Genomic DNA, 72,089 nt, shown 5'->3' on the forward strand with positions numbered 1-72,089 from the left:
CCAAGAAAGACAATGAGGTGAAATTTGCTGCCACATTTGTTCATGTGGCAGCAAAGAAACTATGCACAGTCTAGGATGAAAATGGTGCTTACCTGGGTCGAGCTGGGGGAGGCAGGATTATATGAGCAAGGTAGTGGGAGAGGGTCAAGATCATGATGGGGAAACCACAGAGACAGCTGACCCGAGCTAGTGGGAGCTCAGGGACTCTGGACTGACAGCTGGGGAGCCTGCATGGGACCAAACTAGGCCCTCTGAATGGGGGTGAAAGTTCTGTGGCTTGATGTGTTTGTGGGCTCCTGGCAGTGGGATCAGGACTTGTCCCAGATGCATGAAATGGCTTTTTGGAACACATTCCCTAGGGTAGGATACCTTGCTCAGCCTCGATGCAGGGGGAAGGGGCTTGGTCCTGCCTCAACTTGATGGCAGGCTTTGTTGTCTGTTCATGGGAGGCCTTACCCTCTTCTGAGAAGTGGATGGGGGTGGGTTAGGGGAAGGTAGGTGGAGGAGTGGGAGGAGGTGAGGGAGGGGTAACTGGTGGTGGTATGTAAAATGAAAAAAAATAATAAAAAAGAAAGAAAATGGTCTTAGTTAGGGTTTCTACTGCTGTGCAGAAACACCATGACCAAAAAGCAAATTGGAGAGGAAAGGGCTTATTCAATTTACACTTCCAAAGAAAGTCAGGACAGGAACTTAAAAAGGTCAGGAACCTGAAGGCAGGTGCTAAATACAGAGGTCATGGAGGGATGTTGCTTACTGGCTTGCTTCCCATGGCCTGCTCAGGCTGCTTTCTTATAGAACCCAGGACCACCAGCCCAGAGATGGCTCCACCCACAATGGGCTAGGCCCTCCCCCTTCAATCATTAATTAAGAAAATGCCTTACAGCTGGATCTTATGCAGGCATTTTCTCACTTAAGGCTCCTTTCTCCCCGATGACGCTAGTTTATTCCAAGTCGACACAAAACCAACCAGTACAGTGGTCCACTATAGGGAGATGGAGAAGAAAACATTGAAAAGGTGCTATGGAGGTCATTCACAGAGATGGTAGAGGCTGAAGGATAAGGAGGTATCTGTTAATGATTTGCAACTGCCTGGCTTAAAATTGTTGTTTTGTATTCTGGATGGTCAGATATGAGAGAAAGAGCAGTTTTGGAGATGCTGAACGAACGCTTGTTTTGTGCATCTGTGTGTGTGCACACGTATATGGGTGGGGGCAGAGGTCAACAATGTGTGTTTTCCTCCATCTCTCTTCATCTTACTTTTTTGAGACAGCGTCTCTCACTGAACCTGGAGACTGTTGTTTCAGCTAGACTGGCTGGCCAGAAAGCCTCTGGGATCTTTCTGTCTCTGCTTTCTCAGTGCTAGGATTAAGGCATGGGTGACTGCACTTAGCTATTTATGTAGATGATAGAGATTCGAACTCAGGTCCTGAGGTTTGTGCAGCCAGCAATTTACTGGTTAAATCTTTTTCTTAGCCTTGTACTACGCCCCGTGTGTGTGTGTATGTGTGTGTGTGTGTGTGTGTGTGTGTGTGTGTGTGTGTGTGTAATAGAGGAAGAGAGAGGAAGAGAGAGAGGAAGAAAGAGAGTTTTGAGACAGTCTCACTAGGTAGCCCCAGCTGTCCTAGAACTTGGTGTGTAGATGTATTAGTTATTTTTCTACTGCTATGATAAGACACCATGACAAAGGCAACTTATAAAAGAGTTTACTTGGGGCCTATAGCTTCAGAGGGTTAGAATCAATGATGACAGAATGTAGGTGGCAGGCAGCAGGTATTTGGAGGGGCAGCTGAGAGCTCACATCTTGCAACACAATCAGGAGGCAAAGAGCGGACTGAAAATGGCTTGAGTCTTTGGAAATCTCAAAGCCCATCCCCAAGGACACACCTCCTCCCACAAGGCCATACCTTCTAATCTTTCCTAAACACTTCTACCAACTGGGGACTAAGTATGCAAATATGAGTCTATGGGGGTCATTCTCATTCAAACCACTATAGTAGCCCAGGCTGGCCTTAACCTCACAGAGATCTGCCAGCCTCTGCCTCCTGAGTGCTGAGACTAAAGACATGTGCTCCCACTCTCAACTGTACCTCTTGTATATTATTATCGGGCCAGCCTTAATAATATACTTCCCAGGGGCCCAGAAGAGAAACTGCGAACGGTGAGAATTATTTTCGGGAAAAGAATCTAAGTACACGGAGCTCTTTTGTCCGTCTACTCTATTCCTCTGGGATAAAATCCTATCTACACAGCTTCAGTTCTGTTCTGGTCCCTGGCTCCTTTCTTGCCTAATTTCTCTCTACATTAATCTGCTGTCCCCTCTGAGTTCTATCTTAATTCTCTCATCTTAATTCTGCCTCTACTAGGTTCTTCTCATTTCTTTCTTACCCATCTAGTACTTCCCCATTGGGCTCTTCCTCATCTTCCATCTTGCCCTCAAGTTCTCCATCTAGTTTTCCTTATTCTCTTCTCCATCTAGTCTTCTCTGAAAATAAAACTGCCCTTTTATCCCTTTGACCCTTATCTCTCCATGCTATCTCTGCTCCTGCCATTTCTGGTGAGTGTGCTCAGTTGCTAGGCAACTTGGCTAGGCAACTTCCGTCACAGCTAGGTGTATCTATAAGTTGGAACCCTTTAGTTCTGAGTTTTTTTTTTTTTTTTTGGTTTTTCGAGACAGGGTTTCTCTGTGTAGCATTGCGCCTTTCCTGGAACTCACTTGGTAGACCAGACTGGCCTCGAACTCACAGAGATCCACCTGCCTCTGCCTCCCGAGTGCTGGGATTAAAGGCGTGTGCCACCACCGCCCGGCATAGTTCTGAGCTAATTAAGGGTGGATCTAAAACTAGAGATAAGACTTTGGAGAGGAGAAAGTTAAGCTTAATTGGCACATCCGCCAGGCCTTCTCAAACAGGTAGTCTGGATGCATGAGTCTGTTCTTAGAGAGTACAGAGGTATCTCTGATAAGGTGCTTTCCTCCATCTAGGGATGGACCTGGCCGGATGCTGCCAATGACGATAATTACAGGGAGGCTTGAACTGGGGTTCTGGCTGAGCATAGCTGTCAGCGCACAAGGTTATGTAAATATCCCATTAGCAGAGGGGAAATGGTTGCCAGTAAAAGATGGAAAAGCTGCAATAGCACCCAAGAAATTCATAGCAGGAAACGGCTGATAATCAAAAGCCAAATATCACCAAGGCTCCTTGAGCCTCAGCTTGACCTCTGGAAGGCCCTTGGCTTCTTCCAGGTATTAGGTTATCATAATCAGCTGAAATCCTACTTTGTATATTTTTGTGGCTTGCAGCAATTCCTTTTTTTTCATTTAGTTAAAAAAAGGAGAATGTTCAATTCTCTTGAGGGCAGCAAATATGTAGATAAACTTAAATTTGGAGATGTCTTGAAAAATGATAAGCAATGATTAATTAATATTGATATTTAATCGATATTGTATCAATTATATATATTTATAATCAATAGTCTATATAGATGGCAGGCTGAGAATTAGTCTAATTATCTAATAGGTATAGTTGTATGTAGTTAGAATATCTCTGTCCCAAAAAGGGAGCAGAGGAGTAACATAAAAATCCATCATTAGCTAATATGGCATAATATGGTCAAATGTGTCTAAATACTATTAATTGTGACTTATCAAAAAGAAATTGTTAGTTTGGAACATTAGCTCTATCTATTAATCTTTGATTAGTGGTATATATTTGGTTAAACTGTATTTTATTTTTTTATTGTCTTTAAGCGTTTTATTTTATTTTTTTTTTATTTTACAATGCCATTCAGTTCTACATAACAGCCACAGATTCCCTTGTTCTCCCCCTTCCTGCCCCCCTCCCCTTCCCCCCCGGCCCACCCCCTATTCCCACCAGAGCAGGGTCTCCCCCGAGGACTGCGATCAACCTGATAGACTCAGTCCAGGCAGGTCCAGTCCCCTCCTCCCAGGCTGAGCCAAGCATCCCTGTGTAAGTCCCAGGTTTCAAACAGCCAACTCATGCAACGAGCCCAGGACCTGGTACCACTGCCTAGATGCCTCCCAAACAGATCAAGCCAATCAACTGTCTCACCTATTCAGAGGGCCTGATCCAGTTGGGGGCCCCTCAACCTTTGGTTCATAGTTCATGTGTTTCCATTCTAAACTGTATTTTAAAGAGGCATTGTTAGATAGTTACCTGAGTTAGTCATGAGCACTTGTGAGACCAAGGCTGCAGCTGAACCTTACCTAATTTAAATTTGTAAGCAATGCAATATTAAACCATCAACTATGAGAGGACAGTAATAACCTGTGTCAGGGCATACATAGCAAGACTTACGTGCAGAACAATTGCCATGAGTACATGAGGAGAATGTCTGGTAGTACATACAATTCAGGATCATGGGCAGAAATTATACAATTAATAATAAAATGTTTTTTAAGGGCAGTCCGGCCCCTGGGCTCGAGAGTTCAGTACAGAAAGGGTACGTGACAAAGGGGCTGTAGAAATCATCCATGGTTACTTCCTGATGAGATGGGGGCAAAGCTGAGGGTCTTGAAGGCTGGAATGCAGTGGAAACCCAGGAAGAGCAGGCTGTTTCAGGCTCTGTGAGACATGTGCTTATAGCAGGATTTCTTGTCTCGTGGATGGGCTAGATGGCCGGATGCAGGGCTGCGCTGGACAGCACATCGGTGTGGACTGGGGGATGGGGTGCAGACCTGCAGCTAGAGAGCATGTCCGTGGTCCAGAGGATGACAACCTCTAACTCTTTAAATGGTTAGAATTTCTGATGGAAACAAATGTATGTATTAGTGGTAGAACATGCAGTTGAGGAGTTTTAAGGAGGAAACTTTTTCTCTTAGGTGTACCTATGGAATATCAAATGCATGGTTAGTACATGGAAGAGGGGATTTGGCGCCAGGGAGAGAGAGAAAGTTCCCCTCCCCACCCCAGAGAAGAAAAAGAAAATTTGCAAGTGAGAGAAATAAACTGTAGTCAGGTTCCATTCCTCCCGGTCCTTCTTGGCCTGTGAGCGTTGGTGAATTTTAATCTCCTGAAGCTTATAAGAACTTTCTTTCTTTTTTTTTTTTTTGTTTTTTGGTTTTTCAAGACAGGGTTTCTCTGTGTAGCTTTGCGCCTTTCCTGGAAATCGCTTTGGAGACCAGGCTGGCCTCGAACTCACAGAGATCCGTCTGCCTCTGCCTCCCAAGTGCTGGGATTAAAGGCGTGCGCCACCACTGCCCAGCCCAAGAACTTTCTTAAAAAGACAAAATCTTTAGACATATTAGCAATATAACAGTGGTGAATTTTGTTAGAGCAAAATTATGAATCTTTGGAGTCTCAACAAAACATTAGGATAGCCAGAGAATGAAATCTGAAATATTTCATTTATATATATATCTCAAATCTTGTTTATCTTTTGACCAGAATTAATAAATACATTTAGAACAGAATTATTATTTCTGATCATATTTCTATAAGTTTTATATCATTAATGAACAGTTTATCAAAAGGATCTGGAATTGTATCAATTTATTCATAAAGCCAAAGCTCAATATTTAAGAATATACGAGTACAGGCCGGGCGGTGGTGGTGCACGCCTTTAATCCCAGCACTCGGGAGGCAGAGCCAGGTGGATCTCTGTGAGTTCGAGGCCAGACTGGGCTACCAAGTGAGTTCCAGGAAAGGCGCAAAGCTACACAGAGAAACCCTGTCTCAAAAAAAAAAAAAGAATCTATGAGTAATTAATAGTCTGTAATCAGACTGGCAGTTATAGAGCACCTTTGTCCTGTAGCAGTCTAGCTGTATGGTGTGACCAGGCAATCCAGGATTCAGAAGGTAATGCCTATACTGGGAGATATGAAAAATTAAGCACCAGTACTTAAGAGCTCTTGAAGTATATGTAAGGCTTTTGTCCATATATGCACTCTAGGCATTCCTAAAATTGAAAAGCAGTGAAAAAATATTGTAGTACCTCTTATAGCCATAAATCATAAAGATGTAGGCCTTGTGGGTGAGCTTCCATAGGGAGAGACATAAGAAAGTACGAGTATGCAGAGATCCACGGCTAGGCCCCGGGTGGGGCTCCAGGAGTCCAATTGGCGAGAAAGAGGAGGGTTTATATGAGCGAGAATTGTTGAAACCAAGGTTGGATAAAGCACAGGGACAAATAACCAAATGAATGGAAGCACATGAACTATGAACCAAAGGCTGAGGGGCCTCCAACTGGATCAGGCCCTCTGAATAGGTGAGACAGTTGATTGGCTTGATCTGTTTGGGAGGCATCCAGGCAGTGGGACTGGGTCCTGTACTCAGTGCATGAGTTGGCTGTTTGAAACCTGGAGCTTATGCAGGGACGCTTGGCTCAGTCTGGGAGGAGGGGACTGGACCTGCCTGGACTGAGTCTACCAGGTTGATCGCAGTCCTGGGGGGAGGCTTTGCCCTGGAGGAGATGGGAATGGGGGGGGTGGCCTGGAGGAAAGGGGAAGGGGGTGGGAGGGGGTGGGAGGGGGGAGAACAAGGGAATCTGTGGCTGATATGTAGAATTAAATTATATTGTAAAATAAAATAAAATTAAATTTTAAAAAAAGAAAGTACGAGTATATCCTGTAGACCTGTCAATCAATAGACTCTTAAGTTTTACAGTTTGATATAAATATAATATCACCTGTGCAATAAATGTATTGCAATATATATGTACATACATACATACATACATACACCCATACATACATGCATATATTATTGGGTTGGGGGACTGTGAGGAAAGTATAACTGACAATACTGACAGTTAATCTGTACATATAATGAGGAACTCTGCCCAATAAAATGAGTCCTGGATAAACAGAACTTGTAAAGAAGCAATCCTGTAAGTCTATGACAATTATATTTTTGATTTCTAGGCATGGCCATGGGAGATGGTAAGCCAGGCTGTGAGATTCCCCTTGCCTTCAATAAATTTTATTTAATTTCTTAGGTCTTGTAACAGTCTATAAGCCTGATTTTTCTAAATAACAAAGATTTGGGTGATTTAAGGGCTCGTGGGGGGGCTTATATGCCCATTCTTTAAGTTTTTCCTCCACCAGACAGGTTTCAGTTACAATTCTCTCAGCATTTAAAGGTCATTGCTTAACCCAGATAGGAGCATCAGATTTACAAGTAATGAGGTCACCCATTAACAGCATGTCTCTTCCCCACAGAGTGTTAGGTATAAAGGGGATGACATATGGGCAGAATATACCATGATTTATCTATCTGACAATCTTAATATTTTTGAGCTGCTGGCTACATTATTAGCTTGACCTAGGCCTGTAAGAGAGGGAGTAATAATCGTCTTAAGTATTTGACCAATGTTTTCCTGAAATGTAAGAGATGTCCATGCTTTTGTCTAGCAAGTCAATGATTTCTTTCCCTGTATTTTAAGCATTCAGTTGGTCTAGAATATTTAATTTCCTGAACCCAGAAAGCCATATCACTAGAATCCAAACCAGCAGCTCCCTTAGGTGCTGCCCTGCACAAATCTGAATTGTTTTTGTAGGGGGTTGTACAGTGATCTTAATCTCTCCAGTAAAGTCAGAATCTCACATCCATGGGGCAACATTAATACCTTGTACAGCAGAGGAGCTATAGCCTATAATTAGCCCCATTGTCCCTTTGGGGGAGGTCCATAAACTCTTGTATTAAGGCATACATAAGTCCATTCCTAAAGGCTATATATCTCAGACCTCAATAAAAATTTTATCCATAGATATAACTTAGGCATACATTCTCAGTATCTCTAGGTCATTTACTGAGATTTAGGTATCATTTATGACATATCTAGATGTTCATATATTATATTTCTCTATCCCAGTGACTTGCACTACACATATAATAAAATATTTCTTAACGGTCTTTTTTTCCCCAGAGCTGAGGACCGAATCCAGGGCCTTGCGCTTGCTAGGTAAGCACTCTACCACTGAGCTAAATCCCCAACCCCTTCTTAACGTTTTTAAATATTCTTTATAGCTAATCCTTCATATCCTTATAAAAACTTTATATCTAAAAGCATTTTTAAAGATTTATTTATTTATTATGTATACAATCTTCTGCCTCCAAGTATGCCTGCACACCAGAAGAGGGTACCAGATCTCATTGTAGATGGCTATGAGCCATTATGTGGTTGCTGGGAATTGAACTCAGGACCTCTGGAAGAGCAGCCAGTACTCTTAGCCTCTGAGCCATCTCTCCAGCTCCCTAAAAGCATTTTTTGTATTTAATTCATCAGAAGATGTAGTGATTGATTATTGAGAGCAGCCAATGTGGTAAATTCCTTTAAACAAAAGAACAGTCAAAGATTATTTTGAAACCTGTTTGGTGAGTTATCTTTTATTTGAAGTTGGATAGCAAGGTAAATTATCTTTAGGCCTGGTAAATGGGGATATAATCTAAATGATCTCCATGATCTCAAAGTACAGTTTGGACAAAACCCTGGCAGTAAGAGGCACGCCATAGTCTAAAGTGGGAAGCTTAAACATTTTTTAATATGCCAGGGGCTAAGTAAGGAATTTATTATATTAATATTCAGCATACTTAGCATGTATATAAATATGATTTTATATACGTTAGAGAATTTGATCATTATTAAGATGATCCAGCTTTAACTTGTATCCTATAATTATTTTTAATAGCTTATAATTCACATATAACTTATCCTTAACAGTGTACAGTTTAGGTCAGCCAATCAATCAATAAATTGCATTTCTTAATTACCTTTAACTAAAGTAAACTTATTCTTAACAATTTATAAGTTAGTTGTCCTTATAAACTTAGAACTTAAGTTTTATACCTGTCAGGTTTAGCCTTAAAAATAATGTTTGTACTGAAATTATTTTAATATAGAAACAGGAGCTCTTATTAAAAATATAGTATATAGAGTTACAATTTAATAAATTCTTTATGGTATATCATGAACTAAGATAAGCACCGTAAAAAACCCAAACTAAAACAGAGGAGGATTTTTTTTTTTTTGTAGCAGTCCAGGCCGGTTTGTCCAGTCTGTATCAAGCCAGATAGCTACTGGGAATGCCGAGGTGAGGTGAGGGGATGAAGACGCAGGCTGAAGTGAGCTGAGATGGAGACAGGATTAGAGAGAAAAAGAAGGCAGATGTTCAAAAAGAAGTAAGCATGTATTTAGGTAGGATTTCTCAGTCCTTCAGACATCTCTGAACTCCAGGAAACCCATAAGATTTCCAGATTGTGAAAGGGCATCCCCTTTCCACAGGTCTGGTTCTGAATGAGTTAACTAGAAGTTCTTGTACTTGGCCAAGATTTTTGTAAATTACAAAGAACTTAATAGTCAACACTAGCAGAGCTCCTAGTTAGGTGCAGGGCAATTTAGAAGTTTACAGCTCAAGTTAGCCCTTAGATTTCAATGGGTCATAGCAAAACAAACAAACAAACAAACACCCCCAAAAAACAAAAAACAAGAAAACAAAACAAAAACCCCAAAACAAACAAACAAACAAACAAACGAGCAAAACTGTTTGTAGCAGGACGCTGCTGCTACAGAGAACATAGTGAACTTCATTAACTCTGGTTTATACTCTCAGGAGGTCTTGTAGTGTGATAATATTGTGTTATCTCTTTATAAGACCCTGAATGAAACAATGACTGGTTTCTCCTTAGAAGGGAGGGGTTAGAATCTCTGCTGTTTATCGTAGTCAGACAGTAAATCCATTCCACAATGTTGGCGGCTTTCAGGGGTCCCCTAAAACTTTCCTTATGTTTTTTTAGAAGGCCTTATGGGATTAAGATAGTCTCTTGCTTCCTTATCTAAGCCTGTAAACCGACTGGAGCTGACTGAAATTTTTTTCATCTTAAGCTTGTATTCTGTAACTTCTATCAACAGCTGATTCTCTTTAGACTCCTTCTGACTCATGGTACAAGAAAGAGTCTTAGTTGGAAAAGGGTATTTAACTAAGAGGCATGGGGTTCCTCCTGGTCTGCAGCACCTTTGGTGAGGTCTGTTGGTAGCCAGAACTTCAGGGGTCACCTTTTTGAGTCCCTGGGGAAACTGCCTCATCTCTGGACAGCCTCCGCCAAGTGACACTTTCCTTTTTGAGTGTGCTTGGTTGATTACTCTTCTGAGTCTGGGTACCCAAGGGCACCAGGTCTTATATATTATTATCGGGCCAGCCTTAATAATATACTTCCCAGGGGCCCAGAAGAGAAACTGTGAACAGTGAGAATTATTTTCGGGAAAAGAATCTAAGTACACGGAGCTCTGTTGTCTGTCTACTTTATTCCTCTGGGATAAAATCCTATCTACACCAAAAAAAAAAAAAAAAATGTTGCCAAGCAGTGGTGGCGCACACCTTTAGTCCCAGCACTTGGGAGGCAGAGCCAGGAGGATCTCTGTGAGTTCGAGGCCAGCCTGGGCTACCAAGTGAGTCCCAGGAAAGGCGCAAAGCTACACAGAGAAACCCTGTCTCAAAAAACCAAAAAAAAAAAAAAATCCTATCTACACAGCTTCAGTTCTGTTCTCATGCCTAGCTCTTTTCTTGCCTGATTTCTCTCTATATTTACCTACTGTCCCCTCTGAGTTCTATCTTAATTCTCTCATCTTAATTCTGCCTCTACTAGGTTCTTCTCATTTCTTTCTTACCCATCTAGTACTTCCCCATCTGGCTCTTCCTCATCTTCCATCTTGCCCTCAAGTTCTCCATCTAGTTTTCCTTATTCTCTTCTCCATCTAGTCTTCTCTGAAAATAAAACTGCCCTTTTATCCCTTTGACCCTTATCTCTCCATGCTATCTCTGCTCCTGCCATTTCTGGTGAGTGTGCTCGATTGCTAGGCAACTTGGCTAGGCAACTTCCATCACAGCTAGGTGTACCTATAAGTTGGAACCTTTTAGTTCTGAGTTAATTAAGGGTGGATCTAAAACTAGAGATAAGACTTTGGAGAGGAGAAAGTTAAGCTTAATTAGCACATCCGCCAGGCCTTCTCAAACAGGTAACCCGGATGCATGAGTCTGTTCTTAGAGAGTACAGAGGTATCTCTGATAAGGTGCTTTCCTCCATCTGGGGATGGACCTGGCCGGATGCTGCCAATGACGATAATTACAGGGAGGCTTGAACTGGGGTTCTGGCTGAGCATAGCTGTCAGTGCACAAGGTTATCTAAATATCCCATTAGCAGAGGGGAAATGGTTGCCAGTAAAAGATGGAAAAGCTGCAATAGCACCCAAGAAATTCATAGCAGGAAACGGCTAATAATCAAAAGCCAAATATCACCAAGGTTCCTTGAGCCTCAGCTTGACCTCTGGAAGGCCCTTGGCTTCCTCCAGTTATTAGCTTTGTCATAATCAGCTGGAATCCTACTTTGTATATTTTTGTGGCTTGCAGCATGTACCTTTTTTTTTATCATCCAGTTGGAGAAGTTCATTGGCGGCTGAATGGCAGCTCTGGGCCTTAGAAGACACTGCTATACTTTTGATCCAGAACATTCTCCAAAGAGCGCATTTAAAAGCATAATGCAATTGGAAAGTAGTAGAAATCTTTTGTTTTTGTTTTTGTTTTTGTTTTGTTTTGTTTTGTTTTTCGAGACAGGGTTCTTCTGTGTAGCTTTGCGCCTTTTCTGGAGCTCACTTGGTAGCCCAGGCTGGCCTCGAACTCACAAAGATCCACCTGGCTCTGCCTCCTGAGTGCTGGGATTAAAGGCGTGCGCCACCAACGCCCGGCTAGGTAGAAATCTTTAAGAGGTAGGGCCTGCTGGGAAGTTTTATGTAATTGTGGATGTGTCCTTGAGGGGAACTGTGGGATGTCAATCTCCTTTTCTCCCCTTTGCTTCCTGGCAAAGTGAGCAGCTTTGTTCTACTGTATACTTCTGTAATGATACACTGCCTTACCATGGGCTGAAAACAATGAGGCCAATTTATGATGAACTGAAACTTTGAGCAAAAGTAAGGCTGTCCTTACATGTGGTATATAGTATGGACCTAAGAGGACAGACAGACATACAGTATAGTTTTCAAAAGACACATGAGTGTTTGAAATGACATTTCAGAAGATTTCCAGATTTGAAGTAAGAGGAGATCAAGGTGGGTGGGGGGTTGGCTAACAGGAATCATTAGAGTTAGATAGAAGGACTACATTCTGTACTCCCCAATAAAGGAAGGTGATTATAGTTCATAACAGCCTAGTGTGTATTCTAGAAGGATTTGGAGCAGAGGAACTTGAAGTTTCTAAACATAAAGAAATGATGAGCCAGACACCATGGCTATATTCTGCCTATAATCCCAGCATTCAGGAGGCAGTGGCAGGAAAGTCATTAGTACAGAGCCAACTTTGGCTATGTAGTGAGGCTGGGCCAGGTAGAACGTTCCTGTCTCAAAGCAAACAAACAGATAAACAAACAAACCAATCTTGGTGACTCATGCTTGCAATCTTAGCAATCAGGAGGGAAAGGCCTATGCTACTATTGAGTTTCCAGACCATTCCTGGTTGTAGTTTGAAACCTGGATTCCAAACCAAAGCAAACCAAAGCAAACCAAAGCAGGGCTTGTGAGAAGGCTCAACAGTTAAAGTGCTTCAGGCTCCCAGAAATCCACTAAAATGCCTCAGAAAGTGGAGACAAGGGATCCCTAGAATAAACTGTCTAGGAAGACTAGCCATATTGTCTAATTCTAGCCTCAGAAGGTGGAGACAAGGGATACTGATAGAGCAAGTTGGGTAGGAAGACTAGCCGTATTGATGAACAATGGGTTTGCCTGAGAAACCCTGCCTCAATTACAGAAGTGGAAGAGCCATTGATTCCTGACATCAACCTGAGGTGTCCACATACACTCACATATACCTATGAATAACACACACACACACACACACACACACACACACACACACACACACACACACACACAATGGAGAAAAGGAAAAAAAAACCAAAAAGGCCCCCAAATCAAATAAATAAGCAAAATAAGTGATAAGAAAAAGTGAATAAGATAATTACCCTGATTTAATAAATGCACTCTGTGCACATGTATTGAAATAGCACATTCTGCCCACTAATATTCACAGTGATTACATGCTAATCAAAACAAAAGCCAGGTACGGTAGGGCATGCTTGTAATACTGAGATAGGAGGATCCCTGGGCCCAGGAATTTGGAACCAGCTTGAACAACATAGTAAGACCCTATTCGAAGAAGTTAAAGGACTAGAGCGATAGCTTACTGGTTAAGAACACTTCCAGAGGACTCAGGTTTAATTCCAAACTACCACATGCTAGCTCACAACCCTCAGTGGCTCCAGGTCCAGAGATACCTAGTGCCCTCTTCTGGCCTCTGTGGACATCGCGTGTGCAAGTGGCGCACAGACAAGTCGGCAAAACACTCACATAGATAAAAATGGACAAATTTTAAAAAGTTAAATTCAAAAGTAAACCAAATTTAAAAGAATATTGAAAATGTCTAGTGGCTGTTGTTAGTGTGTGGAGCCACAAACTCCAATATAAAGTGCCAAGTAAGCAATATTTATAGGTTGTCTCCCTTATCCAAAATGCTGAGGTGCAGAAGTATTTAAGATTTTTGTTTTTCAGATTTTGGAATTTTTTTTTTGATTTTTCAAGACAGGGTTTCCCTGTGCAGCTTTGCGCCTTTCCTGGGACTCACTTGGTAGCCCAGGCTGGCCTCAAACTCACAGAGATCCGCCTGCCTCTGCCTCCCGAGTGCTGGGATTAAAGGCGTGCACCACCACCCCCGCCGGCCGTAATATTTTCTTATAAATAATGAAATGTTTAGGGGGATGAGACAGAAGACTAGACATAAAGTTAATTTTTTGCTTTCTACGTGTCTGATATATATAACTGAAGGTAATTTTATACATTTTTTGTGTGCCTGCATTTTGACTATAAGCAGTTATATATGGTAAGCTATAAAAATTTCCGCTTATAACACCAGTATTCAAAAAGTTTGGATTTTGGAACAGTCTGTATTTTGCATTAGGAGTGCTCATACTGTGTGAAGAATATAGGCCGGATCTATACTTGAGGTTTGAGGTCACTAGTTGGGCCTGCCTTGTAGCATGAATTGTTAGAAGGTCTTAATAAAAACAAACCTGGGACCAGGTATTGGGGTGAACGCTGAAAGATCAGAGAGACAGAACAGGTCACAGCCACCTCACCTCACCAATTCCTCAGTTGATCCTGTTTCCTCAGACTGGAAGCCTCTGAGTCCTCATGGATCTTAGCTTAACTGCTGCTCAAAAGCCTAAAAGCTTAAAAAGGCTCTAGTTCCTGGTCCTCATGCCTTATATACCTTTCTGCTTCCTGCCATCACTTCCTAGGATTAAAGGCGTGTGTCATCATGCCTGGCTGTTTTCAGTGTGGCTTTGAACTCACAGAGATCAGGATAGATCTCTGTCTCCAGAATGCTAGGATTAAAGGTGTGTATGCCACCATTTTCTGGCCTCCATGTCTGTCTAGTGGCTGTTCTGTCCTCTGACCCCAGATAAGTTTATTAGGATGCACAATATATTGGGGGACACAATATATCACCACACTGTCTACTTCAGCTGTATATTACTGCAAGAAAACTGCATGGACTTTGAAGGCTATCTGGGAATCTGGATTTTATTTTGAAATGTTCTGATTTTAAATGTTGGCTCGGTTTTTGAAAGTGACATTCTTATATATAAAAATAGATGTGTTCATAGTGAACTACTACTTTCATTTAATAGTCTCTGTTGAAGGATGACAAGGGAAGGGTATATAGGACAAAGCTGTGAGGAGTCTGGTTGAAAGAATACATTCAAAGATCTGATCAGGGCATGGTGGTCCATGCATGTGATCCTAGCTCTCAGGAGGCAGAGGCTGAGATGCTGGAAATACATCATGTCTCAAAAGCAACAAATGGATGATGGAGTAGAAAGAGGGGTGACCATACAGGTAGACCAGAAGAGCAGAGTGTCCTGAAAGCCAGGGCAAGAGGGCATTCCATCATCCATACTCATGGTGGAAAATATCTGGCCAACGTCCATTTTTCTCTAATCTGGAAGACAGAGATTCAAGATTTTCAAACCTTGTGGCATTTATATGTATACTCCTATAAACACTGTCACAAATTCCATTCTTTCCATAGCCCAAACCTCACTATTATTTGTAAACTTATTTATTTATTTATTTATTTATTTATTTATTTATTTATTTATTTATTATTTAGTATTTAGTATTGAAAGAGGTATTATTATGTTACCCAGGTTTGCCTGGAGCTCCATTCTTTCCATAGCCCAAACCTCACTATTATTTGTAAACTTATTTATTTATTATTTAGTATTGAAAGAGGTATTATTATGTTACCCAGGCTGGAGCTCCTGGGATCAACCAACCCTTCTGTATAAGCCTCCAAAACAATTGGGAGTATAAGTGTATACCACTGTGTCTGGCTGCCACTGACTTTATAATTTTAAAAGTGTTGTTTTTGTTTGGGGTTATAATTTTGTTTACTTCAAAGAGAGAAAGTTCAACTCTTAAGAAAAGGTTATGACCCTACCCAAAACTATAGGCTGTGTTAAACTGAAAAGTAATAAAGGGAATAATGAGTTAAGAGTAGAGGAAGTTGGTCATGGTAAGACACACCTGTGATCCTAGCACTTGGGAGGTGAAGGAAGGAGGGTCAGGTGTTCAAAGCCATTTTCAACCACATACTGTTATGCTATATTATGCTGGGACCCCAAGGGTATTCTGAGAATGCAGGGAAACATGCTGGCATGCTGGGCAGATGCAGTTGTGGGCTGGCAGGTGACCCATTCCTTGTGGGCATGGTGGCAGGGCAACAGGTGGACATTCACCACCCAGATGCTACATCTGCATGGAAATGGTTTATTATAATAGAGAGATGGAGAGAAGATACGAAAGAGGGAGAGAAGAGAGAGAGAGAGAGAGAGAGAGAGAGAGAGAGAGAGAGAGAGAGAAAGGGGTGGAGGTTTTCCTTAAGAAGAGGCTTCTATGTCAAGTCACAGGGTGGCCCCAAGGGGTGAGATTTCAAGGGGGTAGGTCAGAATATTAACATTCCTCCAGTTTGATTATTATAAAAAGAGGTGAGTTATGGAAGCAAGTGGGGGAACAAGGGCATTGAGTTCTTGAGGCTACTTCAAGCTGACAGGGGGCGAAGTGGGGAGGGGAGAAGCAGGGAGTCATGCATGGCAGATGTCAGGAACGTTCCTTGAGGGAGCTGAGGAGGCAGGTTGCAGCAGTGGTGTTCAGGAGCCTGGGGGGAAATGGCACACCAAATCAGGAGTATAGAAGCCATGGCATCTGCTGTTTCTCTGGAGGTCAGGTGGGAACAATGAATCTGCAAAATATGCTTGAAAAATAGGTGGGGTCATAAAGGGCTCTGGAGATTGTTAGTTTTCATCAGACCAAATTTCTTGATGCAGTAGCAAAACCTTTTCCTAGGAGTCTGTAGGTATCTGTAAGACAGCTGGAATTTACATTATGGCAAAAGGGTTAAAAATCCATTTAAGGACTCTTAAGAACTCTTTGTAGTCAATGTTCTATCAGTTTATGAAAGCTGCACTTATCAGTATTAAAACTTTGAACCTCAGGAGTTATATCTGAAACCAGTCTATCCCATACCATGAAGTCTGTAAATGAGGCATAGCTGTCTGTAATTTTAATAGGAAACTTATTAATGAGCTATCTTTGGATTGGGACTGTTAAACTGATACCCTAGTCATCAAACATCGTAAGATCTGAGAAGGATAAATTTAAGAAGTGAGACAGCTTTCCAGCTACCTAGGCAGCAATCCCAAGTCTCTTCATGGTGGGGGTGGGGGTGGGGTGGGGGAAGAAGCCCCAAAGGCAGCACTTGTTCAGCTGATAGGCCCAGAAGATCTGACAGATTTTATCTGTGGAGCAGAAATTTGGGGAGACTGACCCACCCTGACTTTGCAGTATGGGCAATCGGTCCTCCATTGTTCCACTTATTCACAGTCTGGACAGATTCTCAGCTTTTTGCTGTGTGTCCAGCCTTGCCATAAGCTTCCCGGTGGAAGTTCTTCTGGGGCCATCCATATTCTTGGAGGAGATACAGGATGCTGCCAGGAGCTGACATGTCTCTTTATCATAAAATGGTTTTATATTAAATGCCATATTCTCAGATCTCTACAAGTGTTTTTGAGGACTGGGGGAACAAATCTGTTAGATGTATTTATAACTTTGAGAGCATATATATGACTTAAATCTGAATATACAGGTTTCCCAGTTAGTTACACCTTAATGAAGTTAGCAAGGACAGGGGGGCTGATCTTTGAGTACAGTCAGATTATAATACCGAAATCCAGATCATAGAAAAGCAAGTAATGAGTAACCAAGAAAATTTAAAATCCTTTTAAAATCCTGAGCTTGTGACCCCAAGTGTATCAGACTTGTATTAATGTTAAAATCTGAAATTTGAAATCTTAATATAATACCACCTGCATGTGGTTCCACTGATGCCCTGGAGGGGAGTGCATACCTCCCCGGGGCCTGCCCACAGGAGCAGCTACAGAGGAATGAATGGCTGGCCATGACTGGACTTCCCTCTACCCAGATAGGCTGTGACTGGACTTCCCTCTGCCTGCATGGCTGGAGCCTGAGAGAGGCATATGGGAAATGCCAGGCCAAGGCCAGAGGACTTTTCCTCGGCCCACAAAACAATGGTGAAACAGTTTGAAGCAGGAAGCGACTCCCTAACCTCCCTCCATACCTATAGGCGCTCCACCCATGCTGCCCCTAGTAAAGATGGTGGTGAGGTCATGTGACCTGGTTGTTTTGACCTTACCCGAGATGTTGGCTAGACCACATGGTTGTCCTTATTTTAGATGGTACCTTGATCATGTGGTTGCCTTTATTTAAGATGGTGCCACCTGGTCATGTGATCACCCCTATGGAATATGGTACCTGACCACATGTTCATGTGGTTTTTTGTTTGTTTGTTTGTTTGTTTGTTTTTTGGTTTTGTCAAGACAAAGCTGAACAGATAAGGAAGAGGTAAAGTGAAGCATTTAAAAGTTAGTCAAAAACAAGTTAATGAGGTCATCTCTCAGGCCCTGGGAGTGGCAGCAGAAGAGGAAAGGTGGGCTGCCGGAGGGCGGAGGGGCTTGGCTCTGAGCAGTGGCGGAGCAGCTGCTGGGGCAGGGTTCGCAGCTGTGGGCAAAGTCCAGAGGGTGGGACAAGAGGTCCTGGCAACAGTTAAGTGAGAGGGAGAAGATTTAAGAGGTACAATGACAGACAAGGAGAGGAATTTGAGGCAAGGGACAGGTGGAGAGAGAGCTTTTCCTGGAGGGCAATTTTAAATGTCACGGAAAGGCACCTGGGGACAGGTGATGATGTAATTGCTTACTGGAGGCCGGAGGAGCATGGGGAGTTGGCGATGAGGAAAGAGCTGGGATAGGGTAGGCACATTTTTCCACAATGAGGTAGAAGGGAACAAGATAGCCAATGGACCATCGGCACAAAGACTATGGGCCGTGGAGGGCACAGGCTGCCTCCATATGCCGTTGCATAGTGGCAGGGGCTGAGGGGTTATGAGCCCAAAAGACACGTGGTGCCAGCTCCACGATCGTGAGAGACAAGCGAATCCTCAGTTGTGGAAAAATGGCCAAAAGTGAGGCTTACCAAAGGGGGTGGGGCTTAGCGATTATGCCTGTTGGATGAAGTGAGTGTCGAAGGTTCCAGGGTTCCTAGCATGTCTCAGGCTGATGGAGAAATGTGCCAGGAGGACCCCTGCTGAGTCACTAGCACCAATGTTATGATATATTCCATGGGGACCCCGAGGGTATCCCACGCGTGCAGGGAAACACGCTGGCATGCTGGGCAGGCAACCCACTCCATGTGGGCATGGCGGTAGGGCGGTGGGTAGCCTTTCACAACCCAGACGCTACATCCATGTGGAAATGGTTTATTATAATAGAGAGACAGAAGATAGGAAGGAGGGAGAGAAGATAGATAGATAGATAGATAGATAGATAGATAGATAGATAGATAGACAGATAGAGGTAGAGGTTGAGGGGTACATACCTTATGGGAGAAGAGAGAGAGAGAGAGAGAGAGAGAGAGAGAGAGAGAGAGAGAGAGAGAGAGAGAGAGAGAGAGAGAGAGATTTTCCTTAATTCTACAACAGGATGTGGCGCAGCCCCAAGGGGTGGAGCAGGTCAGAATATCAACACACACTAAATTTGAGGCCAGCCACACACTGAGTTTGAGCCATCCTGGGTTGTATGAGGCCTTTTCTAACAAGAAAAGGGAAAAAAATCTCAAATATATTTAATAGACTTCTATTATGGTTTAATAGAAAAGGCATTTTTACAGAAAGGAATAAGAAAGCCTTACCATGTCTTACCATATGCTTTTAGCTGACTTAGCTATGAGTAAGGGTGCTAATATCTCTACTCATACTGCATGGGCTTGTATGCATAAGAAACATGTAAGCACCCCAAAGTGAATTAAAAATGTTTTACCTCTTAAATTAGTATATGAAGTATTAGGCGTCATTATAACATTTTCTTCTTTTTTGAGATAAGCTTTTACTAGTAGCCCCAGCTGGCCTTGAACTTATGGCTATTCTCCTGTCTCTGCCCCTGAGTGCTGGGCTTGTATGCATGCACTACCACTCCTGGCAAAAACAGTTAAAATATCAGTTGGATGTGGTGGCATTCCCTTACTTTCCTAGATACCCAGGAGGCAGAGAGAGGATCACTTGATACTGGGAGTTCAAGGCCAGCCTAGACAATACAGTTGAGTTTTTCTGTCAAAGAAAACCAATCAATAGAAAACAAGAAAGGGTCTACGGCCATACCACCCTGAACGCGCCCGATCTCGTCTGATCTCGGAAGCTAAGCAGGGTCAGGCCTGGTTAGTACTTGGATGGGAGAAAACAAAGGGCTGGAGGGTGTGGCTCAGGCGTAGAGCCCTTACCTGGTGTAAGGTCAGTGATGGGAGAGAGACGACAGGGGAGAGCAAAGCAGCTCAGTGACAACATCGGCTTTATTTGGGAAAAGACCTGAGGAGGGAGGATCTCTGCTGTAAAGAACCGGAGTCCGTGGTCTGCTTGCAGGCTGCCCTAGGGTAGTTACAGGGTAGAAAATGGAAAGGGGCAAGGGAACTGACAGTTTTCCAGTTGTTGACTCACGCATGATTAGCTGTTGATAGGCTAGCTAGGGAAATAAGGTCAGTATTGGGTCAGGAAGGGAGGGCGAGAATCTAGAAAAATAAGTCACTGGAGGTTAGAGAATTGTCATGATTTTGCCGAAATTGGAGGCACTTTACAACCTGGCATGACCATGGTTAACACCAAGCATGTATGAGGCCCTAGGTTCCATGCCTTGTACTGCAAGATAAAAAGTAAAATAAAAAATTAATATGAACTAACAACATAAAGTATCAATATGAAAAGTTGATATGAGTACTAATATAGCATAGCAATATAAATGTAACTTTTAGAACTTGAGAACTCTTAATGCAGACATCCATAAGTTATGTTGCCCAATACTTACTTATATACTAGTGATGTTAAACAGCTTCAGTGATCTCTCTAATTTATTGTACAAACCAGAACATATTGGAATATGAAAACAGGTGCTTTTAATAGTCATTTTGAGACAACAGGCAAAACACAAGGCCATCCGGGTAATATGGGACACATGATCACCCCAAGTAGAGCTAGCACATCCCTGGATATAGAATTACATTATCAGATTAGTATAATGACATGAGATATGTGTGTGTGAAATGACTTTTCCCACACAATCTCATTCAATTGGGTGCACTGTAATTTCGTCTCATTTTTACACCCTGGGCTAAGTGAGGGGAAAGAAAATGGGAAGTATAAAACTTACCATCTCCAGTTCTCTTCCTCGCTTTCAGAGCACATTGAGAAATTCAACAGAAGGATTTACTTTGTCCCAGCCTTCCGAAGCTTGACCAGGTAATTTTAGCTACAAGTCTTAGAGAAGAAGGGTCTGATGGGTAAAAAGAGGAATGGACAGGTCTTTGCTGAAAGCCAATGAAAATATTAACTAGAGGAATTAGCACGCACAAGATGGTAGGTTCAGTAGCGTCATATCTCAAGCAAACTAATGTACAGTGCATTTATATTCTCATGCAAGCAGATGACATTCAATGGGATGCAGAGAATTTGAATGTTTCCTATGACTCATTTGGAGCCTGGCTCCGAGCTCCAGCTAGCCCCTGTAGGCTGGAATGATTTGGAGAATTGGTGGGTGAGATTAACAGGACAATAATTTACATATGTTTTCAGTTTTCCTTTTTTTTTCTATCTTTGTAAGTTTGAGGTGGATTGCATACCTTTTTGAGAAGTCTCGCTGGAATGTGATTGAGTCACGGTGGCAGCTGATGGTACTCTTAGAAGATACTGCTACAGATGGGCATTTCGAAGTAATCAGGTAAGTAGGCAAGCTGGTCTTTGTTCTCTGCATAATCTCAAGCGCTCTCTGCTCCGCAGCACGGCACATGAAAAGCAGCACATCTGAATTGACAAAGAGATCTTTATTTCTCTCCCACAATGAGCAGAGAAAAGGGAGAAAGAGAATTGGGAGTGTGAATTTGTTTCTTTGGGAGTGTGCACTATCAGTTTGAGCAAAGGAAATGCTAATGGAACTTATGTTCCTGCCTGGAGACTGTATTTCCTGCCCGACTGTTGTATTATGTTTTGTGCTGGGTCCAGAAGCCCAGCCTCCCACTCAGTGGGCCTGGATGGGAAAGCAAAAAGAACAGCTGCTTGGGAGAGAAGAATCCATCTTCACTCTAGATCTACTCCTGGCTAAAAGTAATATTGCTCTTAGCTGGGTAGGACCAGAGAGTTCCTGTTTTGAAAATCTACATATATAGACAGTGGAGCCTGGATTAAAATGATTAACATGCCAAACTTTTGGGTTTGTTGAAAGTAGGTTGCTGTCTGAATATTGCCTTTGGATAAATCACATTAGAGTAGTATTTAGTTTTTTATTTTCTGGACCCAAATCCTGTATTCTACATACAGATGATCCTGCTGAAGTTAATGTCTATGTCTTGCATACATTCCCATGCTGACTCTGGGCTGTTTAACAGTGTGACCATCACTGTTTTATGCTGTTTTGGTAAATGAACAGTCAAAACAATTCTTACTTCACCGGGAATGGGTTGGTTTTATTATTATTATTTTTAAGACAGGGTCTCATTATGTTGCCCAGACTGATTGTCTTGATTCCTGGGCTCAAGCAATCCTCCTGCCTCAGCTTCTAGAGCATTAGGACGACAGGTATACACTCCCATGTCTGTCTTATTGTAGTACTTTGAAGCTTATTACTTATGGCTCAATTCTAGTACTTTAGTTTATGGATCCTGTGCAGTGATTCTTATGGGGGCATGCAAGAGGCCTATTTACTGCTACTTGTCTGTCCAGTTGGAAATTAATTTTTAAAGAAAATAAGCACATCAACTTATGACTCCCCCCCTACACAAACACTTTGAATGGGGCTTGTGTTGCTCAGTATGGTCTTCAAGTCCTGGGCTCAAAGGATTCTCTTGTCTTAGTCTCCCAAGTGCTGTCACTATTGGTATGCACCACTGCCCTAGCGAAGCAGGACTTTCCATTAGCCTTCTATTCTTTAAGAAAAATGATGTGTGTGCGTGTGTGTGCATGAACACTTGCACACAGCACACACTCATGCTTGATGTGTATATGTGGGTGTATATGGCATGGCATGCATGTGGAGGTCAGAGGGATACTTTGTGGAGTTGGTTCTCTCCATCCACCTTTATGTGGTTTCTAGGGATCTAACTCAGGTTGCCATGCTTGGGTGTCAAGTGCCTTTATCTGCTGAGCTGGCCCTGGAGCCTTCATTCTTAGGCTGGTTGAATGATGTGTTATACCAAATGTCTCTTAGACCCTAGTACCCTAAGCACTTGATGCCAACCAATTGAGACTCTTAGAGAGGAGGGAAGCACATGTGAGTGGTCATCTCTGACCTAGGACTTCTTGTTCAAGTATTTGACAAGTGAACATTGAATACTTTACTGGGATCATGTGTTTTCTAGGCTCTGGGAATGTCATAGGAATTTCAGAGCATCCTGTTCCATATGGGGTTGTCAGTTAAGTGTATCCTTCATTCAATGCTTGGTGGTATTTTGGAACTCTGAACAGGGAGTAACAGTTCATGAGGAACATGGGAAGGTTTAAAGCCATATGTCTTTCAGCGATGTGCTCTCTCTCTCTCTCTCTCTCTCTCTCTCTCTCTCTCTCTCTCTCTCTCTCTCTCTCGTGTGTGTGTGTGTGTGTGTGTGTGTGTGTGTGTGTGTGTGTGATATGCTACAGCACACATGTGAAGGTTAAAGGAAAACTTGGTGGAGTGACTTCTGTCCTTCCACCCTGGTTTCTGGGGATCAAGCTTAGGTTGTGAGGCTTGCAGCAGGTGCTCCAAGGCTAAGCTGCCTCCTGTTACCAGCCTTCTCTTTGACTTAGCACAATGCTAGGTAAAATCTCACTGGATATTCAGACAGGCAAATTCCTAGCAGATGCTTCTTATCTTTGACATCATGTGTGAGGGGTCAGAGTTAAACACCATGGAGTTAAGTTCGATTCCTGGGGCTTCCATTTTCCTCTGCCTTCTTTGGAAATCATTTCCTGGTGTTCTAATTATGTATCTTGCCAACGAGCAAAAACACTAGGAAAACTCCCGGAAGTAGCTTGTGGTTAAGTTTCAAGTTTTTTGGCTCTTATCCAAACACTCATGAGCTTCATTTGTGTTCACATATAAGAAAAGCCAACCCAGATCTCCTAATAATGCTTTATTTAGTGCTTAAACTTTAATTGCAGGGTATAAATGATACCATTAGGAACTGATATCAATACTAATGCCACCTATATTATTATTTACTCGGCTGAAAACTAAGCTTGTTGAAATATATTTATTAACGCTGCACCCTAGAACTACACATTTAAAGCTTAATTCTGTGCCTGTTCATGAATTCTCAGCATACTGTGGTGTTGAGGAGGCTTCTTAGCTTGAGATAAGTTCATTATTAATTTCGAGTGATGTATTAGGGCTTTTTTTTTTTCAGGTCATAAAAATAAACTATTTTATTCAAAGGACGAAACACTCTTTGTGAAATTCTGGCCCTTTTACCCAACAAACAGTTAAATTTGGCATCTATGATGTATCAACTTTGCTCCTTAGCATTCAAATGTACTTGTTTCATTCTGTAGATTTTTCTTTCAACCATGGCTATTGTTTGTCACTAACAGCTAGCTTTTGTGAAGTTAATAAATGTGCATAATAAGGACATAAAGGTATGGAGAAGTAATACTGTAATCCTTTTGTTTGGATAATCAGTCTAATGTATGCAAATTAAACCTTATTAGTACTAGGGTTTTGTGTCTGCTTATCAAAATGTGCCATTTTCATGAAAATTGGAAGTCCATTATATAAAGTTATTATTAACAATCATTTAGGAATTATATACGGTATGCAAATTAAAGTTGATTACAACTAATTAAGGGCTTTCTTTGTTATTTGACCTTGTCTGCTTTTTATGTAAATATGTTTCTTTTGGTCTGGCATATTTTTAGACTCAGAAAAGTATATTAAGACAAGTTACATTATGTATTTTTTAATATATCTTTGTGTTGCCATTGTCTGTGGCCCTCATTTTCCAGAGGCACATATGATATGTTAGAGCCATGCAGCTCACTGTTTGGTGCTAGTTCTCTAGGTGAGTAGGATTTCAGAAATAGAAAACAATCAAATCTCCAAGTCCCTTCAGTAAGATTAATGGAAAATGAGCACAAACCCAGTATAACATGTAAACAGTCTTCATGCCCCAATACCCCTTCTTTCCACTATTTATTGACTTCAGTCAGTCTTGAGTTATGGAGTTCTAAACAGAGTTAAGTAATACATGATCATTACTCACTCCCAAGATATCCTTCAAACATAATTGTTTGTATCTGCGAGGGCATTCAACTCAAGATTAGTGACTTCATCACAGAAAGTATAACAAGTCAGTACCAATGGCTTTACAAAGAAGTATGTGTTCCCTATAACATGAGAAGTTTCTTACTAGGTGAAGAGGAAACATGTAGAGAGTAGAAAGGTTTTTTTTTCCTTTACGTTTTGTGTGTGTGTGTGTGTGTGTGTGTGTGTGTGTGTGTGTGTGTGTGTACCATGACTTGTGTGTAGAGATCAGAGGACAACTTGTGGCAACTCTCTCCTACCATGTGGGTTTCAGAGATTGAACTAAGGCCATCAAGCTTGGTGGTTAGTGCCTTTACCTGGTAAATCATCTTGCTGGCTATAGATTGAGAAATCTTTTTAAAGATTTATTTATTTTATTTTATGTGTATGATTGTTTGGCCTCTCTGTGTGTATGTGCACCATGTGCATGCCTGGTGTGTGTGGCAGTCAGAAGAGGGCATCAGATCCCCTGGAGTTTGAGTTACAGATGGTTGTGAACCACCATGTGGGTTCTGGGAAATGAACCCCAGTCCTCTGCAACAAGTACTCTTACCCCCTGAGCCATCTCTCCAACCCCAGGAATGAGACTTCTAAATACTTAAGTTGTATCTTTTATTTAGTGCAATTGTTACAGTTGTTTATGGTGACTAATGAGGCTCAATGCTGTAGTTTAAGTAAAGGATCCTGAGGTACTTGTTTTAACTCTGGAATGGAAAAGGCCCACTAACTAATAGTTTTCAAGTGTCTTAAAGTGTATGGGCAGGAAAAAAGAAGAGGGAAATAAAGGACCTGAGGAAAGATGTCAGATGGGCTTAGGAGCGTTGCTCAGTGGTTGAGAGCTTGCCTAGCATGCAGGAGGCCCTGGGTTGGATCCCCAACACCATAGAAATTGGGCATGGTGGCATGAGACAACATTTAGCAGGCAAAGGCAGAAGGATCAAAAGTTCAAGGTTATCATTAACTACATAGTGAGTTCGAGGCCAGCTGGGGCTACCTGAGATTCTGTCTCAAAATACAATAAGATAAAACAAAATGTCAGCATTTTTTTCCAAGAGTAGGGCAAAGAGAGGTAGTATCTATGTGTTTCAAAAAGGCAAACGGGGCTGAGAAAATGGTTCAGCAGGTAAAGGTGTTGCCACCAAAGCTGACGACCCGAGTTTGATGCTTGTAATGGGCATGGAGGAAGGAGAGAACCAGCTTCTACAAGTTATCCTCTGCTTTCCATTTGTTCTCCATGGAGCATGCGCGTCTGGCCCACATATACATACACACACAAGGTAAATTTTAAAGTGAGAAAAAAAGGAAGATGAGAGACTAAGATTGTACTACCACTCATTTCATCTAAATTTTGAACATTTATTTTTTTCTATTTTGAAAACTGATAATTTAATCTTTAAAAATACCAGTTGAATTCTTACTTTATTTTTTTTTTTAATGCTAACAGTTATCCACAACGATCTTACAGTTCCCCATACCTATTGCTAAGAAACGTAAGGACCTAACAGGCCTTGGCTTACAGGGGAGTGACCCAAAGCATTGCTATGCACCACTAGGTGTTTCCAGGGTGAACATACTTGCAAGTGTCCCTCCGTGCTGCTTCTTGGGCTCAACAAACTGCTTCCCACAGCCTTATTCTGCTGACGCCACGTAGTCGTGGAGGATCCAGTGTTAACAAAGTTCTCTGGCTGCTTCTCGGAAGTGTCAAGATGAAACTGTCTTTTCCCAAGATCTTCCAGATGTGTTACAGTAAACACGAACCAGGAGAGTTAAGCTTCCTTTTGACCACAGCAGCTATGTAGAAGCAGCTGCAGCTTTGATAAGGGCTGCCGTTTGAACTGTTTTAAAGGGATTGAAAGCTACATTTAAAAAAAAAAAATCTTTTCTTTATCCCCTCATGTGCATGCACACGTGTGTGTGTGTGTGTGTGTGTGTGTGTGTGTGTGTGTGTGCAAGATCATGTGGAGTTCAGAAGACAACTTTCAGGAATCAGTTCTGTCCTTCCACTATTGAGGTTTCCAGACTCGGTGGCAAGTGCTCTTACTCACTTAGCCATCCCACCAGCCCCAAAAGCAGCCTTTCAATTTACACTTGAGGACAGAGAGATGGCTTAGAGATTAAGAGCATTTACTGCTGTTGGAGAGGACCTGGCTTCAATTCTCAACACCCACATGGCAGCTCATAACTGTCTGTACTTTCAGTTCTAGGGGATCCGACATCTCCTCTGACCTCTGAGGGCACCAAGCACACACATTGTGCACATATGTATAAGCCAGAAAAACCACTAATACACATAAAACAAAATAAATACACCTAAAAATTCAAAGTGTTACATAAAGACAGAAAAGTACACCTATGTAAGTGGGCCGCTCATTAAAGTTTCAAAAACCCAACACTCTGATGTAACTATGATCCAGATCAAGAGGTGGTACATTAAGTCAGATGTGGTAGTACTCGTCTTTAATCTCAGCACTCAAGGCAGAATTCTGTGAATTCAAGGTTGGCCTGGTCTACACAGTGAGTTCCAGGACAGCCAGGGCTACACAGAGAAACCCTGTCTTGAAAAAAAAAGGAAAAAAAGAAAGTGATACATCAATAATATTACAGTAGTTCTTTGCTTTTTCATAAATTAGGTGACAGGATATATACAGGTCTTTTTCTGGTATCTCTTGAAGAAAATTGTCATCTGCTCAATATCGAGAAGCCCAAAACCTCTACATGGTATGGCACCTCTCTTATAAAGGGAGGCTTTATGCTTCAAAGGTCTTTCTGGAAAGTGTAGGAAAATCAAGAAGAGGCTAAGTTCATGCCTTTCTCTGAGGCCATAAGAATCCCTTCATGGAATGGATGTTCCAGGTCACTATAACCTCTACAAAGGATGCAGATGTGCCCCTGGGTTCCATCAAATGGTTAAAGCTTTCCCATGGACTCTCCCATTTTCTAGGTATCACATTTATCATCCTTCCCACTACAGGTGTCTATTGTCTTCATCCCTCCACAGGATGGCCTTCATCGTTTCTTGCTTTGGCTTTAGTTCCCTTGTTCAGTATAACAGAACTTAGCACTTTGCCAGACTCTACTGTAGGTACAGTGTTTTTAATAAACGTTTTCTGTCCTGTGCCCCAAATAAGCAAAACTTGTCCTTTTCAGGGTCACAACATGATCAGCCAAAGTCCACAAACCATTATGGAGTTCTCATGTTTTCTCAAGAACAAGATTTTCTAATAGTTCCAGACATTTCTTTCCCCTAAGCAACATGGGGTTAGATACTGAAATTACCAGCTCCAAAGATATTTAAAGAGAATCTCCCTTTGCACCACAGCTCAGTAGGAGCGGTTGGAAAAAGGATCTCATGATATTGGCCTCCCAGATAATGCCGGCAGTGTCTGTATTGTACCACAATAAAGGGGCTGCCGTGGGTGCAGCTTTCCGCCTTCTAAGAAGATCCTTTGCTCTGTAGGAGTTACTGGGTGTGCCTGGAGAAGCTCCAAGAAGGTTAATAAGTGCCTGTGAAAGCAAGAGGGGGAAGATTGAAAGAGAACCCAGGAAATTCTCACAATGATACACGGAAAAGGAGGCAAATGCCAACTCCTTAGTCAGGCTTCAGAACACCAAAGAGAAACATAAACATATGAAGAGGGACGGGCGCCGCCTCTTCTGTCAGGTGACTGGATATGTAATCAGCGTTTCCTTTCCCACGTGCTGACTGCTCCGAGCCTGGGAAGGGGAAACGGACACAAAATTCTCAGTAAATGGTCCCCAGTAAACAGTGAAGAACACCCGGGGATGCTCTCATGCCTGCCCAGCAAGAAAACACCATGTTGCATTAGAAGATTTATCACTTTATATTTCTCAAAATAACACAGTAGAATTATAGGCAACACAAGATTCAAGCTATGTGAGTCTTTTAATTCAGGCAGGATTGAATGTATAATTAAGATTAATTATAGCATGATGGAATTGGAGACATACGATTATTGCATCATATTCCTTGCAGACATGCATCTTGCATTCACATCATTTTGGTTTTTCAGGTTAAAAAGTATGCTGGGAGGAAGAGGCAATGGAGCTGAGCTGCATTTTGCTGCTAGGGTGTTTTAGAAGTTAATTTTTGCCAATGGCTGTCTCAGGGGTGTTGAAATGTACCCAGATACGATGGAGTTTAGAATATGCTGCCTTTATTTCACTTCCTTTGAGAAAAAGTCAACCTTAAAATATCTCCATCAGAAGATGAAAGCATTTGTATTAACAAGCTTAGGGAGTCACCTGACTGCATGGGTTGTATGTTAAGGTGAAGTGAATTAATTTTTCAGTCATAAACCCAAAATAGGAGTGGGAGCCTGAAAATGTTTGAGAGTAGGTCTCTCTTGAATCAAAGACAGGCAGACCTTCATAGTTTTGACTCTCCTATTAGAGAAAAATACAAGCAAAGAAGGAAATTATCTTGTAGATTATGGTATATTATTTTTTTGAGATTTTATTTATTTTCTTGTGAATGAGTGTTTGCCTGAATGTGTATCTGTGCACCATATGTATACCTGCTACCTGCAGAAGAGACCAGAAGAGGGCATAGGATCCCCTGGGGCTGGAGTTATAGATAGTTATGAGCTGCCATGTGGGTGTTAGGAATTGAACTGAGTCCTCCGGGAAAGCAGCCAGTGTTCTTAACTGCTGAGCCATCTCTCCACTCTCTTGTATATTATTCAAATATTAAAACATATAGTGACAGGGCACTATTTATATATAGTGACAGGGGCACTATTTGAGCCTGTCTGTGTATTAGACCTAAGAGAGCATTTTTAAACTATATTTTGGCAAGTTCATAATATACACAATGGATTGTGATCCTATTCACCCTCCATTATCCTTCCTAATTCTCTTTTCACTCCTGCAAGACCCCCTTCTTCCCAATTAGTCCTCCTCCTACTTACATGCTTTTATTTTTGTGACTGAGTTGAATTTGGCTTGCTCAGATGAGCATGATGAGGGGTTATTTACTTGAGCACAGGCCACTTACATTGACTATACCAGTGAAAAACCCTCAAGGAGGGGTGAGACTCCATGAGCTTCCATCCCATCAGGATGGAATGTTGAAAGGCCAGATCTTTCCCAGGTCCAGGCAATCTCTATCTATCTATCTATCTATCTATCTATCTATCTATCTATCTATCTATCTATCTATCTATCTATCATCTATTTATTGAGACAGGGTCTCACCGTGTAGCTCTAGATGATCTGGAACTGGAACTCACAGAGATCCAACTGCTGCTGCCTTCCAACTGCTACGATTAAAGGCTATACTGTGCTTTTTGGTTTTTGTTTTTCCAGACAGAATTTCTCTGTTTAACAACCCTGGCTGTCCTGGAATTCTCTTTGTAGACCAGGCTTGCCTCGAACTCACAGAGATCCACCTGCCTCTGCCTCCCAAGTACTGGGATTTAAGGCATGTGTTCTCTTGCCCGGCAGGGCTATCCTGTGGTTTAATTTCAGTTTTCTTGGGTACTATTGTAACACTAAAAGGGATGGTCCTCAAAATTGAGTAAATTACATATTTTAGTTAATATATACCTTTTATTATGAAGGTTTTTGAAATACACATTCGAACTCCTTTCAAAGAAAAAATTCTTGAACTCTATTATTCTTACATTATTTTATTTTTATTATGTGTTAATACAAGATCAGTTAAAACTCCTGCTTATAGCTCTTAATCAAGCTTAGGGTCAAATTAATGCATAGGAAACATAGGCACATTTATAAACTATAACATTGGTACAGGAGGATGTGATTTTTTTTCCCTGAAAGTACTCTTTAAATATATTTACAATCTTTTTTCCCATTTGAATTACTTACAAACCACCCCACTCTGGCTGAAATGGTCATAATTCTATCTGAAAACCAGAACACTGAAACAGGGTAACACTTTCATTAAGGTGGAGCATTCATTAAGATGAACATCTAGCCGGGCGGTGGTGGCGCACGCCTTTAATCCCAGCACTCGGGAGGCAGAAGCAGGTGGATCTCTGTGAGTTCGAGGCCAGCCTGGACTACCAAGTGAGTCCCAGGAAAGGCGCAAAGCTACACAGAGAAACCCTGTCTCGAAAAACCAAAAAAAAAAAAAAAAAAAAAAAAAAGATGAACATCTATATTAGCTACTTTTGAGGCAGCTGCTTGTTTTATAGCCTCTTATCAGGGAACAGAGCATTCATGCCAGAAGTGGAGGTGGCCCAGAATGCAGAAGACTTACCACATCAGTGATCTACTTCCTTCAGCTAGGTACCACCTTCTAAAGGTTCCACAACTTCTAAGAGTAGTACCATCAACTGAAGACCAAGTGTTCAAACACATGAGCATATGATGCCACATTGTCTTCTAAATAGTCACATCTATGCCCATAGATCAACTCTGGATATCCATTACTGAAGAGACTCATAACACATCTAAGTGCAGAAAATAAGTTACTGTTGAATATATTAGAATTGTTTTTGATTTTTCAAGACAGGGTTTCTCTGTGTAACAGCCCTAGCTGTCTTGGAACTCACTTTGTAGACTAGGCTGGCCTTGAACTCACAGAGTTCACCTGCCTCTGCCTCCTGAGTGCTGGGATTAAAGGCATGCCCCACCCCCACCTGGCAGAAATATTTATTTAATTTAAAATTTTTATTAGTTCTTTGAGCATTTCATACAATGTGTTTTGATCATAATCATATTTGCTCCTGGCCTCCAGTCATCCCAAATTCATATCCTCTTCCCTACGCACCCAAGTCTGTGTCCATTTTTTTTAAACCTATCAAGACCAATTTGTGTTGCTCAAAGATTCTTGGATGTGTGGCCAACTTTCCAGAGGCTACAACCTTAAAACTGTCTCTCCCTCTCCTAGGAGCTAAAAATTCCTGACAGTTCCATGGTAGGATTTCATGCCTAACTCCCTTCTCCATGCTAGGATGTGGTCTAGCTTGGGTTTGCACAGATATTATGCATGCTGTCACAACTGCTGTAAGTTCATACGTGTAGCTATGCTGCTATGTCTAGAAGACACTGTTTTCTTATAGTCAACTAGCATGTCTGGTTCTTAACACTATGTATTCTCTCTTTTCCACAGTGATCCTCAAGTCTTAGGAAGGGGTATAGTTGTTTTTAGGGCTGAAGGTTGAGAGATGCATTGATCTATGGGCGTGATGATAAGTCATTAGGAGTTGGTTTTTTAGATTCTCCCCCAGGGCCTATGACCTGTCTTGCCATAGAGAAAATTTGGTATATTTCCACAGTGGAATATTATTCATGTATTAAGAAAAATGAAAATCACAGTAGAGTAGATGGAGCTGGAAACAGTCATTCTGAATGAGGTAACCCCATAACCAGAAAGACAAATATCACATGTTTTCTCTCATTTGCATGCTTTCTCTTATTTATGGTTGTTATCTTTGAACCATCAGATGTTTGTGTTTTATTTGGAATATTCATAGAAGTTAGTAATTATTAGGGCCATGGGGGGGGCTGAAGGAAGGGGAGATAGAATGCACTGATACAAAAGATTAAAAGGGACTGGGAGCAGAAAAGGTATATTGGAATTGGGGAGCTGAGTGCAGCTTACAGGAAGGAGTATGGGGAGGGATGAATAATACTGAAGGACTTTCAAAAAAGTCGTATGGAAACCTACTGTAGAAGTATACCTGTGCACACGCATGTGTGTGTGTGTAATTAAATTGGAGTTACCCTATAAAGAGGCAACAATGCCCATACTAGACACTAGGGGCTAACAAATACCTTGGTTTGAGACCCAGCACCCACATTGTGGCTTACAATTTATAACTCTAGTTCCAGTGAATGAACTGGAGGCCCTCTTCTGGCCTCCAGGAGCACCAGTCCTGCTCATACTGCACAGACATATATGCAGGCAAAACACCCATACAAATAAAATGAATCTGAAAAAAGAATAAAGTCCAGTTCCAGGAACTGGTTACTTCTTTTGGAGTTGCTGGCCAGTGAGATCAAAACATTACAGGCTGTTGCCATTACTCTGGTTACCCTCCAGAACTTGACAGAAAGACCCTGTTAGTGAAGACAACATGTCCTTTTGTAGCAGGAATCTTAAAAGGTCTTATTAATAAAAACAAACCCGGTGCCAGGTATTGGGGTGAATGCTGGAAGATCAGAGAAGCAGAACAAGCCACAGCTTCTTCACCTTGCCAATTCCTCAGCTGATCCTGTTTCCTCAGACTGGAAGCCTCTGAGTCCTCATCCAGAATGAATCTCAGCTGAACTGCTGCTCAAAAGCCTAAAAGCTTAACCAGCCTAGTTCCTGGTCCTCACGCCTTATATACCTTTCTGCTTCCTGCCATCACTTCTTGGGATTAAAGGCGTGAGTCACCATGCCTGGCTGTTTCCAGTGTGGCTTTGAACTCACAGAGATCCAGACGGCTCTCTGCCTCCAAAATGCTAGAATTAAAGGTGTGTTTGCCACCATTTTCTGGTCTCTATGTCTGTGTAGTGGCTGTTCTGTTCTCTGACCCCAGATAAGTTTATTAGGATGCACAATATATTAGGGGACACAATATCACCACATAATTCAGTCATAGAATACAGAGAAATCAAACTGACCTGGAAGCTTCATCCCTTCTGGTTAGCTTTCACAGTGCTTGAAAAATCACCTATCATACCCAGCTATGAACCTTGCCAGCTACAACAATGGCTGGCCTGGTAAAACATGCCCATTGGCTAGTTGAACTCAGTTACACACACACACAGTGAGTTCTCTTACTTGCTGAGCTGTCTCTCCAGTTTCTTTCTTTCCTCCTTCAGTTTTTATTTGTGTGTGTGTGTGTGTGTGTGTGTGTGTGTGTGTGTGTGTGTGTGTGTGTATGTATGTATGGGTGTTTTGCCTGCATGTATGTCTGTGCAAAAGGTTGTGGAGGCCAAAAGAGGGCATCAGATTCTCTGGAACTGGAGTTCTAGACAGTTGTGAGCCACTCTGGGGATTCTGGGAATTGAATCCCAGTCCTCTGCAAAAGCAGCCAGTGCAGAGCTATTTCTCCAGCCCTTGGTTTTTTTGAAAGAATATCTTACGTAGCCCAAGTTATATAGCTGAGACTAGACATGGATATCTGATTCTTCTTTCTCAACTCCCAAGGGCTGGGATTAGTATTATACATCATCAGACACAGGTAAGCATTAATTAAAAAAAAAAACTGTTTCATACACACAATTTTTTCCTTTTTTTTTTTTTTTTTGGTTTTTTGAGACAGGGTTTCTCTGCGTAGCTTTGCACCTTTCCTGGAGCTCACTTGGTAGCCCAGGCTGGCCTTGAACTCACAGAGATCCGCCTGGCTCTGCCTCCCCAGTGCTGGGATTAAAGGCGTGCGCCGCCGCCGCCGCCGCCGCCGCCGCCGCCGCCGCCGCCCGGCTATTTTTTTCCTTTTTATACCTCAGTGTTTCAATAAAATATGTTGCATCTTACATGTAGGAACATTTTATTCAAACCAAAACACCGTCTAAATTAGGGAACATAAAATGTTTACTGTGAAAATCAGGACCTAATAGTAAAAACTCTGCACTTGTCAAGTCATATGTGGGATGACTCAGCCCTAACAGACTTGAGGGCCAGCTGGCCCAAACTAGTAATAAGATTTCTGAGAGCCAACCTAGGTCTGCCTAAGGGCCTTAGCAACAGCAGCTGAGACATGATCTGGAGATGACCTGGACTAATGAGAGGCAGCCATGTCACACCAGCAGCTGCATATTCATCAGACCTTCCCCCAGGGTGGGGTCAAGGGTATATAAGGCTTGCCTCTTCCCAAATAAACTGAGCTTGTTGTTTCAATATCCTCCTCCTAGAGTCTATGTTGTTGACTTTGCACCTACTTGGCTCCCTTCCCCAAAGGGAACAGCAGCACAGGATCCTGCCACAGTCATATAGACACTTAGAACTGTTCAACTCTGCCACTGTGTTATAAAAGGGGACAGTGTGATTGAGCTATAGAATGGAGCTTGTCAATCCTTGATCTAAATGAAGATTTAGAACTGAATATTCTTGGGGAAACCTTTGTTGGTGCCTATTTGAAAAATCATTTTTACCCCAAATTTCTAGTACATTGTGTGTAAGTGTGTATGTAGAGTATTTAAAATCAGGTTTAGGAATGCAGAGATGGCTCAGCAATTAAGAGCACTAGCTGCTCTTCCAGAGGACCCCAGTTCAGTTCCCAGCACCCACATGGTGGCTCACAACCATCTGTAACTTCAGTGCCAGGGTATCTGATGGCTTCTTCTGGCTTCCATAGACACTGCACTCATGTGGGACACAGACATACATGCTGGTAAAACATCCATACCCACACAATAATAAAATAAAAATTAGATTAAAAAACTATGTGAAACATTCATACTTTGACAAGTATAAGTAAGGATACTTAATGTTAATCTTTACCCCACTTTCTCTGTTCTCACCACAATCAATCAATAATAATGGCTTTATTCACAACTGGTATTTTTTCATGATTGGAGATATCTATAAATGTATATAGGTTGTTCCTCTACTCCATCCATTTGATAGATCTCTTCTATATGTGTTTTTCAGCAGGTTTCAAAAAGCTAGACAAGGGACCATTAATATTTCATCATGGCTTGGGGGGAGGCTTATGAATCTCCACCCCTCCCTGAGGGCCAGTTGATCCATAATGGCTGCCAGAAGAAGTGTATTACCTTTTTCAGTGGTGTAACTGCCAGTAAGTTGCTTATGCTCCAGGAAATAACCTCTTATCCATACTCATGAAAGCAGCCTTAACCTAGCTCAGTGTCTCATGCTCAAAGAGGATATGAAAGGAAGAGAGAGACTTGTTGGAAGAAGTGTCCCAGTGGGTGAAGGAGAGCAGATGAGAGGGCAATGGGATGAAAATGATCAGAATTTGTTACATACATGGATGAACTAGTCAAAGAATTAAAAAATAAAGATAATATTATCTCTCCATCTAGGTCAATATATACATATCTTTATTTTTCTTCAATTTTTATTGTAAAAAGTTGAAATAATAGTAAAATGAATTCCTATGCAACTGTTGCCTAGGTCCAATCATTGTTAAGTTTTTATGGTGTTTTTGCAGATGCTTTTCCCTGATTTGTTAGGCTAAATCATGTAAAATTGCCAATACTCAACAACTGTTTTTGACTTACAAAATGGCAATTTGATTCAGCACAATCTAATGCAGTGGTTCTCAACCTTCCTAGTGCTGTGACCCTTTAATACAGTTCCTCATGCTGTAGTGACCCTAACCATAAAATTATTTCATTGCTACATCATAATTGTAATTTTGCTACTGTTAAAAATTGTAAATATCTTGGCCGGGCGGTGGTGGCGCATGCCTTTAATCCCAGCACTCGGGAGGCAGAGCCAGGTGGATCTCTGTGAGTTCGAGGCCATCCTGGGCTACCAAGTGAGTTCCAGGAAAAGGCGCAAAGCTACACAGAGAAACCCTGTCTCAAAAAAACAACAACAACAAAAAATATATGGCATCCATTGCCTTAAAAAAATAGGACCTTTTCATTCACACTCGCAATATTATCACCAAACTTTAGAAAATAAAAAATCAAAATATTTGAAAATTAATTGCATTGCTGTTATTATAATTGTAGTGCTGGGAAGAGAGGAAGTAGTACTTACAGTGCTGGGGATTGATTGAACCTAAGGTCTCACCCTGTCAGGCAAACACTCTACCACTGAGTTATACTCCCAGTCACTAAAATTTATTTATTTTTAACTGAAAACGTAAAAATAAAAATCGCACTTGGTGATGGGGTACCATGCAGTGTTTCTACACATGTATTCATTGTGTGATACTTAAATCAGGTTAAACATATTTATCTCCTCAAACATTTGTCATTTCTTTACAGTGAAAGTTTTAAAAATCCTTTCTTGTAGCTTTTTGAAATGTAAAGTATATTATTGTTATCTGCGGTGCAATAAAATACCAGAACTAATTTATTTGTATTCTCTATTTTCTTTATATTCAAATTTATCTAACAGAAATCCTTTTATAGCTACTTTTAAAGAAAAAAATGTGTATTGATGTATTAGTGTTTTCTCTGCATGTGTATCTGTATACCGTGTGTGTGCCATGTCCTTAGAATGTAGAAGAGGGTATCAGTCCCCTGGGACTAGAGTGACAGATGATGGTTGAGAGCTGCTGTGTGGGTTTTGATAATTAAACCTAGGACCCGGGACCTGGAAGAGCAGCTATTGATCTTAACTTCTGCAGCCCAATAGTTATTTTTTAAAGAATCAAAATTTATTGAAAGTTCACATATTACAATTGTCTTGTGTCTCTTTAGTCTTTTATTTTATAATAGTTTCTCACTATTTTGTTTCATTTTCTGATGCAGAGTCTTGCTTTCAGCCCACCCTGGCCTTGAACTTACTCCTGTCTCAGTCTCATGAACACTGAGATTACAGGCATGGGCTATCTTACTCTGACTCCCCACCTGTGGTGACTTGAATGAGTGTGGCTCCCATAGGCTCATATATTTGAATGCTTGGTCCCTACTTGGTGGGACTGTTTGGGAAGGATTCAAATGTGTGGCCTTGTTGGAGGAGGTGTGTCACTAGGGATGGGCTTTGAGGTCTCAATTGCCAATGCCAGGCTCAGTCTCTTTCTTTCTTCCTTTCTTCCTTTCTTCCTTTCTTCCTTTCTTCCTTTCTTCCTTTCTTCCTTCCTTCCTTCCTTCCTTCCTTCCTTCCTTCCTTCCTTCCTTCCTTCCTTCCTTCCTTCCTTTCTTTCTTTCCTTCCTTCCTTCCTTCCTTCCTTCCCTCTTTCTTTCCTTCCTTCCTTCCTTCCTTCCTTCCTTCCTTCCTTCCTTCCTTCCTTCCTTCCTTCCTTCCTTCCTTCCTTCTTTCTTTCTTTCTTTCTTTCTTTCTTTCTTTCTTTCTTTCTTTCTTTCTTTCTTTCTTTCTTTCTTTCTTTTCTGCCTCCTGCTTGTATATCAAGATGTAATCTCTTGGCTACCGCTCTAGCACTATGACTGCCTACCTGCCTGTTTCCATTCCCCACACCACAATCATCATGGACTCTAACCCTTTGAAACTATAAGTGCCCCCCCCTCCAACCCTCTTTCTTCTATACATTGCCTTGGTCATAGTGTCTTGTCACAACAATAAAAAACTAACAAGACACCTTTTGTCCTTTGATCTCAACCCCTGGAAGCAACCATATCAGTTATTTCGCAGAACAGCTCATATTTCTTTTTTTTGTGTTTATTTCCTCAGGGTTTAACTTTGTTGTTCTATTTCATGTATTTCTTGGAAATGAGAAGCTAAGCCTAAAGGTTTGGTCAGATTTAGGATTGATTATATTTTGCAAGACCAGTTTATAGATGATTCTGTTTATTTTTTATTTTTTTCATGTTAGAGGGATATAACATCCAAGTTTTCTATTGTAAGCAGTTTGATAATGTGGTTAACTAAAATCATGACCATCATATTTTCCATTGTGAAGATATGCCTTTTCCTGAGCAGGCTTCAAAAATAACTGTAATGTTGTATTGTATGAATAAATGTGAATAAGCAAATTACAGTTTATTCATGTACTCTTTCATTGGTAGAAATTCAATTTGTTTCTATTTCCTTTTGGCATTGAAATGTCTTACTGAGCAATTTTATGCTTAAATTTTCTTAAATATTAATGCTTTTATTTCGGTGGAATAGATTTCTCATTGTGGAACATGAAGCATGCATATTTTTAATTTTGACATTTTATTTGCCTGACATTTAAACTTTTTATTTGATATTATAAAAATTTCCTCAAAATTTATAACTTGGATTTGGAGAAATGGCTCAATGATTAAAAGCTTTTGATTCTCAGCATCCACTTGGCAGCTCAGAATAGTCTGTAACTCGAGTTCCAGAGGATTAATGTCCTCTACTGGCTTCTGTGGGCATCAGGCACACACACACACACACACACACACACACACACACACACACACACACACACACACTTTCCAGCAAAACATTGATATACATAAAATAAAAACAAATTCTTATTTCTACCATTATTATATGAGACAAATTTTACCCCCAAATTTTCAGCAATATTCTTTATAATTATCTTTTAATTTTAATGCCCAGCTCTGATGAGTAAAAATCTGGATTTTATTTTGAATTTCTGTGACTACTAATGAGACTGTGAAGTTTATTATACAGTCTCTGCCTACATTTCTTGCTCGCTTTTTACTCATTTCTCTTCGTGTCTCCTCATTTGTGGCTTATTTTTGCCATACAAAAATTAAGACTTAAAAACCACAGTCAAGGTATGCCTGGTGGTTCACATCTGTGAACCTGACCAGTCTGAGGCAGGAGGAGTGCTATGAGTTTGAGGCCAACCTGGGATACATAATGACTTTGAGGCTAGCCTGGGCTACAGCCTAAAAACATGTCTTGAAAAAGAAAGTCCAATGTATTTATCTATGGCCTTGCCACTCCTCAGTTACCTATCTTATTCCAGAAGGTTTCCTATGTGAAATTAATATGCAATTATCTTGGTATTTTATTATTCTATTTTTGATTTATTATATGATACAAGGTAAAGGTCTAGTTTTGCTTTTTTGATAACTAGTAGTATCAGTTTCCTGAATGGGGAATTTCTACTCATGTAGTGATGTTGTCCCCCACAACCCTTCCCTTTTGTTTGACATAACGGTCTACTGTGTATCCCAGGCTGATCTCAAACTCCTGGAATTAAGTGACTCACCTGCCTCAGCCTTCTCAGTAGCTGGAAACACATGTACATGCCATGCCACTGGCTCTTGTAGTTAGTTACATGGTATGTTCGGATCTATTTCTGAATTCCTCATTCTCTTTCGTTACCTATTTCCATAACATCTTATCTTTGTTAAGTTTTTTAAAGTAATTAAAAAATGTGTGTGTGTGTGTGTGTGTGTGTGTGTGTGTGTGTGTGTGTGTGTTTGCATGTGCATGAGGATGTCCACAAGAGCCCAGAAGAGGATGTCAAATCTGGAGCTGGAGGTGCAGGGTGAGCTGCCCAGTGTAGGTGCTTGGGCTGAATTTGGCCCCTGTGGAAAAACAGGAAGCCCTCTTACCAACAGAGATGTCACTCTAGCCCCTTAAAAACATTTTTAGTAGCATATACATCTTCACTCTATTTTCCCCTTAAGCATATGTAGGTAATCAGTTTGTAGCCATTTATTATTCTATATAAATTTCTTTTTTAATTTTTAAAACATTTTTATTAAGAAAGTTTTTATTAATTTTTTATAACAATCACAGATCCCCCTCTCTTCCTTCCTCCCTTCCCCCCAGCCTTGTCCCCCAACACACTCCCCATTCTCTCCTCTGAAAAGGAAAGGCCTCCCATGTGGAGTTAGTACAGCCTGGTACATTCAGCTGAGGCAGGTCCAAGCCCCTCCCCCTGTGTCAAGGCTGTGCAAGGTGTCCCAAATAGGTAATGGGTTCCAAAAAGCCAGCTCATGCACCAGGAATGGATCCTGATCCTACTACCAGGGGCCCTTAAACTGTCTGTCTTGCTTATGCAGAGGGCCTAGTCCTGTCCCATGGAGGTTCCACAGCTGTTGGTCTAAAGTTCATGAGTGCCCACTAGTTTGGTTTGGTTGTCTCTGTAGGTTTCCCCATCATGATCTTGATGCACTTGCTCATAGAATCCCTCTTCTCTCTCTTTGACTGGACTCCTGGAGCTCAGACTGGTTCTTGGCTGTGGATCTCTGCATCTGCTTCCATCAGTTACTGGATGGAGGCTCTATGATGACAGTTAGGGTATTCATCAATCTGATTACTGGAGTAGGCCAATCTTCTCTACTATTGCTAGTTGTCTAGGGTGAGGTCATCCTTGTGGATTCCTGAGAACTTCCCTAGTACCCTGTTTTCCCCTGTTCCCTTGATGTCTCCATCTATCATGATACCTTTTTCATTGCTCGCCCACTCTATCCTTGTTCCAGCTCGACCACCCCATTCCCTTATGTTCTCATTCCCTACCCGCTTCCCTCTATTGCCCCCTCACCCCAAGTTTACTCATGGAGATCTCATCTATTTCCCCTTCCCAGGGTGATCTATGTGTTCCTCTTAGGGTCCTCCTTGTCATCTTCTCTGGAGCTGTGGGTTGTAGTCTGGTTATCCTTTGCTTTACATCTAGCTAAGCAAGTGAAAGACCTAAATGACAAGAACTTTAAGTCTCTGAAGAAAGAAATTGAAGAAGATATCAGAAAATAGAAAGAACTCCCATGCTCATGGATACATAGGATCAACATAGTAAAAATGGCAATCTTACCAAAAGCATTCTACAGATTCAATGCAAACCTTATCAAAATTCCAACACCATTATTCACAGACCTTGAAAGAACAATACTCAACATCATTTGGAAAAACAGGAAACCCAGGATAGCTAAAAGAATCCTGTACAATAAAGCAACTTCTGGAGGCACCACCATCCCTGACCTCAAGTTCTATTATAGGGCTATAGTAATAAAAACAGCTTGGTAGTGGCATTAAAACCGGCATGTGGACCAATGAAATCAAATTGAAGAACCTGACATTAATCTGCACACCTGTGAACACCTGATTTTTGACAAAGAAGCCAAAACTGTGCAATGGATGAAAGAAAATATCTTCAACAAATGGTGCTTTCATAACTGAATGTCAACATGTAGAAGATTGCAAATAAACCCATATCTATGGCCATGCAGAAAACTCAAGTCCAAGTGGATCAAAGACCTCAACATAAATCCAGTTACCCTGAATCTGATAGAAGAGAAAGTAGGAAGTAGTCTTGAACACATTGGCACAGGAGACTTCTTCCTAAATATAATACCAGTAGCACAGATACTGAGGGCAACAATTAATAAATGGGACCTCCTGAAACTGAGAAGCTTTTGTTAAACAAAGGACATAGTAAATAAGACAAAATGACAACATACAGAATGGGAAAGATCTTTACCAACCCCACAACTAACAGAGAGCTGATCTCCAAAATATATAAAGAACTCAAGAAACTAGACATCAAAATACCAAACAATTCAATTAAAAAATGGGCTACAGATCTAAGCAGAGAATTCTCAACAGAAGAATCTCAAATAGTTGAAATACATTTAGGGAATTGCTCAGCATTCTTAGTCATCAGGGAAATGCAAATCAAAATGACTCTGAGATACCATCTTACACCTGTCAGAATGGCTAAGGTCAAAACCACTGATGACAGCTTATGTTGGAGAGGATGTGGAGCAAGGAGAACATTCCTCCACTGTTGGTGGGAGTGCAAACTTGCACAGCCACTCTGGAAATTAGTATGGTGGTTTCTTAGAAAATTGGGAATCAATCTACCCCAAGACTCAATGATACCACTCTTGGGCATATACCCAAGGAATGCTCAATTATACCACAAGGACACTTGCTCAACGATGTTCATAGTAACATTATTTGTACAGGCCAGTACCTGGAAACAATCTAGATGCTCCTCAACCAAAGATTGGATAAAGAAAATGTGATATATATACAAAATGGAGTATTACTCAGTGGCTAAAAAAAAAAACAACAACACAACAATGACATCATGAAATTTGTCATTGGCAAATGGATGGAACTAGAAAATATCATCCTGAATGAGGTAACCCAGACTCAAAAAGACAAACATAGTTATGTCCTCACTCATAAGTGGATATATGAATTTCTTGTTGCAATACATGCAGGCAAAACACTGTTTCAATATGATCTCTTATTCCCACACAGGTTCTTCATTAGAGGGCCACTAAATCTTGGACTTTCAGCCTCCAAAGTTTTGAGCTAACTAAATCTTTTTTTTGGGTGTTTTATTTTGATATATTTTATTTGTTTTTGTTTTATTTTGATATAGGGTCTCACTATGTTGTCAGGCTGGCCTTGAACTCACAATCCTTCTTTCTCAGCATTTTAGATGCTGGGATTTTAAGTAGGTGTTACCAAACCTGGATAATAATGAAAAGTAAACTAATAGAATATATACGCACATATAATAATGAAATCTAAAAATAAACAATATATATAATATACCGTAGATGAATTTATTTTTAATAAGATGAACGCATGTTTATGACTGCATAAATGTGTACTGCATTTTGTAAAGAACAAAAATATTAATGTTTAGTCATGTGATAGTGATATATCAAAAGAGAGGATATCTCACCAAAAATGTTTTATCCTTGCTGATGATGTCCAAAACTCAAAAGAATTTAAAGTTTGATCTCAGAACACAAAATTAGGAGATTTAGGTGTCACTGCAATGAATGCAGTTTTCTTTTGAGTTGTAAAAAGGTAACATTTTTTGTTGTTGTTGCTGTGGGAATAACCGTGTATTGGTGTGTTACTATAATGTGTCAGTAATGTATTCCCAGGTGTGCTTGAGAACCTGTCTAGATACTATTAATGTCTTAGTAAGTCTATTTCCATCTGTCACACTATAATGTATCTTTTCTGTGTTTGCCCTCAATATACAAATACTCAGTTTAAAACTTCAAATTGGAGACTTTTTGCACAGGTCAAACACTATAATGCACTCTGCAGGTGTGTCAGAGGCCTTCTGAATCATTTGGTGTGGCGTGAGAATTGCCTTCTCAGTTCACACAGCCTGTTTCTCAGTGCTCAGGAGGTGGGATGGCACAGCATGGACATGGGGCCCTCCCGTGGGGCCAATATTTCTGTAAGCAGCCACAGGGCTTCTCTGGTTGCAGTTTTTCCAATCCTATCTTTTTTATTCTTTAGGGCCATTGATCTTGGACAAAGCATTCAAGAGCCTTACATGGGAATTTAGCTAGCTGGGTGTACTAGTTAGATTTTTTTTTGTTAGCTTGACACAAGGTCATCTGGGAAGAAGGAACTTTAGTTGAGAAAATGCCTCCATTAGATTGGCTTGCAGGCAAGTCTGTAAGGCATTTTCTTGATTGATGATTAATGCAGAAGGGCCTGACCCACTGTAAGCCGTGCCATCCCTCAGCAGGTGATCTTGGGTAGTATAAGAATGCAGGCTGAGCAAGCCATGGGGAGCAAACCTAGGAAGCCCCAATTTCCCATGGCCTCTACATCAGTTCCTTTCTCTAGTTTCTGTCTTGACTTCCCTCGGTGATGGAGTGTGATCTGAAAATTGTAAGAGGTAATAATCCCTTTCCTCCCCACGTTGCTTTTGGTCATGGTGTTTTATCACAGCAGTAGAAACCCTAACTAAAATGGAGGGGTAAGCTGGATTTATTAGGAAGCAGTAGGAATGTTCTCTTTGTAAGAGATAGGTAGAAATAGCCAATATATAGAAAAAGCAAAAGAATCTGGAAACTCTGTACTCAAGACTGAGTCTCATTGGCAGTGTCAGCAGCCTGGGTTGTGCTTAGAGTTTTTTTTTTTTCCAACTTGACACTAGCTAGAGTCATCTGGAAAAAGGAAACCTAAATTGAGAAAATGCCATCAGATTGCTTGTAGGCAAGTTCGTGTTGTATTTTCTTGATTAGTGATTGATAAAGGAGAGCCTAGCCCACTGTGGGGGAATGCTGCAGTGGTCCTGAGTTCTATAAAAAAAAAAGCAAGTTGTGTGAGTCTTGGGAAACAAGCCAGTGAGCAGCATTCTCCCATGATTTCTGCTTCAGCTCCTGCCTCCAGGTTCATGTCTTGACTTACTACGGTAGTTTGAATGAGAATGGCCCTCATAGGCTCATATATTTGAATACTTGGTCCCCAGTTGGCAGAACTGTTTGGGAAGGATTAGGAGGTGTGAACTTCTTGGAAGAAATGTGTTACTAGGGGTGGGCTTTGAGGTCTCAAATGTCCATGCCAGGTCCAGTCTTGCTCTCTTTTTTCAGCATACTTGTGGATCAGATGTAAGCTCTCAGCTACTGCTCTAGCACCATGCCTTCCTGCCTGCTCCCATGTTCACTGCCATGATGATCATACACTTCGGTATGATGAGTCCTCAAATTAAATACATTCTTTTATAAATTGCCTTGGTCATATTTTGTCATGACAATAGAAAAGTAAATAAGACACTTACATAATGGTAAGCTGTAAGATATAGCAAAACTATCCCTCCCCAAGTTGCCTTGGATCATGATATTTTATCACAGCAACAGAAAAGTAATTAAAACAGTGACATAAATCATCTAAAACCTCAGTTTTTCAAGTGCAAATTGGAGGTTAAAATGTCTCTGAAGTCAAGGCCAGTGTGAAGACTTAAAGGACCTGATGCATGTAATGTATTTGAAACCATGCTTGCTTGGTATAAAACATATACTTTGTGTTTGCTGTATTATCATTTACCCTTGTAAGAAAAACTTGATAATGAGTATGAGATGAGAGAAAAAAAATAGGATGGTGACAGATTATGAAGGTTTTAGGTAGGTGGTCAGGGGTGTATTTCTTTGAAGTTCACTTTTGGCATTACTAATGTTCTTATTATTATTTAAGACATTGTTTCACTGTATAGTCCAAGCTGGTATAGAACTGATCCTCCTGCCTCAGCATCCTCAATGTTGGGATTATAGATGTGAGTCACCATGTCTGACTAGAACAGATTTGTAATCCTGTAGAGAGAGCTAAACTAGGAAGCAAGAAATTGATTTTTTTTTTTGCAGTGCTGGGGATTGAACCCAGAGTCTTGCATATACTAGGCAAGTGCTGTACCAGTGAGCTCGACCATGGCCCCCAAAGCAAGCAATTGAGATCAAATCACTCTTGTGTAGGTACTGCTTCAGGGCTTAGAGAAGAACTGAAAAATACCTAGTGACTGTGTGTGCCTAGGTGTCAACACTAGTCACTGTAGATACTGGGTCTGTCTATAGCAATGTAACCAACTCCAGACCTCACCTGCTGAGGTGCTGACCAAGAATGGCTGAGTTTCTTCAAAATGAAGAGCATCAATAAAATGGACTTGTATGACAGAATGTCCCCTTCCTTCTTCCTAATTTTTTTTGAGACAAGTTATCATATAGTCTAGGCTGGCCTCAAACTTACTATGAACAAGGCTTGCCTCAAACTTACTGTGAGCAAGGCTGGCCTTGAACTTCTGATCATTTTGCTTCCATCTCCCAAGTGCTGGGATTACAAGCATGAGCATCATTCCCACCTCCTCTTTCTTTTTTAGTGAAAAATTTCAGGTACATCTAAAAGTAGAAACAGCAGCATAATATGTTTTTCTGAACCCATCCATTATCAACTCCTATTTTGTTCTTACCTTTATTCACTCTCCCACCCTGAATATTTTGAAACAAAGTTCAACACCACTATATCCATATTTCTAAAAAATACAGATTTTTATTTATTTATTTTATAAATTATTTTTATTGTGTAAATACAAACTTGTCCATCTAAACATATTATTATTATTATTATTATTATTATTATTATTTTATTTTTTTGAGACCTCTCCCTTCCCTTTGCTGCCTCCAAACCCTCCCATATACCCCTCCTTGCTCTTTTTCATGTTTATGGTCTATTTTTCATTAATTATGTGTTATATAAATACATAAATATAACTTGGTCAGTCTGTATAAGTTACTCATATGTATATGTGAGTGAGAAGCTACATTCATGAGGTCTCACCAACATGACTGCCTAAACTGAACCGAACAAGGACAACAACAGACAAGTCAAAGTGGATTGGAAAAGCCCAAGAGGCCTCCACCCTACACAAAGAGCTACAGGCAACTAAGGAATGCTGAGAGCAGGAAAAATAGTTTTCCCCAGGGAAGAGCACACCAATAGGCTATCCAATACCATTTGAACTATTTTAAATTCAGTGGTGTAAGTACACATCTATGTTGTGTAGCAATCACTGACATCTAACTCCAGGACTTTTACACTGTCCTCCCAAAGACGGTACCCCTTAAGCATTAATATTGCCTTCCCATTCTCTAACCTCTGGCACCTATGAATTTGACTGTTCTAGGCACCCCATATACATAGATATACACAATATTCGTACTTTTTATGTCTGACCTAATTTTACATAGCGTGGTATGTTCAAGGTTCATCTACACTATAGCATGTATCAGAATTGTATTCATTTGTAAGGCTGGGATTACCAGAGTCTTGTGTATGCTAGGCAAGTAGTATACCAATAGAGCTACAGCCCTAACCCCTCCATTGTCATTCTTATTGCTATATAAGCAATTCTTTCATTGGTCAGTGGGATATTTTTTAAGTTGGCTTCCTCATTCTTTGGACACAACACTAGCATGACAGTTCCCTTTCTTCCAGGTATAATCAGAAGATTCAGGTACATCTTGTATATTTCTTGCCCTTACCATTTTCCCCAAACATCCTGGTTCTTATTAATGGGAAGTAGTGTTTAGAAATCACAATCTGGGTTATGCAGTGCTCATCACTGTTGGATTAGCTCTTATTTAACAATTCATCATTTGAACTGGGAGTGTTCCTCAGCCTAACATGTTCAAGGACTTGGGTTCCATCCTTAATACCATATACAACTCTAAACCCAAATTAAACATTCTTCTTCCAGATTGTAAAGATGCTAATATTCATTGTATAACATTTGGAAAGAGATCAGTTTAAAATATACGGCAATATGTTAGTGAAGTTTTCTTCTAGAATTATCCATTAGATAGGAAGGTATCAGCTTATATGTGAGTTCTTATAAAAATCCCTTTCATCTGCCGGGTGAAGCCTCTCTGATGACAATTGGGCTAGGCAACAATCTATGAGTATAGCAGAATATCATTAGACATTATTACATTGACATTTCTTTTGTCAGTCATGTTTGGTTCTATTCTAGGTCTCTGGGCTATCCAGCTTCTGAGTCCTGGTATTCCAGGTAGTGTCAGGGGTAGGCTCACTCTCATGGCATGGGTCTCATGGCATGGGTCTCAGGCTGGACCAGTCATTGGTTGGCCACTCCCACAATCTCTGAGTCACCCTTACTCCAGCATATCTTGTAGGCAGAACAAATTGTAGGTGGAAGGTTTTGTGGCTGGGTTGGTGTCCCAGTCCCTCCACTGGAAGTTTTGCCTTGTCACAGGAAACAGTCAGTTCAGGCTATGTATTCCCTATTGATAGGAGTCTTAGCTGGGGTCATCCTTGTAGATTCCTGGGGAATTTCCCTTGCACCAGAGAAACCTCATCCTGAAATGGATTTCCAGATTTCTTTTCCAGTACTCTCCTCTTCCACCTCCACCTGATTCCTTATATTCCCATCCCCACATGCACCCAGTCTATTTCCTCTTCCCCAGGAGATTCTTGTGTTCACCATTGAGCCCTCCTTGTTACTTAGCCTGTCTGGGGTTGTGGATTATAACATGGTTATCCTTTACTTTACAGCAAATATCTATCAAAAGTGAGTACATACCATGTTTGTCTTTCTGGGTCTGAGTTACCTCACTCAGGATGATTTTTTTTTCTTGTACCATCTATTTGCCTTTAAATTTCTTTTTTTTCGAGCCCCTTACATATTCCTTTATTATCCTTTATTTTATTTTACAATACCATTCAGTTCTACATAACAGCCACAGATTCCCTTGTTCTCCCCCTTCCTGCCCCCCTCCCCTTCCCCCCAGCACACCTCCCATTCCCACTTCCTCCAGATCAAGGTCTCCCCCGAGGACTGAGATCAACCTGGTAAACTCAGTCCAGGCAGATCCAGTCCCCTCCTCCCAGATTGAGCCAAGCGTCCCTGCATAAGCCCCAGGTTTCAAACAGCCAACTCATGCAATGAGCACAGGACCTGGTACCACTGCCTAGATGCCTCCCAAACAGATCAAGCCAATCAACTGTCTCACCTATTCTGAGGGCCTGATCCAGTTGGGGGCCCCTCAGCCTTTGGTTCATAGTTCATGTGTTTCCATTCGTTTGGCTATTTGTCCCTGTGCTTTATCCAACCTTGGTTTCAACAATTCTCGCTCATATAAACCCTCCTCTTTCTTGCTAATTAGACGCCCAGCACTCCACCTGGGGCCTAGCCGTGGATGTCTGCATCCAGATTCCTTCTCTTCAGATCGTATAAATCTTTTGCCTTTAAATTTCATGTCATTGTTTTTAACAGCTGAGTAATACTCCATTGTGTAAATGTGTCATATTTTCTTTATGTGACATATGCCTTTCGGTTTAAGGGCATCTAGGTTGTTTCCAGGTTCTGGCTATTACAAATAAAGCTGCTATGAACATAGTTGAGCAAATGTCCTTGTGGTAGCATGGAGTGTCCTTTGGGTATTTGCCCAGGAGTGCTATAGCTGGGTCTTGAGGTGAATCGATTCCCATTTTTCTGAGAAACCGCCATACTGATTTCCAAAGTGGTTGTACTAGTTTGCACTCCCACCAGCAATGGAGGAGTGTTCCCCTTACTCCACATCCTCTCCAGCATGAGCTGTTGCTTATGTTTTTGATCTTAGCCATTCTGACAGGTGTAAGATGAAATCTCAGAGTTGTTTTGATTTTCTCTGATGGCTAAGGATGTTGAACATTTCCTTAAGTGTTTCTCAGCCATTTGAGATTCCTCTGTTGAAAATTCTCTGTTTAGATCTGTACCCCATTTTTTTTTGAGACAGACAAGGTTTCTTTGTGTAACAGTCCTGATTATCCTGGAATTTGTTTTGTAGATCATACTGGCCTTGAACTCACTGAGATCCTCCTGCCTCTGTGAAAGGGCATGTAGACATGAGAATCTGTTCCTTTATCATGGATGTGCTTGGGAAGGTTAACTTTAGAAAAGAGTAAATTTAGGGATTCCATCTGCCTCCATGTACTTGCTTGGGAGGTGCTTACATTATTACACACACACACACACACACACACACAACTTGTCTTGAGATTAAGTGCTCTATTATCTCAAATGTAGACTCCAGAATCTCACTGTGAGAGGACCCAAAACATGATTCTGTTGGTCACAAGCACAGGAAAAGAAAGAGAGAGAATAAAATTGTTTTATGCAAAATTGAGAGAAAAAGCAGTATTTACTAATTAATATTTAGTTTATAATTTGTGGGATTTTAAGCACAAATATGTAACTAAATTGTTGTGCCCAGATCGTGACCCCCAGAGAGACCACCAAAGACGAGCATGCCGGAATGCAAAAGCAAGGTTTAATTCTGGATATCCAAAAGCAATACAAGCCTAGGCAGGGACTTCGTCCAATACATCCAACGCAGTGGAGGCTGGAGGAAGCGCCCACCTGTCTGCAAGCTCAGTTTTTAAAGGGAAAAGTCACAAGGTTACATCATTTAGGGGTGCTAGTACGGGTACAATTCTGATTGGCTTGCTTCTAGGGACTTCTAGAAATTACTTCTAAGGGAGTGGTTGCCCGCCACCATTTCTCATTGGCTGCCCTCAGGTGGGGGCATTTCTGTGGTCAGTTACCCTGGAAACCAGGGAGAGGACATTCCATAGTCTGGCAGGCATTACCTCGTGACTATCTTGTGACTCTGTACTTTTACACTTCCTGGTTTCTGGAATCTGAACTGACTGGTTTCAGTAACTAAAGGCCTATTCCCAAAAGGAGAAATCTTAGGCCTTAATTTTAGGGTGAAAGCATTTTGGTCTTATTTCTAAGATGGCTCATTTTGGTCTCACATAAATAATTACTGTAAATTGATATTTTGCTGTGTTATCAACATCTATAATGGATGCCTTAGGGTTTCTGTTGCTATGATAAAACACCATGATCATAAGCAACTTGGAGAGGGAAGGGCTTATTTCCCTTCTGCTTCCACATCATAGTCCACCATCGAGGGAAGTCAGGACAGGAGCTTAAATCAGGAAACTGGAGGCAGGAACTGAGGCAGAGGAAATCTCAATTGTAGAAATGCACCCACCAAATTGACCTGTCGGTAAGCCTGTGTGCATTTTCTTGATTGATGATTGATATGAGGGGTGGGGTGGGGCTAGCTCACTGTGGTCAGTACCCATTCTTGGGCTGGTGGTCTTTGTTGGTAGAAGAAAACACTCTGAGCAAGACATAAGGAATAAGCCATTAAGCACCATTCCTCCATGGTCTCTGCTTCAGTTCCAGCTGCCAAGTTCCTACCCTGCTTGAGTTCCTGCCCTGACTCCCCTTCCTGATGGACACGAAGCTGTAGCCTGAAATCAACCCTTTTCTCCACCAAATTTTCTTTGAAAATGTCACAATGAAAATGTCACAATGAAAATGTCATAATCTAGCCAGGCGGTGGTGGCTCACGCCTTTAATCCCAGCACTTGGGAGGCAGAGCCAGGCGGATCTCTGTGAGTTTGAGGCCAGCCTGGGCTACCAAGTGAGCTCCAGGAAAGGTGCAAAGCTACACAGAGAAACCCTGTCTTGAAAAACCAAAAAAAAAAAAGAAAGAAAATGTCACAATCTAATACTGTGTACACTAATTTGAAACTTTTAAAACATTAAAAAAATGATGTTACCAGTTATCTCAGGTCCTCAGATTCAGTGAAGTCCTCTTGTAAGTCCTGTCTCCTCCCTATTTTTTCCTGAAGAATCATAATACAGTGTCCTTAAATGAATAATGAGGTTGGGTGTGATGGTACATACTTGTAATTCCAACTCTTAGGAGGCAGAGACAGGAAGAGTATGAGTCATGGCTGTCCTGGGCTTACATAGCAAGATCCTGTCTCAAACAGACAAACAAAGAAAAATGATTAAACTGTGATACATCCAGACCTTGGACTACTACTCTAAAACCAAACACATACCCCCCTCCCCGCAACTGCCATTATCTACAGCTTCAGTGAGTCTCAGAGGACTCGTACTGGGTGAAGAGACTGTCCTGAGGTGACAAAATCAACTGTTCCATGTCTGTCACATTTTTCTCATGCCACAATGGCGGTGATAAAGAAGAGTTTCCTGCATTCCAGGAGTGGGGAAGGGAGGGGACTGTGTTTGCAATGGAGACCACAAGGGGCCCTTTGTGATGGACTTCTAAAGAGGAAGGCAACAATTGTAGTCTCTTTCCATATTCTCATTTTCCCCTCCTTTCTAGGCAACTGATTCAGACTTAGGCCTAAATCAGTGAAACAAACTGTCAATAGAAGACATACATATTTGAGGAGTTGCACATTTTATTTATGTAATTTGCTGACATTAAACTCAATTTTTTTTTTCGTTTTTTTTTTTTTTGAGACAGGGTTTCTCTCCACAACAGTCCTGGTTGTTCTGAAACTCACTTTGTAGACCAGGTTGGCCTTGAACTCACTGAGATCCTCCTGCCTCTGCCTCCCAAGTGCTGGGACTAAAGGCGTGCGCCACCACTGCCCCGCTTGAACTCTATCTTTTTAAAGAAGTTGTTCGCTGTTATTCTTTTAGTGACATTTTCTTCAGTAGCTACATGTGGCAAAGTGCATCAAACTCTACATATTTGAAGCATGTTCATTTTGTTGGTTTCTTTTCTCTCTTTCTTTCTTTCTTTCTTTCTTTCTTTCTTTCTTTCTTTCTTTCTTTCTTTCTTTCTTTCTTTCTTTCTTTCTTTTTTTTCAGAGCTGAGGACCGAACCCAGGGCCTTGTGCTTGCTAGGCAAGTGCTCTACCACTGAGCTAAATCCCCAACCCCTCTGGTTTCTTTTTTAAGATGACACTACCTCCAGGGATGAAGAACATTGGAAAAAATAAAGGGTGAAGATATTTAGATGGGCAGACATATTATTTGAAAATCCCTTATAGAGTGTAGACCATGCCTCTTGCTTTATTGACAGCATTGGAGGCAGACCTGCAGCCTAACTCTACCCCAAAGTCCAAATGTTTGAAGGGAGTGAGCTATCAGTGCTGCGCTGTGGCTTCTAAACACTATTAGTTCCCTTGGGATGCTATTAGTACTCTATTATTTTTATTGAGACAGGTTCTCATGTGTCCAGGCTGGCCTGAAACTTGCTTTGTAGCCAAAAATGACCTTGAACCTTTGATCCCGCTGTTTCTACTTTCCAAGTGTATTTCTGGGATTCTAGACATGTACCCAGTTTATGCAGTGCTGGGGTTCAAACCTAGAGCTTCGTGCATGCTAGGCAAGCTACATCCCCAGCATCTATCTACTAATACTTTTTATTAGGGTGATGTTTTTGGCCCTTCTGAGGGTCTTTAAAATGATTAATGTAGGGTAGGGTATAAGAAACACCACTGGGAGGTAGATATCTTTGATACTGACAACCCCAGTACTCACATTCTGTGGGGTCTACAGTTCATATCCTCAAGCAGTGTTCCTGCCCCCTGCCAGAACACACGTACCCCTGAGGGCTGGGAGAATGGCTCAGTAGGTAAGACCATTTGCTCTACATACTTAAGTACCTGAGTTCGAATCCCCAGCACCCACAAGCAGCATGTCTGTAACCTAGCATTGTGAGGTAGAGGCAGGTGAACCCCAAAGGTTGCTGGCCTAGATGAATTGGCTGTGACCTATTCAGGCATGGACACAGGTGCCTGCCTATTCAAATGCATGTAACCTCCCCACCCAAGAAATGTCCATCCCTTTTCATCCTTTGCCCATGGAATAAAGTATCAGGAAGGAATGTGTCTGTAGTGCTCCATGTTAGCTCAGTCTCAACCATCTAGTGTCCACTGGACATTGTATTTGCCTGTCTGGCCCTCACCCCTGTAGGACCCAGTACTCCTCACTTCTTGTTTTTTCCTTCTTCCTTCCTCCCCTCCTTCTCCCCCTTCCTTCCCCCTCCTTCCTCTCCCCTTTCTTCCCCCTCCTTCCTCTCTCCTCCTCCCTCCCTCCTCCTTCCTTGCCCTCCCCCCTCCTTCCTTGCCCTCCCCCCTCCTCCTTCCTTCCCCTCATCCCTCCTCCCCTCCTCCTTCCTTGCCCTCCCCCCTCCTCCTTCCTTCCCCTCATCCCTCCTCCCCTCCTCCTTCCTTCCCCTCCTCCCCTCCTCCTTCCTTCCCCTCCTCCCTCCTCCCCCTCCTTCCTTGCCCTCCTCTCTCCTCCCCTCCCCCCTCCTTCCTTCCCCTCCTCCCCTCCTCCCTCTTTCCCTCCCCCTCCTCCCCTCCTTCCTTCCCCCTCCTTCCTCCCATGTTCCATCATTAGAGATTCTCAGTGATACATCGTTTTCATTTCAGATTGATTTTATTTTGATCAACATCAAAGTGCTGTGTAGGGAAATTCAGCCTACACAGTTTCACATTGCCTAGTTGCCAGACCTTTGCACAGATTGCTAGGTCTCTTGCGGCACTCGGAGGCTACTGGCTTTCCAGGTCACTTGTTGAGACACTGCAGCTCTCTACGCTGCTGCTTTGGCCTGGATCAGTCTCGGTACGGGCCATCTCTTCCATCAGGCGGTGGTACTGGCCAAACAGTGACTTCTTGTTGGCTCGTTTGGTCTTTCTGGTAGAGGTTGTAGTTTTCTCAGAAGCCTTTCTCTTTGGGCTCCGTGGTCGGGTTTTCTTGACCTTGGTAACCACTTGCGCCTGGAACAGACAACAGAGTAAAGTGGCATATGGGTTTTCGAGAAGATGGAATATGCGAAGGGGACTGAAGGAGAAGGGCTTTGGGCTGAGGAAGGGGTTTTACTGCTAGGCCAAGAAAGGGTTAGGAGTGGAAATCCTTCTTACCATTCTACAGCTTCTGGAACTGGATTCACCATCCTTATTGCCAGCAGCTCTGGCTTTGGTCTCACGGCGAGTTTTGGCTTTCTTGGACTTCATACCTGAAGTTGATGGCTTGACATTTTTAGTAGGATCCTGTGACTTCTTAGTTGCCTTAGCCATTCTGAAGCTTGGCTTGGTCTGGCTGAGAGCTCCGACTGCGCGGCCTTATAAAGCCTCCGAGAACAATGGAAGGCGTGTCCTGAGTCCTGATAGGTCAGCTGCTTTGACATCACAAAGCCCAACTGTGGACCCCTCCTAGCCCTGATCTGAGCAGGCACTGGACTGGAGAGCAGGGTGTGGCTCAACATTAGAAAGTACCATCTTTGACAGTCCTGGTTCCGGGAGATGCTATCAAGGCAGTAGAGTCTGGATCCAGACAGGAGGCTTTTCTTGAACTTCTCCAAGAGACTCATGCCACCCTCTTTCATATTCCCAATGTTGTGACAGAACATGTGGCAGAGGGTTTGGTCCAGTGAACTCTTCCAGAAATTCCCCCCCCCCCCCACACACACACACTCAATGGTTCATTCTGCCATGTCCCTTCCTTAGTAAATTAGCTAGAATTCCGTGTATTTTACCTTAAGTCCTTCCAAAATTAATATTGAAGTATCTGCATATGTGAATAACCCCATAAATAAAGACAAAAAGAATCTATTCATGAATGAATATCTCCCTACCTGGTGAATTTGGCATTAAAACCTGACAATTTTAGCCAGGGGTGCTGGCGCACACCTTTAATCCCAGCACTTGGGAGGCAGAGGCAGGCAGGTCTCAGTGAATTCCAGGCCATCTGGTCTGCAAAGCAAGTTCCAGGACAGGATGGTAACACAGAAAAACCTTGTCTCAAAAAAAAAAAAAAAAACAAAAAAACCCACCTGCCCTGGCTGGGCGGTGGCGCACACCTTTAATCCCAGCACTCGGAAGGCAGAGCCAGGCGAATCTCTTTGAGTTCGAGGCCAGTCTGGTCTCCAAAGCGAGTTCCAGGAAAGGCGCAAAGCTACATAGAGAAACCCTGTCTCAAAAAACAAACAAACAAAAACACCATCTGCCCCAAATTGAAAAAAAAATGTTTGTTTACTTACTTATAAGTAAGCTTCTGTGTATATGTGTGCAGATGCCTGAAGGATCTCCTGGTGAGCCACTTATGTGGGTGCTGGGAACTAAATTCTGGGTCCTCTCCAAGAGCAATAACCACTCTTAACTGCTGATCCGTCTCTCTGGTCCCCAAGGTATGCTTTTTAATAAAATTGGCCTTTAATCTCAGCACTCGGGAGGCAGAGTCAGGCGGATCTTTGTGAGTTTGAGGCCAGCCTGGTCTACAGAGTGAGATCCAGGAAAGGCGCAAAGCTACACAGAGAAACCCTGTCTTGAAAAACAAACAAACAGCCGGTCGGTGGTGGCACACGCCTTTAATCCCAGCACTCGGGAGGCAGAGCCAGGCGGATCTCTGTGAGTTCGAGGCCAGCCTGGGCTACCAAGTGAGTCCCAGGAAAGGCGCAAAGCTACACAGAGAAACCCTGTCTCAAAAAAAAAAAAAAAATGGCAATTTGCATGCCATTATTCAACCATAGTTTGAAAGTTGCTGACATGTGACTAATATTTACAGCTTGGTCGAACAGAATAAAAGTACTGTGGCTTCAGCATTGATACAAGTTGCCACCTCTTCTGTTTATTGTATAAGGTGCTCACTACTACAGTATTTTGGTAATAAATTAAAGCATATTAACATACCCAAAGGGTGTATTTCTATTAAGTGCTAAGTGGCCTATATAAGAAAAGTCTTCATGATATCTGGGAGAACATATGTGAAAACAGGTAAATAGCAGAAATAGCCAAACCACGCTGATTTGCTGGTAAATTGCAGATTCGACTTAAGCCCTTGAACAGATAAATATACGTGTTTTTGGATTTGATTCCAGCTGTTTTAAATGGTGATGCTTAATGATATATTTGTAACAGTTTATTCTGGCTCTTATTCATTTAGTAAACATCAGCTGAATACCTGATATGTATTGGGCATTGTTCTAGGTGCCTGGAGCAGACACATCAAGGAATAAAAGATAAACTTTTTCTTTCCCTTCACAGAATTTCAATTTGTGCTGCAACATCAGCAGGTCAGGATTTAATAAGCATTTAAAATTGTGATATTTTCTTTTTATTGTTATTAGAAAATAAAAACATTTTTTTTTCTTTTTTCTTTTCCAGAGCTGAGGACCGAACCCAGGGCCTTGCACTTGCTAGGCAAGCACTGTACCACTGAGCTAAATCCCCAACCCCTATAAACATTGTTTATTTTATGTGTATGGGTGTTTTGCCTGCATGTATGCCTGTGTACTGCGTATGTACAGTGAATCCAGAAGAGAGTGTCAGATTCCTGGGAACTGGAGTGACAGATGGTTGTAAGCCAACTTGTGAGTGCTGGCAATTGGACCCTTGTCCGCTGGAAAAGCAGCCAGTGCTATTAAGTGCTCAGCCATCTCTCCAGCCCTGGGAAATACATCTTATATTTTTTTCATTTTTCATGGTGTTTGTGTGTGTGGTGAGCATATGCCTTTCTGTTCCAATGAGTGTGAGTGCACATGTGTGTGCATATGAATGTCCGAAATGGTTGTGTGGAGTCTTCCTTGATCACTCCCCGCCTTGCTTACTGAGGCCGTGTATCTCAACTGAACCCACAGTTCATCAATGTGTCTAGTGTAGCCAGTCAGCTTGCTTCATGGATTCCTTGTCTTGGTCTTCCTAGTGCTGGAGTTATGGCAGGCTGCTGTGCCCACCCAGCATTTATGTAGATTCTGGGGACCTAACTCTGATCCTTATACTTTCTGCTTAGGACTTTAACCAGGGAGCCATCTTCCTAGCCCACTTTTTAAATATTTTAATTAAAACATACTAATCGTATGTATGTAGGAAGTCCAGCATGACATTTTAATACGTACATACAATATATGGTGATCAGATCAAGGTAAATATGTATTCTTTCTTTGCATTATGAACATTAAAAATTCTTTTTAAAGTCAGATATGTTTTTATTAGTTCTTTGAGAGTTTCATATAATATGTTTTGGTCAAAATCACCTCCTGCAAGTCTTTCCAGATCTATCTCCCCTTTCCTTACAGTGGCAGTATTGTGGTGGTTTGAATAAAAATGTCCCCCATAGGTCCATAGGGAGTGGCACTATTAGGAGGTGTGGCCTTGTTGGAGTAGGTGTGGCTTTATTGGAGGAAGTGTGTTAGTAGGGGTGGTCTTTAAGGTCTCAGAAGCTCAAGCCAGTTCTCTTCCTGCTGCCTGCCTATCCAGACGCAGAACCCTTAGCTCCTTCTCCAGCACCATGTCTGCCTGCATGCTGTCACAATACCCACCATGATGACAATGGACTAAACCTCTGAACTGTAAGCCAGCCCCAGTTAAATGTTTTTCTTTTATAAGAGTTGCCATGGTCATGGTGTCTCTTCCCAGCAATAGAAACCCATACGCTAAGACACTTACTTATTCAACTTTGTGCCTTTTTAAACCCATTAAGAGCAAGTTGTGCTGATCAAATATTCTTGGATCTGTGGCCTTCCACTAGAGAACAGTTAATTTACCAGGGGCTAAACTCTTAGAGAAAACTGTCTCTTCCTCTCCTAACAGCTAATGGTTGCCCATAGCTCCACAGTCATGGGTGGTATTTCCTTCCCAGTTTCTATCTCCATGCTGTGGTTTGGTCTGGCCTGGGCTTGCACAGCTTTGGTGCATGCTGCTCCAACTACTAAGAGTTCATATGTGTAGCTGTCCTGATATGTCCAAAAGATACTCTTTCCTTGTGGTCATCCATTGCCTTTGGCTCTTGCACTTTTTCTGCTCCCTCTTTTACAATAACCCCTTAGTCTTGGGAGAAGAGGGCGTGGCTTATATGTTCACTTTAGGGTTGAGTGTTCTGCAGTCTCTTATTCTTTGCACCTTGGCCAGTTGTGGTCACTGTGCTAATCACCATCTAGTGCAAATAGAGGGTTGAGCAATGCATTGATCTTTGTTTATAATGAAACTTCGTAAGGCGTCAGTTTGATGATAGTTTAGCAAAGTAATAGTAGTAGGTACTCCCCTAGGGACCATCACCTGCCAAGTATGGGTTTCATGTTGTGGAGTGGGAGGGATTTAAATCCAGTTAGGAAGAGGCTGGTTACTCCCCTGATGTTCATGCCACGATTGCACCAGTGAGCATGTCTTGCCAGGTCAGTCATTTTTTTTTTTTTTTTTTAGCTCTCAGGGTTCACAACTGGATGTGATTGATGGTTAATCTTCTCCTCTAGAAGTGTACACCTGTGGTTTTGTGTTCCCCCAAACATTGTGTACCCTAATAAATTTATCTGGGATCAGAGAATAGACAGCCACTAGATACAAAGGCTAGAAAATGGTGGCACTCACACCTTTAATCCTAGCATTCCAGAGATAGAAATCCCTCTGGATCTCTGTGAATTCAAGGCCACACTGGAAACAGCCAAGCATGGTGACACATGCCTTTAATCCCAGGAAGCAAGCCTTTAATCCTAGGGAGTGATGGTAGAAAGCAGAAAGGTATATAAGGCGTGAGGACCAGAAACTAGAAACATTTTGTCCTGGTTAAGCATGTGGCTGGTTAAGCTTTCAGGCTTTTGAGCAGCACAGTTCAGCAGAGAGCCATTCTGGATGAAGACTCAGAGGCCTTCAGTCTGAGGAGACAAGACCAGCTGAGGATCCGGCGAGGTGAGATAGCTGTGGCTTGTTCTGTCTCTCTAACCTTCCAGTATTCACCCCAATAACTGGCCTCGGGTTTGATTTTATTAATAAGAACTTTTAAGATTCCTGCTACATACACCTTCCATCTCAATGAAAGCTAGCCAGTAGAAATGAAACTTCCTGACCAGTGCCAGCCTGATCTCTTCATTTTCTATGTAGTTTCTTTAGCAGTAGGGTCTTACCAAAAGCAACGGCAATAGCCTGTAATATTTTGGGAGTCTATGGGACCTCATTGGCCAACAATTTCAAAAAAAAGTAGTCCATTCCTGGCACTGGACTTGTTTGTTAGCTTCTGGTGTCTAGTAGAGGCATTGTTATCTTGTTATAGGATAACTCTATTTTGACTCCCCCTTTCTTTCTCTGTATGTGTGTGTGTGTTAAAAATTCTTTCTATTGCAGGGTGGTGGTGGCACACACCTTTGATCACAGTGTAGTGCCTGTGTCACGACAACAAGATCACCACAGAGCCGATATCTGATGCAAACACGCAGGAATTTATTGATTACAAGCTCGAGCTTGGACTGTCCTCCAGCACTCCAACGCAGTAGGTGGAGGAGAATGGCCCTGAGCTCTTGGGTTTGGGGTTTTTAAAGGGAAAAACTGCAAGCAAGGAGGTACAAGCCTTGGCATCTCAGGATTGGGTGAGGGTATGTAACCTTTGAATTCACTGGTTGGCGTCTGGAGGAACTTTTAACCACGGTTATCAGAAAGCCACAAGGACATTTGGAGTCTGCAGATACTGTTTACCAAAGTTCCTCATCAGCCAGCCCACCCTGGTGGGGTCGCCTTGACTGGGGCCCTGGCTGTTTGTGATTTTTCTTGGAACTGTTTGTGGTTTTTGCTGGAACCTGGCTCAGCCCCTGGTCAAGTGCTGTTTAAAATGGAGTTCTTTCTTAAAATGGAGTCTGTCTTGCTCTCTCAGCAGCACTTAGGAGGCAGAGGCAGGCAGCCTGGTCTACAGAGTGAGTTCCAGCATAGCTACACAGAGAAACTCAGTCTTGAACCCTCCCCCCAATTCTTTCTTTCTTTCTTTTTTGTTTTTTTGAGACAGGGTTTCTCTGTGTAGCTTTGCGCCTTTCCTGGAACTCGCTCTGTAGACCAGGCTGGCCTCGAACTCACAGAGATCCACCTGCCTCTGCCTCCTGAGTGCTGAGATTAAAGGCGTGTGCCACCACCGCCCCCCCCCCAATTCTTTCTATTAATTTTCTTTTTCTATTTTGAGATAGAAGGTCATATAGCCCAGGTTGGCCTCAAATTTACTACATTGCTAAGGATGACCTTGGCCTCTTAGTCCTCCTGTCAAGTGCCAGGATTACAGTACTGAGCTGTTGTTGCTCTTAGTCTGTATGGTACTGGGTGGAGATTAATTAGGGCTTTGTGTATGTTAAGCAAGTATTCTAGCAACTGAGCTACATCCCCATTCCTCTACTAGGTGCTTTGAATAGTCGGTGATTTGCTGCTGCCAACCATGTTTACTTTACTATGCCATAGAACATTAGAAGTTTTCCCTCCTATCTAGCCCCATTCCTGTATCCATTAGCCATCCTCTCTCTATTCCTCCCCCCGGATGTGTCAACATTTTAGTGAAACCTAACATATATACTTCCAAGTGCACGATCATAATTGAAATCATGGTACGTTTTCCTAGCATGAACAAGCCAGTGTACCCAGGGCCCCAGATGCTCTTTGTACTGCTGGGTTTCTATTAATCTCTTTCCTGCCTTCTAACATAGTAGAACATTTTTACCTGCTTTCAAACTTCATTTACATGGAATTATGCACTGGTTGCTCTTCCTTTCTCTTAATTAAAAATTACATTTTTATTTGATTTGTATGTGCATGTGTATATGTGTGCTGGTATGTATGTGCCATGCATGTGTGTAAATGTTAGGGGGTCAACTTGCAAGAGTCAGTTCTCTCCTTACCCCATGTAAGGAGAAGTTAAGGGCCCTGGAAACCAAACTCAGGTCTTCAGGCTTGGCAGCAGGCACATTTACCTGATGTGACATATCATTGGCACCTTAATTAATTAACTAATAAGTTTTTAATCTTTTTTTGAGACAGGATCTCTATATCTCAGGCTGGTATTGCAAGTGCCACAGCTCTGGAGGGAAAGGTATTCTGACTTATTGGGAAGTCAGGCTATACCTACAGCTGTGAAGGGAAGGTATCCAGGATACCCACAGCTCAGGAGGGAAAGGTATCCTGGCTTGTTGGGAAGTCAGGCTATACCTACAGCTGTGAGGATAAAAGTATCCTGACTTGTCAGAAAGTCAGGCTACACTTGAACCTGGGGTCTAGTGGGAGATGGTCTCCATGCAGGAGGTGTTAATCCCGCTCCTCTCCAATAGAGAGCAGTTACAGCTGAGCTCCGCTCCACCCCTCTAAGGGAGTTTCCCAGCAAAGGTATCCTTTTCTTCTCAGCTCCAACCCAAGATGTTACTTCTTCTGCTCCACTCTGCTAAGGGGGAAACCCCTGCAGAAATGTAGCCATCTGCTCGGGGGCTCCTGTGAAAAGTTGTGCCTTCTGCTCCATCCCCAAGGGAGTTTCCCAGAAGAGGTGCCAGTGGCTTCTTCTACTCTGCTCCCCTAAGGGAGCTTCCCAGCAGAGATTGTGCTCTGCACCAGGGAAAGATATTCACCCAAAACTCCTTCAGGAGATTTATTTGGGAAGGAAGAATCCAGGAGGATGGCTGCCAACTGAACAGGCACAGGGGCTTATATAGTGCTTCTTAGGGGTGGAGTTTTTCTAGGGAGAAGATTTTCAGGAAGGGAATTGGTCAAATTTTGATCCTCTCAAGCTTGGACAAGCTCAGATTGGCTAGATTTCCTGCTCAGGGATTTGTTTGTTTTCCTGCTCAGGAATTGGTTGATTTCATGTTCATTTGGTCAGGGGGCAGATTTGGCTCTAGATTCACAGCCAGTGTGTGTTGCTTTTAATGGCTCTGGTTCTTTGTGTGTTTCTTTGGCCCTGGTTTCAGGGTCAGGGTGTGTTTCTTTGGTTCTGGTTTCCAGGCCAAAGTGTTTCTTTCACTGGCTCTGGGTTCAGGGTCAGGGTGTGTTTCTTTGGCTGGCTCTGGTTTCAGGGTCAGGGTGGGTTTCTTTGGCTGGCCCTTTTACCCTAGAGGTCTTAAACTTGTTGTGGAGTGCACAGTGACCTTGAACTTCTGACCATCATGGATGCACAAGCTTCCATGATGGGTTTGTGTAGTACTGGGGATGGAACTCAAAGCTTGGTCATGCTAGGCAAGCATTCTACCAGCTCAGCTACATCCAAGTACAAGTATTCTGTGACTGGATTCTCTCTCAACACTTGGTCCATGAGACTCATCTGTTTGTTTTGTGTGTTCAAAGTTCACTTATTTTCTTTCCTATCTAGTATTCCATTATGTGAGTATACTACACTGTTATCCTCCAATCTGCAGCTCATAGGCATTACATTGCCTCTGATTCTTGGCTTTTATGAATAGTGTTGCTGTAAATATTCTGAAACTGGCCCTTTCAGTGGATATTTGTGTACATTTCCATTATGTTAAACATAAAGCATGGAAACATGGCCTTAGGAAATGCTGATGTTCAACTTTGGTAGATACTGACAGTTTTCCAAGTTCTTTGAACCAATTCACCATTCTCCCTGCAATGGAGTTTTAGTTGCTCCATATTCCTGTCAGCACCTGGTCCTGTGTGTAGTTTTGATTCTAGCTATTCGGTGGCTGCAAAGTGGTAAGGAATTATTATGTGCATTTCCTCAATATAGAAATGGGGCCCCTTCCCTTTTTTGGCACCCATTTGGATTTTCCCTTTTGTGTAGTGACTTATCAAGTTTTTCTTACCCATTTTTGTATTGAACTGTCTACTTCTTTCGAATAAGCTTTTCTCTTATGTACATCATGGCTTCTTGCTTTGAAAGACCCTAGGTGTACTTACATAATCTGATTTAAATTTTGTTTGCATAATTTCCCAATAACATTAGGCTGTTTAATTTATGCTGAAAGAACCAAGAGCCTTATTTTTATGCTCACTGTGTGTTGCTTTCAAAATGATGTTGTAAGTAACTTGGCAAGCAAAACAAGTATTTTGAAAAATTTCACCACTTCAACTGTGCTGATGGGGTGTGTGTGTGTGTGTGTGTGTGTGTGTGTGTGTGTGTGTGTGTGCTGTTTTAACATGATAAAGCTTAGCAACTAGAAGAGGGTCAGCCACCATTCCATTCTGCTTTAGCAGACATTGTGTGAGTGAGCATTTTAGGTACGTCATTTTCAGTTTATGTCTGCAGACTGCTAGAAAAAGATTCATTTGATCCCAATATGCGATTTTTGTTTCATTTTCAGCCCAATCATTCTCGTTACGCCATCACCATGCTTTTGTTTCTAATGTCCTGTTTTTAATCTGTAACCCATCTCTAGCTCTACAGGTGATAATTTCAAGCAGTCTGGTAAAATGTAAACAGTAATAGCTCAACAAGAGATTGCCAAGTACTAGGAATATTCTGGCTTTAGAGTTTAACTCATTTAACCCATATGAATAAGGTAATGGTATCAGCTTCATTTTACAGATGGCGAAGCTGAAACCCAGGAGAAGTAATTTGGCAAAGCCATGAAGATGGTAAGTGGGGCATACAGAATTTGAGCCCTGATGCCTATCCCTCAGTACCTTTACCTGACATTGTCAGGTAGACATGGCAGACTTCCCACTACTAGAATGCTCATTGACATCTCACTGTGTGTGTGTGTGTGAGAGAGAGAGAGAGAGAGAGAGACAGAGACAGAGACAGAGACAGAGACAGAGACAGAGAGACAGAGATCATTATTAGATCTTACCATGAAGTCCAAATTGCCCTTGACGCCCAGGGTGGCCTTAAACTCGCCATCCTCTTGCTTTGGCTTCCCAGTTGCTGAGATTGCAGGCATGTGCCACTATCTGTGGCCACACTTCACATATTTTCCCTCTATTGATACCATTATCAGGTACAAGGAAACTAAGTGGTTGACTGTGAAAACTAGCAAGGTTGGTCTTGATGTTTCATGCATCCCAGGTGTTGGTACATGGCTCCATCTTCTTACTCTTTCTCCACAAGCTCAGGCAGGCCATTTGCACTCTTCTGCCTTTTCCTATTGTGGACCAGAGCTTGGCCTTTGGGTAGATGGTAGCAAAATCTAGGCCATCTCTGTCTCCAGTCTTACATTTGGATTTGGGGCCTTTTGGATCTTAAACCCCAGCAATGCTTTCTACTCTGGGGATGAATGAGATATCTACATCTGTATTTTGAACACCATCCCAGCTGATGACAAAGCTGTATTGCAATTCCCCATTTGCTGCTATCCCTAATGTAAATCTCAATGGGATAGCAAGTTTGGCCCATACAAATGATGTTGGGGGTTATTAAATATGATTTTCATTTAGAAAGAAGATCCCCTGGGTGGCTCTTATCTTTGTTTTGGGAAACAAATTGGCCCTTCTCTAGCATTCTGAATATTAAAATAGAATTGGATATGGAATTCTGCTTTGGACTTCATCCAAAAGATTCTAATTATTCAAGGCATACTAAGAACTAGATATAAAGTAGTCTTGCCTACAAGGTGGGCCAGACCCCAAGCATACTGTTAGTAAAGATTTGGCTGTTCATTTGTGTCTTCTTATACCTGTGTGTTCTTTTTTTAAAAATAAACACTTTTTTCTTATATGATAACATGACAAATATTTTAAAATATCTGTCTTCAGGGAGGGAAAGAAAAAAGAAAAAGAGGAATGCTTTGGCTTTTTGTTTTTCAGCTGTGGCCCCGATGGTCCCATTTAGACCTCTGCAAATAGGAGTTTTTCTAAATTATATTTAGTGGAAATTATTAAGTGGAGGCCTTGAGAGTTAGACTCACTGTCTGGAATTTGCTCTCTAACCTGTAGCATTTTTTATGGAGTGATTAGTCCTTCAGGATCCACTTTGTGAGACCACATTTTAAAAATGTGTATCTGGCAGAGGCCACTGTGCTTGGGCACTGAGCAGAGGCCAATGTGGGTGGCTAATGTTCTGAGAAGCAAGGGATATACCGAGAGCTGTTGCTTGTGTCTGGGTCTTGGCTCTTTCTTCTGCCTGAACTTTGAGTCTTTCTTTGCACTTGGGCCAGGTGTTTCTCTTTCTTGCATGGCAGGAAGGAGCTCAACAATGTAGTCAGTTGTCCAATGGCGCACACCCTCCTTCCCGAAACTCAAGATATCGCTTCTTCTCATCTGCTCTGTCTTGATTCTGTCACTTTCTTTGCTTTTGGTGGAGGAAGACTCTATGATTTATTTGGCACTCAATCTAGAAGTTTCTGCTAGGTCTTACAGTCATAAAACTGGGTTTTCTTGCTACACACAATGCAGATTAATTAATTCTGTGATGAGGAATTATGTATGGCCTTGTGTTTGGCTTTCTTTCATTTATAGTTTATGGAGACAGGGTTTTACTATCTAGCACTGTCTGGCCTGGAACTCCCTCTGTAGACCAGGCTGACTTGAGGCTACAGAAATCTGCCTGTCTCTGCCTTCTGAGTGCTAAGGTTAGAGGTATGTGCTACCATGTCCGGCCTACATCCTTTTTAAACTCATCAAAATGAGACATTTTAAGAGAATATTTTTCTAAGTTTTCTTTTTGGTGTTGTGGAACCAAAATAAGACCAAAATGCTCTCACCCCAAAACTAAAGGCCTAAGACTGTAAAGGCCTAAGACTGCTCCTTTTAGCTACAGGCCATAAGTTACTGGAACAGGCCAGAAGTTACTGAGACCAGTCAGTTCAGATTTCAGAAACCAGGAAGTGTAAAAGTACACAGTCACAAGGTAGTCAGGAGGTAATGGCTGCCGGACTATGGAATGTCCTCTCCCTGGCCCCCTAGGCAACTGCTTGACCATAGAATGTCCCAACCCTAGTTTCCATAGTGACTGGGTAATCACCAGATGCCCCCATCTGGGGGCAGCCAATGAAAAATGGTGATGGGCAACTACTTCCTTAGAAGGAAAACTGAATTGTGATTTCTGGAATTCCTAGACACAAGCCAATCAGAATTGTACCCGTACTAGCACCCCCTAAATGATGTAACCTTGTGATTTTTCCCTTTAAAAACTGAGCTTGCAGACAGGTGGGCACTTCCTCCAGCTTCCACTGCGTTGGATCTGTTGGACGAAGTCCCTGCCTAGGCTTGTATTGCATTTGGATATCCACGATTAAACCTTGCTTTTGCATTCCGGCTTGCTCGTCCTTGGTGGTCTCTCTGGGGGTCGAGATCTGGGCACAACAGTGTTATGCAATAAATTATTGTAATGTGAATGTCTCTGGTTCCCACTTACTCATGAGCACACATGCTACCAACCTTCAGTGTCTCTCTGCGACCCCTTCAGTCCTGGTGTCTTCACTGCCACTGAGAGTGTGCCTTCACCATGGCCTCTCCTGGCCTCTCCAAGTACCATTTTTTCTAGATGCTCTCCCTGATCCCTTCAAATCTTGCAACTTTCATTTCATCCAAACCAGGAAGTAACACATGGGAGACTCTTACACATTACCAAGTTCTGCTCCCAACCTGAGGTGCAGCCTTGGCCCCCTCTAGATCACAGGTTCTGTGCTCTGTGAAACACTCCCAGATTTCACCTCGGTGATGCTCTTCTCTTGTTAATCACAACTGGGTTTTCAAGCCCAGCTAACCAGTGTCAATTGTCCCAGTAAAGGAAAAGCTTCACTTCAGTGGTGCTGCTCTCTTGTTAATCCCAGGTGATTTTTCAGCTGACCAGAAACAGATTCCCTTTATTATGATACAGGGTCTCATTATGTAGCCCTGGCTGGTTTGGAGCTCTCTATGTAGATCAGATTGGCCTTGAACTTACTTAGATCTGCCTGCCTTTGTCTCCTAAGTGCTAGGATTAAAGGTATGAGTCACCACGCCCAGCAAACTACAGACTCTTAAGATGCACCACAAGAATAACCCTGATAGTATTTGAGGTATTCTCAAACTCCTCTTTGAGACTTCACAAGCCAAGTCTCCATGATCTTCATTTTTCTCACTGTTATCTTCCAAGCTTCCAGAAAGCAGCTCATTAAGCTCTGGGCACTCAATGGCTTTTCTAGTGCAAATACTTTTTCAGTTCTCCCAAAATCAACATTGTCACATTTGTCACCAATTTCTTTCTTGGTTAGGTTTCTATTGCTGTCACAAAACACCATGACCAAAAGCAACTTGGAGAGGAAAGGGTTTATTTCAGCTTACATCCTGCAGAATCAGGAACCACCATACAGGAAATCAGACAGGAACCTGGAGGCAGGAACTGATGAAGAGACCATGGAGGGTTGCTGCTTACTGGTTTGCTCAGCCTGCTTTCTTATAGAACCCAGAATCACCTGCCCACAGTGGGCTAGGCCCACACCAGTCGCTAGTCAAGAAAACACCCCACAAACTTGCTAATCCGATAGAGGCATTTTCTCAGTTGAAGTTCCCTCTTCCCAGATGACTCTGGTTTGTGTCAAGTTGACAAAAATGTAATCATTATGTAGAAAGGATCCAGATTTGCCACCTCAAAAAAGACATCCAGCTTTCGTGAACTCCCTCCTCAAAATTATTTCTGTCAGTCGGTAGGGGAAAGGATCATTCTGCAGCATCAGCCATAATATTTCTCTCATGCTCCAAATCTTCCTTGTTGACGTTTACTTAAACTGCCACTTCATGATACCTCCACTTGTTTTCATGTTGCCTCTGGTACCTCTTGTAGTAACACCGAAGTGACTATCTTTTAATGTACAATTTGTGTGTGTGTGTGTGTGTGTGTGTGTGTGTGTGTGTGTGTGTGCATTTGTGTACTTGTGTGTGCATGCACATGGAGACCAGTGGTTGATGTTGGATATCTCCAATGCTCTCCCACTTATTTTTCTTTTGAGACACACCTTCATACAGCCCAGGAAGTCCTTTAACTGACTTTGTAATCTTGAAGTCTTGATCTCCCTGCCTGCACCTCCCAAGAGCTGGGATTACAGGTTCTAGGCTTCTGTGTCTGGCCTTTTGTGTGAGTGTTGGGCTTCTACACTCAGGTCCTCATGCTTGGGAGACAAGCACTGTGCTCACTGAGCCCTGTTTTTTTTTGAGATAGGGTTTCACTGTTTACCTGCCCACGCTGTAGCCCAGGTTGGCCTTGAATTCATAGTGATTCTCTTATCGCCCCCTCCAGAATGCTGGGATTATAGCCATGTGCCACCACGCTTGGCAAAGGGGCTTTGTTGATGCTCACTGGTGCTTTCATTCTCAGGAGTCATGGTGGCTTTACAGAGTGGCTTTTCATTCTGCCTTGTCACTAGAGAGATGAAAACAATGCTTTTGTTCCCATCAACTCATGCTTCCTAGAATCTTTATGGAGCATGGGCCTTTGTTTTCTTCTGTACCCTCTCCCTCCACACTTCTCCCTCCTTCCCCTTCCTCTTTCTACCCCTTACCTCTCCCTTTCCCCTCTCTCATCCTTGTCTCCTATTCCCTCCCTCCTTCCTCTCCCCTTCAACTCCTTTTCCCTCTCTCCCCTCTGTTTTTGAGGCAGGGTCTCTCTCTGTTGTTCAGGCTGCCCTTAAACTGATGTGCTCAAGTCATCCTTCTGCCTGTGTGTCCTGAGTAGTTGGGACTCCAGGTGTGTCACCGTTTCTAGTTCTGCTCTTCTTCCCTTCAGTTCTGGGAATGGGGCTCATGCTCTTCCTAGCCAAGTGTTTGACTGAGCTCCATCCCCAGCCCCTGGACTCCATTAAATGGACTTGGACTCTCTCTTCTGACCTTATTCAAAAGATAGTACTAGGGTAGTCTCCATTTCCCCTCCCATGTCTTACTCATGTCTCTGGTACTAGCACTGAAAACTTCCCTACCTTATTAAAAGAGTGTGTCAACACACACATACACACACACACACACATACACACACACACACATACACACACACACACACACACACACACACACACACACACACACACAGACACTCAGACACAGAGAGGGTGGGGAGAGAGAAAGAGGGAGAGGGAGAGAGAGAAAGATTGAGATTCCTTCCGAAGGGGGTGTGCTGATCTCTCAAGACACCCAGTCTCAGGTTGATCAGGCCCCATGCTAATCTGATCAGAACTCTTTCAGGTCTCTGTGTCAAAACCTTGGTACCTTGAGATGGTAATGAGCACTGGAAAGAGCTGCCAGCCTGGCTGCCCTGCCTGCCACTGTCACTCTCGTGACTGAATTCCCTTCATTTTATCTCTACAGTTCTTTGCATGTAGTGAACTTTGGTGAAATGCATTAGTGTTCAATCTGTTATGTGTTTTGTTTCAGTGAACATTTTGCCATTTTCCTGTCCTTTAATGAGTGCATTTAAGAACCAGACAGAGCACACTGGAATATTTTCAACATGACTATCATAATTTAGGTGATGCTGCCTTCATCTTATTGCCATGGTGCAGGCAGGTTGGGATGCGGCAGTCCCTTGTATCTGGCTGTGTGTTAGAATCTCCTGGAGAAAAAGCAGGATGTAGCAGAACATTCTCTGATTCCAGCATTCAGGAGGCTAAAGCAAGAGGATTGCTATGGGTTGGAAGTTTGTCTAAGATATATAGTGAGACCCTGTATTTACTATATATGTATATATGTATGTATGCATGTATGTATGTATGTATGTATGTATGTATGTATATATATATATGTATGTATTAGGCTGGAGAGAGGATCTGAGTTTGGTTTCCAGTACCCACATCACATGCCGCACTACCCCTATAACTCTAGCACTGGCACAATGTAGACACATACACACCAAAACAATTAATCTTTAAAAAGTCTCCTGGAGAGCTTGAAAAACATTGGTAAGGCTGAGCCCTTACAGAGCTTCTCATTGAACTAGTTTGATTCCCAGTAAAGATTGTGTGTCAGACCAAGTCTGTTTCTTTAATATACATTTTTCTTAGCATATATTAGTTGCACAAAGTAATGGGTTTCATTATGACATCTCTACACATGCATGCAATGTACTTTGATCATATTCACCCCCTCTATTACCCTTTCTCATCCCTCCTTCTCCTTTCCCCTTTCACATCCCTAATCGTCAGACTAAGTCTTGATGCTAAAGATGGAACATTGGAGGGAACCCTGACCTTTGCTTCCAGGGACCACTTAAACTGTCAGAAATCTCCACATATATCCTTGGGTTAGCATTGCCTCCTGATGTGTTTTGTCAAAAAATGTGGGAACAACAAATAGCTGGTCTAGACTGAAACTGCTGCATCCAATTTAGCATACTTAAAACCATTTCATAAACATGTAAGTTTTCCAGCTTTCATTCTCATTATCTTATCTCGCCAGTTCTCTTATTTTCTGTGGAGGAGAATATTCTCTGACAGCTCACAAGAATGGAATGAAGATGAGGTTAGCAGTATTCATATGCACAAGAATATGACATTTCCCGAGGATTTTTAATGTTTAAATTAAGAACACACCTGCACAAATGTTAGTGATAGGCCCAAATACAATATAAATAGGTCATTAATACAGTTAGCGACGGTGCTTCACACATTAGCAATCTGTACAGGGGGATGGTAGATGTAGCTTTAGTGGTAAAGTGAGTGCTTGCCTAGCGTGCACAAGGTCCTGGGTTTGATCTCCAGCATTGCACATGAGCATTCAGGCATTCATGCATACAGATAAAAACAACAACTACTCAAACCCTGGAGATCTGGATGAGATAATGCGAGGCTAATGTGAGTGAAACTGTGATCAACGTGCAAGCACAGAGCGAGCTTGAGATGGTCGGTGTTGCAGCCGCTCTGTGGGTCTTCTTGATATGTACACGCACATGTTGACACGACAAGAGAAAGCATCCCAGCATTAACTCAGATTGTGAGATAATTATGACTTATTCATAGCACTGCAGGCCGATTACAATAATGATTACATTTCTCTAACAGTTTCCTCCCATCCTCCTTCCTGTCCCCGGGAAGCCTACAGAACGTCACTCATTTATTTTCACTACACACCCATGGTTGAGTTAAATTTGTTTCTTGAAACCACAAAGGCGTGAATCAAAGGGGAAAAAATGGTAACTCAAATTCATGAAATAAGGCAGAATTAAAGTGGACCTAAAATTATTTGTCTTAACCAGCATAGATTTTATAAGATCATGAGAAAATCATAAACACTCACTATGAGTTCTTTTTAAAATGGTCAGAGCCAAAGAGAAAGGGAACAATAGGGGAACATACAAGTTTGAGAAGTGGTTCAGCAGCATTTAGCACAGTTATATAGCCACCACATACCTGGTGATTCAGGAATTCCACTTCTGACCAGATGACTAAGAGAAATTATGGCACATGCCCACCAAAAGATGCGTTGCAAAGTTATTTGAACCAGAATTATTCATAATAGCCTCAAATCGGAGACAAATGCATATTGATGTGAGAATGGGTAAGCAATTTGTAATGTATGCATATGAGATAATCCTCAGCTCAAAACAAGGAAATGAAGAAACAAACTGTGGTTATATTGTGTTCCCCAAAATATTGTGCACCCTAATAAACTTATCTGGGGTCAGAGTGCAGAAGAGCCACTAGATACAGAGGCTAGAAAATGGTGGTACACACACCTTTAATCCTCGCATTCCAGAGGCAGAGATCTACCTGGATCTCTGTGTGTTCAAGGATACAGCCAAGCATGGTGACTTACGCCTTTAATCCCAGAAAGTGAGCCTTTAATCCCAAGGAGTGATGGCAGAAAGCAGAAAGATATATAAGATGTGAAGAACAGAAACTAGAAGCATTTGGCTGGTTAAGCTTTTTTTTTTGAGACATATGTCTTTTGAGACATAGTTCAGCTGAGATTCATTCTGGATGAGGACTGAGAGG

The 72,089-nt window shown here is 42.0% G+C and overlaps 1 protein-coding gene, 1 long non-coding RNA gene and 1 other non-coding gene across 4 annotated transcripts; all 3 read right to left on the reverse strand.

Annotated features, from left to right (window-relative positions):
• Nucleotides 1–15,962: 15,962 nt before the first annotated feature.
• LOC143270881 (uncharacterized) lies at nt 15,963–53,214 on the reverse strand. Of its 2 annotated transcripts, none has more exons than XR_013048100.1 (5): nt 53,045–53,214; nt 51,301–51,503; nt 21,295–21,475; nt 20,826–20,932; nt 15,963–16,216 (listed from the first exon to the last, which is right to left on the reverse strand). It is a non-coding gene; the product is annotated as an uncharacterized LOC143270881 (long non-coding RNA). The 2 variants fall into 2 exon arrangements; XR_013048099.1 differs by lacking the exon at nt 15,963–16,216 and adding an exon at nt 19,914–20,317.
• On the reverse strand, nt 26,652–26,769 carry LOC121825930 (small nucleolar RNA SNORA16B/SNORA16A family). Its single transcript, XR_006068291.1, has one exon. It is a non-coding gene; the product is annotated as a small nucleolar RNA SNORA16B/SNORA16A family (small nucleolar RNA).
• A 714-nt stretch (nt 53,215–53,928) lies between the features above and the next one.
• Nucleotides 53,929–54,622, reverse strand: LOC121825706 (uncharacterized). Its single transcript, XM_042269192.2, has 2 exons — nt 54,433–54,622; nt 53,929–54,288 (listed from the first exon to the last, which is right to left on the reverse strand). The coding sequence occupies exons 1-2, from the start codon at nt 54,586–54,588 to the stop codon at nt 54,061–54,063; spliced, it is 384 nt and encodes a 127-aa protein (XP_042125126.1). The 5' UTR covers nt 54,589–54,622; the 3' UTR covers nt 53,929–54,060.
• Between the last annotated feature and the right edge of the window lie 17,467 nt (nt 54,623–72,089).

Source organism: Peromyscus maniculatus, chromosome X (assembly GCF_049852395.1).
Source record: "Peromyscus maniculatus bairdii isolate BWxNUB_F1_BW_parent chromosome X, HU_Pman_BW_mat_3.1, whole genome shotgun sequence".
Lineage (NCBI taxonomy): Eukaryota > Metazoa > Chordata > Mammalia > Rodentia > Cricetidae > Peromyscus > Peromyscus maniculatus.

What these genes read in the sequence shown, in the direction of transcription:
- LOC121825706 (XM_042269192.2), bottom strand. Translation starts at nt 54,588, where the DNA reads ATGGCTAAGGCAACTAAGAAGTCACAGGATCCTACTAAAAATGTCAAG. An exon ending in GTTCCAGAAGCTGTAGAATG is followed by an intron (nt 54,289 to 54,432) that starts GTAAGAAGGATT and finishes TGTCTGTTCCAG; the next exon opens with GCGCAAGTGGTTACCAAGGT.